The 70,808-nt window shown below is 43.2% G+C and overlaps 4 protein-coding genes across 8 annotated transcripts in view; 1 reads left to right on the top strand and 3 right to left on the bottom strand.

Moving 5' to 3' along the window:
• RAB27B (RAB27B, member RAS oncogene family) overlaps positions 1-15,199 on the bottom strand; it is a 118,175-nt gene extending 102,976 nt beyond the window's left edge. Inside the window, exons 1-2 of one of the 2 annotated variants that reach the window (XM_082242286.1) lie at positions 15,088-15,199; positions 8,111-8,202 (exon numbers count right to left, since the gene is read on the bottom strand). The gene's annotated coding sequence lies outside the window, so the exon portion shown is untranslated. Of the gene's footprint in view, positions 1-8,110; positions 8,203-8,350; positions 8,499-15,087 lie in introns of those variants that run through there. The other variant, XM_082242287.1, reaches the window with a different exon arrangement.
• An 11,400-nt stretch (positions 15,200-26,599) lies between these two features.
• On the bottom strand, positions 26,600-39,215 carry DYNAP (dynactin associated protein). Of its 2 annotated transcripts, none has more exons than XM_082191723.1 (8): positions 38,993-39,215; positions 33,612-33,818; positions 31,732-31,965; positions 30,258-30,411; positions 29,222-29,331; positions 28,733-28,846; positions 27,558-27,707; positions 26,600-26,862 (listed from the first exon to the last, which is right to left on the bottom strand). In XM_082191723.1, the coding sequence occupies exons 1-8, from the start codon at positions 39,074-39,076 to the stop codon at positions 26,728-26,730; spliced, it is 1,188 nt and encodes a 395-aa protein (XP_082047849.1). In that variant the 5' UTR covers positions 39,077-39,215; the 3' UTR covers positions 26,600-26,727. The 2 variants fall into 2 exon arrangements, with proteins under 2 accessions (XP_082047849.1, XP_082047848.1); XM_082191722.1 differs by lacking the exon at positions 38,993-39,215 and adding an exon at positions 34,922-35,226.
• Positions 39,216-41,654: 2,439 nt separating this feature from the next.
• Positions 41,655-60,469, bottom strand: LOC309542944 (lung adenoma susceptibility protein 2). 3 transcript variants are annotated; one of them, XM_082242043.1, is made up of 8 exons: positions 60,318-60,455; positions 56,993-57,323; positions 54,513-55,271; positions 52,478-52,628; positions 49,201-49,306; positions 48,766-48,903; positions 46,374-46,444; positions 41,655-43,228 (listed from the first exon to the last, which is right to left on the bottom strand). In XM_082242043.1, the coding sequence occupies exons 2-8, from the start codon at positions 57,276-57,278 to the stop codon at positions 43,168-43,170; spliced, it is 1,572 nt and encodes a 523-aa protein (XP_082098169.1). In that variant the 5' UTR covers positions 57,279-57,323; positions 60,318-60,455; the 3' UTR covers positions 41,655-43,167. The 3 variants fall into 3 exon arrangements, with proteins under 3 accessions (XP_082098169.1, XP_082098170.1, XP_082098171.1); XM_082242044.1 differs by having other exon boundaries at positions 48,766-48,897; XM_082242045.1 differs by lacking the exon at positions 56,993-57,323 and having other exon boundaries at positions 60,318-60,469.
• Positions 60,470-60,498: 29 nt separating this feature from the next.
• Positions 60,499-69,746, top strand: STARD6 (StAR related lipid transfer domain containing 6). The gene is made up of 7 exons (XM_082242289.1): positions 60,499-60,631; positions 61,584-61,677; positions 62,002-62,051; positions 63,639-63,765; positions 66,707-66,824; positions 68,250-68,343; positions 69,576-69,746. Exons 2-7 carry the CDS (start codon positions 61,588-61,590, stop codon positions 69,730-69,732), a joined length of 636 nt encoding a protein of 211 aa, XP_082098415.1. The 5' UTR covers positions 60,499-60,631; positions 61,584-61,587; the 3' UTR covers positions 69,733-69,746.
• Positions 69,747-70,808: the final 1,062 nt, after the last annotated feature.

The raw sequence follows: 70,808 nt of genomic DNA, 5'->3' as shown, positions 1-70,808 counted from the left end.
ATGGAAGATGCACAGGAAAGAGACAAAAGCTATCCAACATGGCTCCTCCAAGGGAGCTAAAAGGACCAGTAGCTAGGGATGGGTGGATCTGTCAATTTTAATTTTGCTCAGTTACTCAGTTTTCCCACCTTAAGTTCAGGACTCTTCACTCCAGCATCAGTTTGAAAATTTATTTATAGTGACAGTAGGTAGCCAATGACAGAAATTCTGCTACATTGCTAGATGTGCTTCCCAATTATTGTTGGGCTGGGAGCAACCAGCTCTCACTCCTACACTATTAAAGGACAGTGCGATGAAATAGAATTTTTTTATATTGCTGGGGGCGAAGGAGGAGAAATGATAACATAATGTCATCTACACAGTGGCATATTTGGAATATTTGATTAGAAATGACTGTAGTCAAATGCTATGCTGTTGCATAGAGACAATATTTGACCAGCTACTTGATTAGAGTGTCAGCTAGACACTCTAATTGTTATTATCTAGCTACATAGCTTCTTGGGGGGAAAGCTCACAGATTTCAATTAAAGGCATTTATTTTCCAAACTCAGGTGTCTTCTGCCATCATAAGCAGCATGCCTGCTACCCAGAGATGCTCAGGAATTCTAAGAAACTAAAATATTCAGTACAGTTTTAAGATCAGTGGTTAAAATCAGTGCAGCTTTGAAAGGTTCAGCCCGCCATCTTCATTCAAAATGATGTCCAATCGTATCTAAACATAGATGAAAGCATGCTCCCTGGTACCAGGAACCATCTTGCAAAATTTGCTTCCGATATCTCAACGGGTGTCCAAAAGTCTAGTAAAAAATTCATATATAGATATAGATACAGTGGTATCTCGGGTTACAGATGCTTCAGGTTACAGACGCTTCAGGTTACAGTCTCTGCTAACTCATAAATATTACCTCGGGTTAAGAACTTTGCTTCAGGATGAGAACATAAATCGCACAACGGCGGTGCAGCAGCAACAGCAAGAGGCCCCATTAGCTAAATGGTACCTCAGATTATGAACAGTTTCAGGTTAAGAACGGACCTCCAGAATGAATTAAGTTTTTAACCCGAGGTACCACTGTATACAGACACACACATACATATATGTATATATTCTTCGTGGCCATATCCTAATACCAAGAGGTTTAATATACTTTGGCAACTTCACACCACTTGGTCAACAGCAAACCTGGCTCAAAGGCTCTATTAATGCTGTCCAGCTGATGTTTTGCCTCCCAACCCCCATTGTGCTGCTGAACGTGGCCTGTGGCCAGTGGCGTAGCGTGGGTTGTCAGCACCCGGGGCAAGGCAAGTAATTTGTGCCCCCTAACCCATGGATTTGCGCCCCCTAACCCTAACCCCCAGATGTTGTGCCCGGTGCGGCCGGCCCCCCCTGCACCCGCACGCTACGCCACTGCCTGTGGCACACTGTTGGCCAAGTCACATTAGATTGTAGTGTATTCGGATTCAGATAAGCTCTCCTGAGCATCCTGAATTGCCAGAGCACACACAAGAAACAGAGACAGGAATGATACCCTGGCTTTTTAAATTCTCAGCAGACGGTATGCCATTTAACCGTGTCCATTTGTTTAACAGGAAACCCCTTTCTTCCCATTCGCTCATTTGGGGCCAGTTACAGCACACCAGAGGAGCCGATCTGGCGCTCCTTCTCCAACCTTGCCAATGTTCTGCCCCTCTCTCTCACCATCCCGACACATGACAGTGACACCTCTGCCAGGAGGGCCAGGTCAGCGATGCCACCGCCGCCGCCACCTTCCCCTCCACTGCCAGCCCAATACATTTTGCCACCTGTGAGACAGAGCAGGAAATGGTCCCTCAACCATCTAGCTCAAGGTCCATAGCATCCAAAGCTGGCCAAGTTATTTTGGAAATGGAGACAGGCAAACAGTGTTTTTCACCGTACTTGAACAGCAAAAATGCAACAATAATAAATAAAACAACTGACAGTTTGCTGCCCTTGCATGACACCCAAACCAGCACCCAAATCTACAGACTGGAGTAGGTTTGGTTTGTTAATGGCAGGGAACAAAAGGTGCAGGGAAAATAATATTCCCCAAGAAGTGATCTTTGAACACAGCCAACCCTAGGACACTTCAAATTTGGGTTTTTCCAGTGTCCTTGCAAGTTACTCTACCCCCTCTCAAAAGTTAAGGGGGGTTGTTTACTGAGGAAGACTGACAGGGAGACTAGCAACAGGGTTGGGGGGGAGCAAACCCTATTTTGAACTGGACCCTATTTGAATGAGGTTGGGCCTAACTGAAAAAGAGGAGGGCTTTTTTGAGTTGGGATGTCGCATTTTGAGCTCACATGACTCAACCTTCCCTTTAAATGTTGCTCTCCTCCAAAGAACGCTGTTTTGAAAGGTACTCCTTCTCTTTCTCCCATAAAAGTGAAATGTTCTCCTCCCAATCAGTCTTATGAGTAAAGCAATGGACTTAGGCACAACACCTCACTACCAAGAGCCTAACTAGATTTTATGAAGGATGTGTAGCTGGCTTCGACAGGTGTCTGCCCAGTAACACATGACACAACATCAACGTTTCTCTGGGCACGAAGTCATGATGCTTGTTACTTATACTAGCTGTTACTGTGAAGGCGCTGGGGAGCAGGGGAGATGTGGTACTTCTTCATAATGTTTACTAAGGCCCTGTAGCACCCAGCTGTCACTAGTAAGGATCCTGCAGGAGACACCATGTGTGCCTGCCTGGAAAGGACCCAGGGATTCCACGTACTCATCAATGAAAATAACAGTCATTTTGCTAGTAAGGGAGATAATTATGAAATTATTCCTTTAAAAAAAATAGTTCTCCTATGCTCCTGCGAAATATCTCTGTGAACTGGGTAATGAATTCCATTTTTGAAAGTAATTTTCCAGCCATTAATGGATGGTCTGTTTATTATTTGTTTCTTCCCCAACATTTGATTCATAGCATAAATGAGAAGAGCAGGATCTCGCCCCAAGGAGCTTGCAAGCTAAGATCTGACATGGCAAAACAATAGCAGCTACCTAAGGGTTTCTGTCAGGGAGATGAGGGCAATACTTTCTCATATCTCAGGTCAGTCTAGGCAGCAGCACCTCTAATTCTGATTGACAGGTCAGTTAATGCAACAAATCTCCATCTTCACAGAGCACCTGTGGGAGCCATGAACATCCCATTCAACTGACAGCAACCTTATTAAATTTAATAGGAAGGAATCTGCCTTGCTGAATTAGTGATTCCAAATAAACAGAGGCTGTCAGGGAGATTTCAGGTCTATTTATGTATTATACCCTCGGGGGTCCCTTCCAACTCTACAAGTCTATGATTTTATGCTACCTCTACCTAGTGTGATAGCACTTTTTTAAAATCCAAGGACTAATCAGGTTGTGTTTGTCCTTTTAGAGATATCCCAGCAGTTCAGAATCTTTCATCCATTCATCCAGGAATTTAAGGAAAGGCTATTACTGTATTCTTATTCATGGGGTGCCTTCACTGTAGCATGTAGCATGTAGCAATCTAGCATTTGTTATTAGTACTACTACTGGAAGCAAACTCTGCAGCTGCTGTTATTTTTGTGTTTACAACGTTGTCCTTTTCTTCAAAGTATTTTGTGATGAGCTGTTGTTGAGGTTAAGTAAACTAAATCAGTTTAACTGAACTGGGCATCTGCCACTGCAGGGCTCACACTTTCCTTTTTTTTAGTTTCAATCAGTTCTGCACTTCAGTTTAGCGCAATTATGTGCACAAAGATGTTACACTGGATGGAACAAACATCTGTCTGAGATTATGGCCATCAGGTGCATATCTTTTCAGCATCTGGACTCCAAACATGAGCCGCCATCCACACTTCCATTTCAGATTTCATTAAGTTAGCATGGTTAAGTGATTTCGATGGAGAAGCAGATATTTCCAGTAAGATGAAAGAGATCACTCGTCTTTCCTTACAGAGTGAGAGCCAGGGTACATGAAGCAAAACTAACAAACTTCAGAGTTCCTCTACACAAGTGTTGATTACACAAATATATAATCTCCCCCAACAAATGACCCTCTCCCCAAAATACAGTTGTATCCAGTGCTGGCCCAGCAACGGGACTTCCATTTCCTCTCTCTCCCCCACCCCCCACATCTGATCAAAAAGGCCCCCAGCATCCCAGAGCTGATTTTGAGGGTGTCTGTGTATGTGTGGAGGGGACAGGAACTCTGTCTTGCATACAGAAGTGCATTGCATCAGCAAAGCTGGATGTCGCCCATAGACATTAGAGGGAGTGCCAGTCAGTCAGTGCAGAACTATCCAAGTGAAAACAGATGGACAACCTGTGGCCCCCCCTGTCTTAATTTTGTGCCTCTCCTGGCATCTTCCTCCTCATATTTCCTGGCTTTTTAAAGAGCCTCCCTTCTGTATACTTTCAGAAGAACTGGAAGGGGCAGTGTAGGGTTTTATGTGCATGTATGTATACAGAGCACACTGAGGTCAGAAAGGAATTACTTTCAGTCGCCTACCAGAACAGTAGCTGCATTGATTTGCTGTCGGCATACGCAGAATTCCTCTGCCTATTTCCCTTAGAGTAGCCCCATTTAATCTAGCTTACTTATGAGTAGACATGCATGCGAGTTCTAACTTCAGGTAGCCATGATCAAACTGAAGCAGGGTGGTCCTTGCCATGGAATAGTTAAGCCATAGTGGCAAGAAGAAGAAGAAGAAGAAGAAGAAGAAGAAGAAGAAGAAGAAGAAGAAGAAGAAAGCTTTTCTGTTCCTGGCTCAGCCCATCATTATCTCTGGCTCTGCCTCTCACCAGCAAACACCCCTGACACCTGTTGGGTGCTGTTTGATATAAAGTTCCTATCATATCAGTACACATGCATGATGTTGCTGTTTTCCACCGAGTTTACTTGCATCCTCATTTGAATTCAGGAATACTCCATCCTACAGTTGTTTGAGGAACATTTTTTGTTTTCTGTTTTCTTCTTCTGCAATTTTAACACCATTTTCAAATAATGCATGCTGTTCTATCTGGTTTGTACAGTGTTTGGATAGGTAATTTGGATTTGAAAATTGGTCAAAGCAACAAAAAGAGATGGGTTTGACTCTGAGAAACATTTCAGCCACCTTGGACACTCCAGCACAGAGTTTTTGGGTTATTCTGCAGGAAGAGCCATTCTATGATCCTGCCAAGCCAGTAGCCACAAGGCCATGGCTACTGCCCCATTATATGGCTGCAGCTTTAGGCTCAACAAGAAAGACAGCCAACAGCACAAAAACTGCTGCAGCAAGGAAAACTTCCTTTTATGATAGGAACTTTAAATAAAACACAACCCAACATATGTTTATTTATTTCATGTTTATTAGCAATTAATGGGTTATCTTGGATGCAATATTTATCCTATTTAAATCAATGACAGTTCTCTTTGTTGGTTTTAAAAAAATGGATCAGAAAGGCACCCCTTTTCATTAACTATATTTATTTAGGAAAAATAAACAAAGAGACATAGTGCCCCGTCATAAATGGTTGACCCAAAATTTAAGCAGCTGAATTGAATACAGTATAGGCAACAGACCATTTATTTTTACTGTCAAGAGAAAATCAAGATTTTCTTTTGCTGCCCAACAACAGATGGGAAAATAGGAGTCGTCTACCTATCTATCATTATAAAATGATACGGGCACATTAAAAGATGGAGAAATATATGGGCACATTAAAGGATGGAGACATTTAAGTATATAATATACAACTTACAGCATGGGAGAAGCTATGGAACTGGGATTTGAAGTTTACAACAGGTTATACGTTGAAAGAAAACTATATGAAAATGATGTATCGTTGGTAGTTAACTCCCAGTAAACTAGCTAAAATGTACAAAGCAAGGTCAAATACATGCTGGAAATGTGAGGAAAAAGAAGGCACCTTTTATCATATGTAGTGGACATGTAAAATACTAAAAAAAATTATGTGAGATGATATATAGTGAATTTTCAAAAATGTTTAAAATAACTTTTTCTTTAAAAACCCAAAACTTTTCTTTTACGAACTCTAGGTGCCAAAATTCCAATGGACCAGAAAAAACTATTTATGCGTGCAACCGCTGCTGCTCGGATGTTACTAGCTCAGAGATGGAAAGAAAATAAAGCCCCTACCAGAAAAGAATGGCAGATTAAGTTGTTGGATTATGCCAAAATGGCAAAAATGACCAGAAGAATCAGAAATCAGGAAGAGCAAAATTTTAATAAGGAGTGGGGGAAATATATAATTTAGCTTAAAAACTATTGTAAACAATTAAATTTATTAGTAGGATTGGAATAACTCTTGAAGTTTGATGTTGAACCTCCATAGTCACTTATGGACTCACTGTTAAAACCATGTTTATGGAAGACAATCTTACTCAGCTACGAGTGATCGCTGAAGAAGAAGAAGAAGAAGAAGAAGAAGAAGAAGAAGAAGAAGAAGAAGAAGAAGAAGGGAGATTTAATAGATTCGGATTAATACAAGATGAAGGAGCAAAACATTATACAAGGACCCACAAAGGGGATGAGGGAAGTCAGGGAGACTTTTCAGAATTCTCTTTTATGTTGGTTGTTTGATAACTGTTCGTAAATTTCAAAATCTGAAAAAAACTAATTTTTTAAAAAAGAGACATGTTTAAGCTTTGTCAAACTATCCCTCTGCCATCAGCTCCTGTTAAAACCCCAGTGGTACCTTCTAGTCTGGGTTGAACTAAACCAGGGTTGAGGAACTCATGGCTCTCCAAATGATGTGGAACTACAGCTCCCATCAGCTCCAGCAAGCATGACCAAGGGTCAGGGATAATGGGAGCTGGAGTCTAACAGTTTCCCCACCCCAGAATTAGACAATGGCAGCTGGTCTGGGGCTGGTAAACCACAAAATGGCTGCAAAACAGCTGGGAGGAGCTGTGATGGACAGGCCAATAGCTGGGGTGATGGGCTGGGTTCTTTTTCCACCCTTCAGTTTCCTCTACCCCACCTGCTTCCTCTCAAGCCAGGGTTCTTGCTGCATCGCAGGGGAAAGGTGGGCTGCAAGGAACAACAGTGGGGAAGCACACCTCTTTCCTCTTGCCACTTCTCTGCTGAAAATGACAACATACCCCAATAGTTCAGATCCACTGATCTAACTCTGCTGCCACACATGCAGCTTGACTCCCTTTCTTGCAGAGAAAGCCACTTGTAACTGAACCACGCCTGATGCACAGAACCAAAAAGGAGCAAACTTAAGCATGTGAATAAAGATTCGCTTCTGATTTAACATGCAAATAGTACACCTCTTGTTGCAAGAGAGTGGTATTTTGAGGGAGAGTTGGGTTCAAGCAATGTTCCTTGTCTCTCAACATGCAGGCCTGTGCATATGATTCTTTATGAGGATGTTTGTTGCTCCTGTGTTTTCATGTAAACTAGCCTGACATATGGTTTCATAGAACGGCAGAGTTGGAAAGGACCCCAAGGGTCATCTAGTCCCAGCCTTCTGCAATGCAGGATTGGACCCTTTCACCTCTACAGCACCACTGATAATCTAATTTTTTAAAGAACTGTCGTGGCATGGCACAAAATCGCCAGATGTTTTTCTTGGGGGTGAGGTTTGTCTCAAAATAATAATTGGGCCCTTTGGAATCTGGCCCACAACCCAGGTATGTCAAAGTAGTTTGAATAAAAACTATTTCATTTCACTGAGGACAATGGAACCAAACTGGAATAAATTCAAGTATTTTGGTTTCCCACGCTCACTAGCTCCTTCCTGGTTTTAACACAAGTCATTCCTCTTCCAATTGCTTTATCCCCTGCCCTCCTTTCAGTGGCCATGGAGAACACAACAGAAAAAATAATAATGATAATTGCAAACAGAAAATCATCTCTGACCATACATAAACAAGCAAAAAAAGCACATGACCCATACTGGACTTTGCAAGGACTTTTTTTAGGCATGTGTTATAACAAATATAAACATTTTATTTCATGAACTGCCCCCACAAGAAGACTGGAAGGTTTCTAGAAAAGGGGGATGTGCTTTGTTTTGGTTTGAGGCTTGGTGTGTGGTTCTTTTTGCAAAAGATGAAGGTGCAAAAGCAGTAGTGACAAGCTATGCAGGGGAGATGATATAAAAGCTACTTACACTTTTTGGTGTGAAATAATCCCTCTGGATTCTGCCAGCTGGAAAATAATTAGCCCATTTCTTAACGGCACTGTTGCTTCTGTCTGCTCTCTCTACGGACGCAAGAAAACACAGGTATGAGAGGAGGGAGGGGAAAATGCTGCCACTGATGTTCTGCCGCTGCAGCTAAACTCTGCTAGGCTCTGATAAAGCAATTGGCAGGTTAAGGATGCTGAGGACGGCAAGCTGATAAACAGGTACCTTGGCTTTCAAGAGGCAAAGGATGCTCCTGCGGCTGCTACCCTTCGTCTTGTGTAACAGCGAGAGCCGCTCAGTCTCTCTACCGCTGACATGCTACCAGCCAGCATTTCAGAAAAGGCGTCTGGGAGGTCCTAGTGCCAGGGTCTGCAATGTCGCCTTGTTGCAACCCGACTCCTGGCATGTTTTCAGACAGTTCCAAGTGGCCACGGAGGGCAGAGAAAAAGGGATCAAGGGCTTAAGTCGGAAGAAGGCTGACAATTCAAAACCAGCCTTGCAACTCTACAATCCTATGGTTCTACGAACCAAGAGAAGCACCTTTCTTTCTTTAAAAGAACAAAACTCAATGTTTGCTCTAGTGCTGAAGAAGACAAGGGCTCCCTGTCCAAAGAAAAATGGTTTTCGAGACTCACAAAAGCTGCAGCCCCTAAGTTCACCAGCTGCAGAGTACTTTTGGGTCAGCATGCAAGGATTGTGGTGCAAATTTTCTTGGAATAATGGGGTGTTGCAGTGGACAGGCACAGAATAGAGCCTCACATTGTTTTATTCCCCCTCCAAGGCACATCAGACCTAGGGAAACTCTGTCTCTCCAGATGTTGGAGTCCAACTTATTGCTGCAAGGCAGGGATGGGGCTCCTGCTGGAGACCTATGGCTCTTGTTTGTGTACAAATCCCATCAGCTCCAGCCAGCCTGGCCAGTGGTCAGGGATGATAGTAGCCATAGTACACCAATATCTGAAGGCCCATCCTTGGGCTGCGCAGAGACAATCTTTCTCTTTCTTTTTCAAGAAAATTGAGTGTTGGAGATGGGGAACACATACACACTCTGATCTAACAGAAGGAAACACATAATAATAAACAACACATGCACTATGAATTTGCTAGAGCAAAGGACCAGTCCAGGAATCAGAAATAAACTTTTCTTTTCGGGTTGAGAGAATGAGAGCAGAAGCTGGATTCAGGCCTCCCTCTTGTTAGTGGCACCTAATCGAGATGAAGTTTTGAGAAACAACAGTGTTTCGTTGTTGTTGCTGTTTGCAAAAAGACACGTTGAAATAGTTGGTCATAAGAATAAAAGAAAATTACTATAAATTAGTTTGGAGGTGGTATTTAACATCAGTCAGATTAAATAAAATAAACAAGGAATATTCGGTGTTATGTTGGAGGGGGTGCCAGGAAACTGGGAACTATGTTCACATGTGGTGGGGGTGTAAAATATATATAATTTTTTAGTAAAGGATGTTTTAGGAGATAACAGAAATCACTGGGTTAAAGCTGACAAAAGTCCAGAAGTAGCGTTATTATCAATTTACGATGGGATAGAAGGTTTGCAGGCTATGAAGGGCTTGTTCACAAATTTATTGACAGCTGCACGAGTTATTATAGCTAGGAAGTGAAAGGGGCAAGCAGAATATAAAATGGAAGGATGGTATAAAGAGATGTGGGATATAGCCATTAATGATAAATTAACATGTGTCATTAAGGTAAGACAGGGAATATGCAGGAAAAATGATTTTGGTGTTTGTAGAATTTGTACTGTTAAAATGGAAAGGGGGTCAAACCATCTTAAGAGATGTTGAAATTTTGGGAGGTTGGATAGTTACAATGGAATGGTTTCGGTGGTGGGGCGCACATTTTTATTCTTAGTTATTTATGATTATTACTTATTTTCCTAAAAAAATAAAACAATAATTATATCAATAATAAAGAAACAGTTTGTCATTGCTCTGGGGAAACAGGTAGTTTTGCCTTCACCCCTCTCTATTTTTGAAGGGCTGCATGAGCACTCGTATGGATAGGCAACATTCTTAGAAATACACAACTCTGTTAAAAACAGCTCCAAAACTGCTCAAAGACATGTGTTTATTTGCATCAATACTCTCCAACAAGCATTTCTGATTGTCACACCAAAACGTACACATGTCTACTGAAGCAGCAATCAGTTTGTTCAGCTGGCTACAAAAATTGGCTAAACCTGAGGAAGAAAAGAGTTGACCAGAAGTTTGACAACAATAATAACCACAAACGTTTCAGAGACCATCTCCAAGCCTGAAAGGCTATAATCCATACATGCCCTGGCATAATAAAAGAAGGCCTCTTCTCATTTATTAAAACCACTGTTGTTTTTTTAAATCAAAAAATTGCAGCCATCTTCCCTACCTCCCATTATTTTTCCAAGGTCTGCTACATATTTGTTGTTTCTCTGTGGTGTATCAGTCCCTTAAGGCTGATGTTTTGGAATAATTTCTCTTTATTGCTGCAGGCAGACAAGACCCACCCCTGCCACACACAATATTTCTACTGACTAGACTTAATGCATCCTGGCTTTTCTACGTGCTTTTAGAACTGACAGCTTGCATGATTAGTTTTACTCTTTTATTAGTGTTCAACTATTTTAAAACGAGCCTGTTGTTAATGTGGTGTTTATGAAAGTTTGTGTCAATTAACATCTATTCACACATTTTTAATAAGTAGCCTACTTCTTTTTGATACAATGGCACTTACTCCCCCTTCTTTCTTCACTTATTTATATTATTTACAAAAACAGATGTCTTTCCAATCCTGTTTCTGAATCTTATACTCTTAACATGCAGCAAAAACTGCTCCATCTTTCAGCAAATGCAACATTCTGTGATATCCTAAGTATAGGTGGGTTCCCACAAGGCAAGACACAGCGATAACAGCAAGAACCTTTATTCAACTACATCTGGGAAACAGAGACAAGGAACTGCTTATATACATTCCTGAAAGCCTGTGCCACTCCCACTCCCAACGTGATTGGCTGTCTAAACTTCCAAGCTGCGAATCACGACTCAGAGTTCAAGGGCCAATGGCAGAGGTCCAAATCCAAAAATGTTCTGTGATTGGACATCATGTATCGAATCAGAACACAGGAGCTCAGAAGCCTTAGTCCTGACTCAATCTCAGGCAAACACAAACCACTAAATACGTAACAACCTCCCTTCTCTCTTTTGAACTAGTTCAGTTAATTTACCCATATCGGCCAAATCCATACAATTTATTAACTGCTCCCACTCTCTTGGAGCTTGTTGACACTTCCATTTTCTAGCTCACCAGCTTAGCAGCTACCAACAGCAAATATCCTAATGGCTTCAGATTCTTAACCAATTCATTCTCAATGACATTAAACAGAATCAACACTGGGGTAAGTCTCAGAGTAGCCCTTATTAGATCAGAGACAGCCTGTACTATTTGCCTGCAATAATTAGTTACGATTGGACATTTCCACCATATATGGAGCAAATGTGCATTTCCTGCTGAGCATTTCCAGCATGTAAAATCTGTTCTCTTCAGAACTGCAGGCTTTAAGTGCTGCCTCAACATTCATTATATCACGCTCCCCTAATTGACAAACTTAGCAACTCAGCCAGACTTCACATCTTTTTCTATCAGTCCATCTCAGATAACATTTAGTTTTGATTTATCTTTGCTGTCCAAATTCCAGACCCTGAAAGGGGTATCACAGTTGCATGCAAGAAGCACAGGATTGTGCGTAAGCTGCACACTTCCTAACAGTTGTTTCCTGCAGCCTCACTGTTGACTCTTTATTTGGATATACGGAAGCGCCTGCAGGAACTACTGAACTCTGGGAGTTGTAGTTTTTAGAATGAAACATCACATAGAACATATGCCTCCATTTCTCTCCCAAATCATGTTGTAAGGCTGTCTTGCTCTCTCTCTCTCTCTCTCTCTCTCTCTCTCTCTCTCTCTCTCTCGCTCTCTCTCTCTCTCTGTGTGTGTGTGTGTGTGTGTTTTCTAGATTACAGAAGGGCCTGAACTTATTAAAACTGCCCAACTTCTGGGCAACTTAATTTAGAAAGTGCATTTTATTCTTGTGCTTGCATGCAGCTTCCTGCATTCAATGGATTTAGCTGGAGGGGGTCTGTGAGGACAGCTGAACTAAAATGACCACTGCTGCAACTTGGGCTTAGCACGAACTTTCCCCCCTCCGCATACACTCCCCCTATCTTCTTGGAAATTCAAGCTAGCAAGTAGCTGACAGAAAATGACTAGCTGTGGAATGGGTTGTAATAACTTCCACTGCAGTGTTTTAAAGCACTTTTTAATAGACCCGAGGCTCAAATTACACATAGATGTGTTTTTGCTTTTTCTTTAGGGGAATGCAGTCACAGGGAGTGAAGGAGTTGATTAAGGCAGTGGCATTAGGGGAGCAGGCGCTTAGCAATTTCCTCCTCCCCAATCATTCCTCAAAATTGCCATTGGGGGTCAATTTGACTATGAAAAATCACAGGTACAAACTGATTTCTCAGTAATGGGGAGTGAGGGAGGCGACAGGGATTGCAAAATGACTCTCAAGGTTAATCGTCCCCCTCCATTAACATTATTGCTAAAATCAAAGTCGCACAATCCTCTTTTTTTCTTTTTTAAGGAAAATTAGATATGAATATTTAGTTATGCTGCATTAGTCTTAAGCTAACGTCTCCCCCACCCTGCATCCCCACCCCAAAATATGAGTATTATATACAAATTGCTGCTGTAGACCATTCTTTTTCTCAGTCACACAGGCAAACACAACTCTCTCTAATCCAGCAATCAGAATAATATCCACTATTTGACTATTGATTCAAAACCCTAAAATGTATTTTATACAATTAACTTTTTATTTCTATTCTTTATATATCATATTGTTGTTTTATTGCTCTGGCCGATGGCTGACACAAATAAAGATTCATTCCTTCATTCATTCATTCATTCTCTAATATGGTGTAATAATGATAGATGTATTTTCATTTACACCGGCAGAGCTTTTTTTTTTTTTTAAAAAAAGGATAACACATTTTTCAAAGAAAACAAAGACTGTTTCATACTAATTTGTATAGAGATATTACTTTTCTCTAGATTATGGCTAAATGGCAATGTTAACAATATTGATTTGTCTTAATATTTAAACGAACATGCTCCCTCGCCTTTTAAATGTATTTTTGCATATTTATTATATGTTTTTGTAGCTATATATTAACAACGGGACCATGATTTTTACGATGGTGAAGACGACAGTGAGAATGATTTCGTTATTTCATTTCTGAGTCACTTCCCATGAGACAGTTTAAAGCAACAGAACATACATAAAATCAATTAAATCCAGCATAATTGGATTTGTCTTCACCCAGGCCTTTGGTTGAGTAGATGCCTTCCCTCCTCCTACACTACAGCAATGAAAATTACTTCTGAGTAGGCATGCATAGGATTGCACTGCCATGCTAATATTAATGGCTTTGCTACTAACTTTACTAATAACATTGTTCTGTCACTCGTCAAAAATAACAATAACAACAACCACACTTTCCACAGCAAATAAAAAACAAACCAATGCAAAAATCCAGGATTTTTAAAGAAATCCAGAAATAAAAAGACCTGTGTTAGAAAGAACGTGAATTCCTGCCACTGTTTGTGCCTTGTGTTTGGGCAGTAAGTGAAACACTCACACTGGTACCCAAACACAGCTACCTTAAAATCATGAATTTTTGCACTGTTTTCCTGTCAAAAGATTGGAATCAAAATAAGTCTCATCTCCAGATTCTGGATAATATTCAACTATGTTTTTATTCATAATAGTAGACCCACTGAAATGAGTGAATGTGACTAAGATAGGCCCGTTAATTTAAATGGGTCTTCTCTGACTAAAACAGCTGAAAACCACCTTCTGTCTTAACTTTTTAAGTTAACCAGCAAAGCCGCCTTTTCCTACAGCAGCACATTGGCTGCTGCAAGTCCACTCAAAAGCAGTAAAGTGAAAGCACTGCACTTGTGCTGAGGTCAGGGGAGTAAAACCAAAACCATTTGCCTTTTACATAGGTCAGAGCTTTCTAGACTTTTCATGTCGGTGGCACACTTTTTAGACATTCATCATTTCATGACACACTGATTCAGTTTTGCATCATTTCGCCATGCAGTAATTCAGTCTTGCTAGCAAGCTGGAGGTTAAACTAACCCCTTTGGGGAGCTTTCGTGCGACACACCTACACACTGCAGCCAACACACTAATGTGTTGTGACACACAGTTTGGAAAGCTCTGATGTAGGTGGATCATCATAGTAAAAAAGGTAAAAAGGACCCCTGGATGGTTAAGTCCAGTCAAAGGTGACTATGGGGTTGCGGTGCTCATCTCGCTTTCAGGCCAAGGGAGCCGGCGTTTCTCCACAGACAACTTTCTGAGTCATGTGGCGAGCATGACTGAACCGCTTCTGGCACAACAGGACACCCTGATGGAAACCAGAGCACAAGGAAACACCATTAATTCCCACTGCAGTGGTACCTATTTATCTACTTGCGCTGGCATGCTTTCGAACTGCTAGGCTGGCAGGAGCTGGGACAGAGTAATGAGAGCTCATCCCATCGTGGGGATTCAAACCGGCAACCTTCTGATCGGCGAGCCCAAGAGGCTCAGTGGTTTAGACCACAGTGCCACCCACATGCCTTAGTAGCACAGGAATGAGGAACTTGTCACCCTCCAACTGCCATTGAACCACAACTCCCACCATCCCTGACCATCATCCATGCTGGCTGGTGCTGAGGGAAGCTGTAGTTCACCCATGTCTGTTGCGCCACAGATTCCCCATCCCTGTGTGAGAGCATTTCATTCATGGAAAACTGAGCGAACTCAATCCCGAAAACTAGCCTGAAGTAAATAAAACCCAATAAGCAGCAACACAAAGCAAGCGGTCTTCATCAAACCCCATCCATCACAGAAGGATCACCTCAGAATGGACATCTCCTTCTCAGCGTATGCAGCCAGGTCTCTAGGCAAATCATAGGCTGCTCAACGGCCATCATGTGCGTCCAAAGTGGTTCAAAAAGCCAACTGCCCTAACCTTCTTGGAATGGAATTTATTCAAATGAGCCTGGCAGGGACTGTGCTGGCATTTATCCTTCTATCTATTGAAGTGCAGAAGGAAACATCGTGTTCCGCAAAGCACCCAACCCTCCCCTCATTGCCCTGGGTTTATAGACAAGGGTCATGATCTTAACATGTCAACTCAACCTGCTGAAAAATGCCTCCACATTAGCGAAACATTACAGTGATGTGCAGCATTTAAATCACTAAAGGTATTTTCCCGGTAAACACAAAGAAATTGACACAACATGCCTAATTCCAGGTTGTGCCTGTCCAAATTCTGGCAACTGTTTTCTGCACTGGTTGAAGCTCATTCCCAATATTGGGAAATGATCTATAATGAAATGAAGAAGATGTTTAAAATAACCTTTGTTTAAAAAACCAGAAGCTTTCCTACTAGGTATTACAGGAGTGGACTTACCAAAATCACAAAAGGACTTATTTATGTAGGCAATTTATGTACAGCATTGGAAAGAAGAAGCTGTCCCATCTAAAGAAGATTGGCATGTTAAATTAATGGAATATGCTGAAATGGCAAAATGACAATGAAACTAAGAGGAAGAGACGACAATGAGTTTAAGGAAGAATTGAAGATGTTTCTTGCATATACAGTGGTGCCCCGCAAGACGAATGCCTTGCAAGACGGAAAACTCGCTAGACGAAAGGGTTTTCCGTTTTGTAGGTGCTTCGCAAAACGAATCTCCTATGGGCTTGCTTCGCAAGATGGAAATGTCTTGCGAGTTCCTGTGGGGGTTTTTCCTCCCCCCCTTTTTCTAAGCCGCTAAGCCGCTTATCAGCTGATCCAATAAGCTGATAAGCCGCTAAAAGCCGCTAAAAGCCGCTAATCCGTCAGTGGGCTTGCTTCGCAAGACGAAAAAACCGCTAGACGAAGAGAATCACAGAACGGATTCTTTTCGTCTTGCGAGGCACCACTGTATACAGAAGCATTGTACACAGGTTAATACATCAGCAGGGTTTTGAAACCACTTGTAATTTGTTATGAATAGATAACAAGTAATTTCAATGGTTTTCAAATTTAACAATGGACATACGGTATCTTGATAAATAATAGAACCAAGGAAGGGACTAGAGCAGGCCTCCCTAAACTTGGCCCTCCAGATGTTTTCGGACTACAGTTCCCATCATGCCTGACCACTGGTCCTGTTAGCTTAGGTATCATGGGAGTTGTAGGCCAAAAACATCTGGAGGGCCGAGTTTGGAGATGCCTGGACTAGAGGGAAGTCAATTTGTTTTGTTTTTGTATTGTTATTTTTGGAAAATTAATAAAATATTATATATAAAAAAGATGCTCATACCCTCCAACATTTATGCGATGAAAATAGGGACTTTTATTATTATTATTATTATTATTATTATTATTATTATTATTATTATTATACCTGCTGAGAGCCTGAGGGCCCTGCCACTGCCTCTCTCCACCTGGCCCAGGGTGGGACCCGAAAAGCTTATAAGGACTGCTGCTGCCCATCAGAGAGCACTGCTTCCTCTTTTAAATTCTTATTAAATTGTTTAGTGTTTTAACTCTTTTTAGCTGGGTTGATTGACAACCTATGCCCTTAAAAAAATGTGTTGGGGGGTTATTGGGTAGTGGTTGTTGTTTTGATTATGTCTTTTGTGGTTTTTTATTCTGATTTTATCCTGTGAACTGCCCTGGGATCTCCAGGTATAGGACAGCATATTATTATTAGTAGTAGTAGTACAGTGCCAACCTAGCAGTTCGAAAGCACGTCAAAGTGCAAGTAGATAAATAGGTACTGCTCCGGTGGGAAGGTAAACGGCGTTTCCGTGCGCTGCTCTGGTTTGACAGAAGCGGCTTAGTCATGCTGGCCACATGACCCGGAAGCTGTCTGCGGACAAACGCCAGCTCCTCCGGCCCATAGAGCGAGATGAGCGCCGCAACCCCAGAGTTGGTCACGACTGGACCTAATGGTCAGGGGTATCTTTTACCTTTAGTACAGTGGTACCTCGGGTTAAGTACTTAATTTGTTCCGGAGGTCCGTTCTTAACTTGAAACTGTTCTTAACCTGAGGTACCACTTTAGCTAATGGGGCCTCCCGCTGCCGCAGCACGATTTCTGTTCTCATCCTGAAGCAAAGTTCTTAACCCAAGGCACTATTTCTGGGTTAGCGGAGTCTGTAATCTGAAGCGTATGTAACCCAAGGTACCACTGTATTAGTATTATTAGTATTAGTATTATTTCCTATTTATATCCCACCCATCTGACTGGGTTGTCCCAGTCACTCTGGGCAGTTTCCAAATATATAGAAACATAACAATACATTAAACATTTCCTATTCCGATGGCTTGGTGGTTGGATAGCTCCATACCCCTCCAACATTTCTCAGATGAAAATAGTGATGTCCTAAGGAAGGGGGGGGGCATTCCAGGATCAAACCAGAAACCAGGATGGTTTATGTAAATCCGGTACTGTCCCTGGAAAATAGGGACACCTGGAGGGTCTGGAAGCTTCTGAGTCATCTGCCAGAACAACTTTGTATATAGCGCATTGCAGTAATGCAAACAGGATGTTTCTGGAGTATGGATCATCTGCATGCTTTGAATGCAGAAGGTCCTAAGTTCAATCCCTGCCATCTCCAGGTAGGGCTGAAACCCCTGTCTGAAACTCTGGAGAGCCACTGAAAGTCAGTGTAGACAGTGCTGAGCTAGGGGAACCTATGGCTCTGACCTGGTGTACTTTATTTAATCCACCATATGCTTGTTATACTTTGATCTATACTGCCCAGGGACTTCAATTATTAAGAGATTTGGTAGTAATATGCTTGTTTGCATATTTATTATTTCATTGATATCCTGCCTGCCCTCCAAGGAGACCAAGACATAGCTGTCAACTTTCCCCTTTTCTTGCGAGGAATCCTATTTGGAACAAGGGAATTTCCCTTAAAAAAAGGGAAATGTTGACAGCTGTGGACCAAGATAGTATAAATAGTTCACCCCTCCCCTCCCCATCTTAATTGGTATGTTTTAATTGATTCAACTCACCCTGGGACCTTAGGGCAAAGAGCAAGTAATAAAATGAATAATAATTTTAACCACCCTGTGTAGTAGGTTAGGCTGAATAGCCCAAGGTCACCCAGTGAGTTTCGTGGCTGAGTGGGGATTTGAACCCTGGTCTCTCAGGTCGGAGTACAACACTCTAACCACAACACCACACATGATACAAGGCAGCACGCTCTGTGGTTCCCAAGCTTCCACCGCTGAAATTATTGTGGTGTGAGGAAATTTTTCATTGTTAGGCAAGGCAGTGGCGTAGCGTGGGTTGTCAGCACCCGGGGCAAGGCAAGTAATTTGCGCCCCCTAACCTGTGGATTTGCGCACCCTAACCCTAACCCCCAGATGTTGCGCCCGGTGCGGCCGGCCCCCCTGCACCCCCATGCTACGCCACTGAGGCAAGGAGGGTTATCCAATGAAGTAGTCTTCCTCTAAAGTTGACCTGCTTCACAGTTAGATCACAGTATGATCGAGTTGAGATTCCTGAATTTTAGGGGGTTGGGCTAGATGACTAGATGAGTTGGGTGCCTTCCAACTCGACAATTCTATGATTCCTCCTTTCAAGCGTGGCCTCGTGGTCCATGCCCGTCTGCAGCTTACTGTAAAGGTAAAGGGACCCCTGACTGTTAAGTCCAGTCTCTGGGGTTGCAGCGCTCATCTCGCTTTACTGGCCAAGGGAGCTGGCGTACAGCTTCCAAGTCATGAGGCCAGCATGACTAAGCCACTTCTGGCAAAACCAGAGCAGCACATGCAAACACCGTTTACCTTCCTGTCGGAGCAGTACCTATTTATCTACTTGCACTTTGACGTGCTTTTGAACTGCTAGGTCGGCAGGAGCTGGGACTGAGCAACAGGAGCTCACTCCGTTGTGGGGATTCGAACCACCAACCTTCTGATCGGCAAGCCCAGGCTCTGTGGTTTAGACCACATCGCCACCCACATCCCGCAGCTTACTGTACCATCTCACAATACAGAAAGAAGATGACTTGCATCACCACTTTGAAATCTCCCTACACATAGAAAGCCAGGCCAGATGTAAGGGAGAAGTCTAAGCCCAGGCCGTGGAAGGACTATACCACGTGTTCCTACAAACATTTAAGCTGCCTCTCAGTTACCACTACACCAGTTGCTTCTCTTTGTCGTCATGGCAATTTTCCACCCCTCTGTTGCCATGCAACCATTTCTGAGCAACACTGGTATGTACATTTGATCTGTCTGGCTTAATTTTATTTCACCCCCACCCCAGTGCATTTATTGGCTTATATGTCACAAGTGGGTCCTTTCTACAGCTCAGCTTCAAAACCGGGAGACCTTATTTTCTTGTCGAAACACTTAATTGGGAGATTTCTGTTGTTGTTATTATTATTTTAAAAACATCTCAGTTTTCTTCCATTTAATGTTACCTTCCCGTTAATGTTTTTGCACTATATTGACTTCATGGTCACAGCACTCCATCAACCAACCTGAATGGGCTCTTCTTCTTGGAAGAGCAAAGCCACTTTTGTTTATCGTGAGAAAGGGGAACCTGCGTCAAAGGTAGCTTATCAGATCGGGACGGAGGCAATGGCCTTTCATCACTTCCTGTATGTTCCATAAAACCAATTATCAGGGAGGCCACCTTCTCCACACAAGAGTGCAGCCTGATCACAAACTGGTAAGACCCAGTTAAAGGGGAAGCTAACGCTCCATGTTAGAGTGGAAAACAGCTTTGTTCAAGGAGGGTTTTGGTGGGTTGAGCAATTTGCATTTCAAGGACCATGGTAAGATGAAGAGATTGTGAAGCAATGAGGTGGCAGAAGCTAGCTGGCCAGAGAAGAAACAGCTAGATGACATGTATTTTTGTCCTAATTGAAGGTTCCTGCAGACTCTCTGAACTCTGTCCTGCAAAGTGTTACTGAATAACATCTGACTGATTGGGAATTTGGTGTGAGACGCCATACTTGAACCCCTAAAGGAAACTTCTATAGTAGCCTGGGAACATCTTAACTTCTAAACTTATTGGGGGGGTTTAAAGAGAAGAATGTCACAGCCTGGCCGTGGCATAGCATGGTAGGGGGAGGCACAGGGGCTGTTGTAGAGAACAGAGAACAGCAAGCCAAATGATTTTTGTGTGTGTGTGGAACCCAAACTGCAGCAGAATGGAAACATCACTGCATTGGGCGGATACAAGGCCTTTATACACCTGTAGCTGCTACACAGTTTTCCCCTCAGGCAGAGGACTTTTAGGCTGGCCATCTCTAAGAAAGAATTTGAGGTTTATATTCCACGTCCTCTAGCCTTTGAGTGAATAAAATATGGAATAGTTGTTTCATGTTAGATGATCACAGGTTGTGATGTCAAGAAAACAACAACTATAAAATGATATCCAACTATAGAATGAGTTCCTATCATTGGTTTTTGGGTGGAGAAGTACACTGATATTAAGGTATTCACCTGTGTTTCAGTATTAAATATTTGTTTCCTATTTTTGTCTAAAAATAAAGTACCTTTGTGCTTTAAAAAAGAAGATACAATTGCCAATGCCATTGAATACATTAAACTTTAACAATGCATGAACTCATACAATGAACATCAGCTTAAACTGGTGGTAAATCAGCTAACTAGCCAAACACCGAGCTATTTCTAGGCTGCATCAACAGAACCTGTAACCTGATCAGGGGAAGTAATATTCCTGCTTTATTCTGCCTTGCTCAGACCACATGTGGAACTACTATGTCCAGTTCTGGGTGCCACCATTTAAGAAGGATATTGACAAGCTGGAAAGTGCAGGGGAGGGCAACCGAGATGATCAAGGGTCTGGAAACTAAGCCTTATGAGGAACGGTTAGAATCATAGAATCATAGAGTTGGAAGAGACCACAAGGGCCATCGAGTCCAACCCCCTGCCAAGCAGGAAACACCATCAGAGCACTCCTGACATATGGTTGTCAAGCCTCTGCTTAAAGACCTCCAAAGTAGGAGACTCCACCACACTCCTTGGCAGCAAATTCCACTGTCGAACAGCTCTTACTGTCAGGAAGTTCTTCCTAATGTTTAGGTGGAATCTTCTTTCTTGTAGTTTGGATCCATTGCTCCGTGTCCGCTCTGAAGCAGTCTGGTGTGTTTAGCCTGGAAAAGAGGAAACTGAGAGGAGTTATAATAGTCAGTTTCAAATATCTGAAGGGCAGTCACGTGAAAATGGCACAAGCTTGTTTTCTCCTGCTCTGGAGCCTAGAAACCAAACCAATGGCTTCTAGTTACAAGAAAGGAGATGCAGACTCAACATGAGAAAGTATTTTGTGACAGCAGGAGCTGTTTGACAGTGGAACAGACTCCCTCAGGCAGTGGTGGACTCCCCTTCACTGGAGGTTTTTGAGCCATCTGCCCTGTATGTTGGCATTCCTGCATTGCAAGAGATTGGACTTGATGCCCTGTCAAATAATTTCATAAAAATTAAGTGCTGCTTAAATAGCCACAAGCTCTCCTTCAGGCGCCACAAAAATCACAGTTTGATGACTGCAGGGTGCAAAAAAATACAAATAACAATGAGTTTCATCGCAAGTATAAACAGTGCCTTCATGGTCATCTCCTGACTTTTCAAAGTGTTGGCTGCTCTGACCAACTTGGGCACAGTGCAGAAGATTTCCTCCTTGTCCCCAGCCACCGCGCAGTGTACTCTGGATACGCATTATATGCTGTTCTGTGAGGGCAATGCACTTTAACTCAAGATCTGGACAAGGATTTCCTCTGGAAAAATTATAGTTTTGCAAGGTTACTCTTAACCAGTCATAAAAATAAGCTCAAGAGAGACACCTGCTGGAAAGAACTGCTCTGAGCAATGGCACAGAAGACATCATTCTAATTGACAGGGGTTTGATTATGAGCCCAGGAAAGTGGAACTTGGGGAGAGGGGAGTTATCCTGCCACCTCATAAGGAGAGCCCTGCTAGATCAGGCAAAAGGTCTAGCCCAACCCTCTTGTTTTCACAGTGGCCACATAGATACCTTTGAGAAGCCCACACGCAGGACTTGAGTGCAACAACCGCTTCTTACTTATAATTCAGACCCTCTTCCTCAGCTACGGATATAAAACAGCATCGTTTTCTATGTCACCCAGTATACACTGCATGCAAGCAGAGCTTCCGTTTTATATTTATTTCAAACTGCCTCACCAACCCTGATAGATGGAAAGGTGCCGTACAGTGGTACATCTGGTTACGAACTTAATTCGTTCCAGAGGTCCATTCATAATCTGAAACTATTCTTAACCTGAGGCACTACTTTAGCCAATGGGGCCTCCCTCTGCTGCCGCAGTGCCAGCGCATGATTTCTGTTCTCATCCTGAGGTAAATTGTTAACCCGCGGTACTACTTCCGGGTTAGCGGCGTCTGTAACCCGAAGTGTTTGTAACCCAAGGTGTTTGTAACCCGAGATACCACTGTATATATATTTTAAATAAGTATATCCTGGTCTCACTGCACTGGCTACCAATTAGTTTCCGGGCCCAATTCAAAGTGCTGGTTTTGACCTATAAAGCCTTAAATGGCTCAAGACTGCAATACCTCATGGACCACATCCCTCCATATGAACCTACCCTAGGGGTTGCCACATTTCAAAAAGTAAAAACCAGGGCACCCCAAAAGTTGTTGAGCTTTTTTAAGGAAAACCCCACATTTGTTCATTGACTTGCCTAAGAACCAAGACAAAGCACCACATTTTGGAATCCCACCCCAACATCAATTCCACCTTTGAAATCCCAGTAATGTCCAGCCCTAACCTACCCAGACCTTGAGATCATCTTCTGAGGCCCTTCTTCATGTGTCTCCTCCGCAAGAGGTCCTGAGGGTGACAACATGAGAACAGGTCTGTTCCATCCTGAGATTTTTCTCATTATGATTAGTATCAACAAAACTCCACAAAGCTCTCAAACATGTATTCTGTTGAAACTCACAAGGCACAAATAGAGGTATTTACTCACATTCCAGTAGCCTGTTCTTTTGGCTCTGAATGAATGTGGTTAGGAAGTTCTTTATGAAGTAGGAATGAGGGAGTCTACTCCTCTTCCAGGGCTTGCAAGAACTAAACAGAACTAGGTTGCAAAGGAGAGACAGAGGTTTTCCCTGCTATGGGAGTAGCCAATAGAAACTGGTATATTACTATGCCCTCCTTTCCCAGCCTGTTTTGAGATTTGGAAAGGGGAAAGGCACTACCTTTTCTTAAAGTTGCAGCATTATTATTCCTGCTACCTAATACTAATACACAGATTTGCTATCACTAAATAATTGAACCCTGTGGGGCAGAACAGGGTCTTTTCTGCAGTGGCTCCCTGTTTGTGGAATGCTCTCCCAGGGAGGTTTGCCTGGCACCTTCGTTATGCTTCTTTAGATGCCAGGCAATAATGTTGCTCTTCAAGCAGGCCTTTGGCTGACTATCATCCAATACCCTTTTAAGTGTTTATTAAGTTGTCTTTGTTTTATTACGTATTTTTTAATATTGCGATTTTACGTTGTGAACCACCCTGAGATCTACAAGTATAGGGCGGTATACAAATTTAAGAAATAATAACAATAGCAATAATACACTGAAGTAACAGTAGCTTCGTCCACCGGTTCTTCACTTCCACACTACCCAGAATGCCAACTCACTCCTCTGTCAGTTTCAAAATGGCAGCTGTAAAAAGGGACCTATTTCCACGGCTTCATTTGATGCCTTGCACTCAGTTAAATAAATACAGAAGTGAAGAAATGTACTCTTAAACTATTGCTGCTTGAGGGCATGGATTGCAACACACCTTGGTATAAACCGTAACTTGGTTTCTTGGGGAATAGCTTTCAGGCAGAAGCTATTTCTGAGCCCTGGAAAGTGTTGTGTCCATTTCATGATGCCATTGTGAGGAAAAGTGTATCTAAGGTCTCCTTGCCTTTTCTGCAGCCTCAATATTTCTTCCAGGACTTTTATGCCTTAAATCTTCAACAGAGTTGTGGCATGCATTGAGGCTATTCAACTTCCCACAGCTTACATTTTAACCATAGCTATCCTGGGCTTGCCATGTTTCCTTTGCCTACTTAGACAAATTATTCCATTAAATAGTTTACAGATACAGATCTTTACTGATGTACGATGCCACCTGCTGGCTAAACCCCTATAAAATTACCCTGAATTATGGGGATTTGCTGCCTTCTAAGAAACTTGGGCTAATAACTCTTGCCTGTTAAGTGAAACCCTTGAATTGCATTGTTCTTGGGAACAGCTGGCATCTGCAAACACTTAAAAACAATATTCTGCGCATATTATATAAAGTGAAAGAGTTTACTTTGAAGGTCTTAGCCTTCAATATGTTTGATGCTTTTGAATTATGGTGCTGGAGGAGACTCTTGAGAGTCCCATGGACTGCAAGAAGATCAAACCTATCCATTCTGAAGGAAATCAGCCCTGAGTGCTCACTGGAAGGACAGGTCCTGAAGCTGAGGCTCCAATACTTTGGCCACCTCATGAGAAAGAAGACTCCCTGGAAAAGACCCTGATGTTGGGAAAGATGGAGGGCACAAGGAGAAGGGGACGACAGAGGACGAGATGGTTGGACAGTGTTCTCGAAGATACTAACATGAGTTTGACCAAACTGCGAGAGGCAGTGGAAGACAGGAGTGCCTGGCGTGCTCTGGTCCATGGGGTCACAAAGAGTCGGAAATGACTAAACAACAAAAATTAGTGGTGAAAATTCTTTTGCTCCCATAAGTCATAGAGGCTTATTCCCAAGTAAGGGTGAATTGGGCTGCAGGCTTACAGCCAATTTTTGTCGTGTCATGCCCCCAGGGCATGAGGAAAAACCCGAATGAGTGACTGCTATGTGATCACATCCCACAAATACATTTCGCCATCTGTTAATTCCACATCCCTAAATGAAAACTAATCACCACCTAATTGCAATGTAGTAGAAAGCTAGTGTGTTGTTCAAATTACAATAATTGCAGCGCTGTTTCCAAAGTTTGCTTACAGCATTCGCTTGAGGATCTGAAAGTGGGGAAAGGAATGTATATATTTGAGGGGAAATTATCGCCTCAGCGCAGGAATGAGCAAATATATGTCAGTTTCGATTTGTCTCAGTTCTCCTTTTTTCCAATCATCAGTTCAGCTTACCACATTTCCACACCAGTTCAGTTCATGTATTTTGGGAGGGAAGGGTGCGGATGAGGTAAATTCTCCATTAAATGCAAACAGTTGGATTTCTCCCCCATTCCAACCCCATTATTGAGGAACTTCAGTAGAGAATGATGAAAAAATACGCTGGCTTAGATGCAGAGTTTCTAAGATTGGGACTTAACTCATGGAAGGCTCCCGAGGACAGAAGGGGTTGGGGCTGAGGCAGATTCTTAAAATTATCCCTACTTGCTCCTATAGTTCCCTGAAAATTTGCTCTGGAGGATAGAGAAGTCCCTCCAGGACAGTGTGGAAGGGGGCCCAGCAGAAAAAAAGTAAAAATTCTTGTTCCTCTTCTTTCTACTGTCAGGAGTCTCTGCTGGGCCGCAGTCCTTTCTGCAGACGAAATAAGCCCTTTCATGAAAGGAAGGACAATGTAGGACCCAACTTGCTCTCCCACCGCAAAAACTTCTCATTTTGTTTTATTTATGTGACTATTACATTGCATTTGGAATGGATCGTAAGTCAAAACACTTCCATTTAGTGCTCTCATTCATGCTCGCTAAGTTCTAGAAATGTGGTTTTCCTTCACATCTGGCTGAATACACTATAATCCTGGTAATGCCAAGACAGTGCCAATGGGTACAACTGCCCTGGTGATGCCTCCCCACAAGGTTTGGGAGCTTCCTCCACACTTCTGCCTCAAGATGTGGCCCATGAATCAAAAATTTTTGGCAACCCTTGTGTATGAGATAGGGTCAAGCTAACCACGACAACAGGGTAACGTGTGCACATCTTTGCCTTATATTGTAGCCCGTCATGTAAAGAATAAGCTGGCATTATGAAGGAGTGCCTCCACCCCCATCGTTCAGCCCAGACACTGAGGTCCAGCTCTGAGGGCCTTCTGGTGGTTCCCTCATTGCGAGAAGTGAGGTTACAGGGAACCAGACAGAGGGCCTTCTTGGTGGTGGCGCCTGCCCTGTGGAACGCCCTCCCATCAGATGTCAAAGAAATAAACAACCATCTGATGTTTAGAAGACATCTGAAGGCAGCCCTGTTTAGGGAAGTTTTTAATGACTGATGTTTTAATGTATTTTTAATCTTTTGTTGGAAAGCCGCCCAGAGTGGCTGGGGAAACCCAGCCAGATGGGCAGGGTATAAATAAATAATTATTATTATTATTATCATCATCATCATCATCATCATCATCATCATTATTAAGAAAACGCAATGCAAGCCCTGACTCCGTTTACTTTATAAAGAAGTAGTTAACAACTCGAAAAACTCTTCCAAGGCAGCATTAACATTATTAATAACAAGTGGTTTCATGCGGACTTCTTCGTTGCTGTAGTGAAGCTGCTATGGTAGATTAATTGCCTGATCCTCGTTAAAATGTGGAATCTTCTTAAATTCATCCTGCTTTTTGAAGAAAAGCTGGGCTAGTATATGGTCTGGCGTGCGGTGGAAATAGTCATCCATATCAAGGGTCTGCAGCTACAAAAAAAACAACCACAACAGTATTTGAATTGGGAAAGGGAAGTTTACGCTCGTTTCACAGTAACGCACACACATTTTTCATGGCAAACTTTTTAAATTATTATCTTATGTAATATGTACAATCATGTATAATACGGATGGGCAAATTTCAATTGGTTTCTCTCCATTTCTAATTTTTCCAGTCTTACATTCAGTTCTCTACATTTCCACATTGGTTTGCAAATAAATAAATAAATTGTTAGTTCTTGTGAAAATTCATCAGTATTTTTGTGAGAATTTCACCGAATAGTCACATCTTTGTAAGCACCTTAACTATGCGCTTTTGCAAAGCAGTGCACCTAATATAATGCACTTTCCCATGTTATTTATTACTAATATGCATTTTTACACCTACTTTAGTATATGCACGTTACTTGGCTGGAGAACTGCATTTCAAAATTCAGAAAAAATCAAATTTTGAAGGATGGATGTTTGGGTTTTTGGTGTATTGCTTCAGAAAGCACAAATTAGGGAGATGTGCCTTTAAATGAGAACTGAGTTAATATATGGTTGTTGTTGTTTTTTCTCCCCAATCCTGCAAAACCTTTATAACCTTGAGTGTGGTTCACAATAACTCACCACACTAACTTAACTGTGGCTTAACTGTATCTAGCCCGGCAGTTTACCTAGGAAGTCAAGCACAGATTTCCTACCTGGTTCGCAGTGCTGAATGCCAAAATGAAAAGCAACTCTTCGTCGCATGTGCTCTTGATGTAGTGTTGGGTTCCAACGGGGAAAAAGACGACATCTCCAACGCCAATGGTGAAGTCAGTGGTGAGCGATGGTGAAACGATAATGCCCACCTGGAGAGAGAATGCACCAACAAGGAAATACACCCCAACATCCATCCAACTGAATCTGTAGTTCTCAATCGACTTCATGAAAAATGTCAGAAATCCAGGCGTCTGTAATGTCTCCCAGAGCCAAAGGTTCAGAAAAGGGAAAAACAGAATGATCCAGAAGATAGAGCAATTTCCCTATGAAGAAATGCGACCACATCTGGAGCTTTCTCCCTCATATACTGTTATAAAGCTGTGTAAGGGGACAGGAGGAACCAGGAGGAGCAGCACAATGGATACAGGAGAGTGACCTCCCTTGTGGAACAGGACTTGTAGACAACATGACGTGCAAGGCTGTGGAGCTCCAAGATTTCTTTCCCAACTCTGCCTTGCAGAAAACTGGAAGGAAGCAGAGCTAGGAACAGTTTGATTCTCCTAGCCCAGCAACAATCACTGGGTGCCTACCAGATATTGGATTACAACTCCCATCATCCTAGTCATGTTTTCTTCTTTGAAAATATTCATAACCTTTTTCTTTTATAGAAAAGCTTATAAACTGCTTAAGCAGAAAAAATCGTAATTGACGTACATAATAACATCACCAATAAAACATGATTAAATCAGCAAAACTTAAAAAAGCAAATATACATAAAATAATCACTGATAAAACTCAGATAAAAAGCAGCAAAACTGGGGGGGGGGATGCATAACTAAACTGTATGCCTGGGTAGGATTGCTGAAATAAAAATAACTATGGTATAAGAGATAGAAGACAAGGTGCAGCAAAGAGGGAGAAATAAAAAAACACAGTGGAAATGGGATGGAAGGCTGACAAAAACAAAAGAAAAATTGATTATGTATTGGAGTGTAACTGTGAAACTTGTAAAAATTTAATAAAATATAACCGGGAGGGTGAAATAAAAGTCTTCAGCAGGAGTCAAAACAATATTGTGAGAGTTTCTGCTTCCTGCCAATAGCTAAGCACCTATTCCTTACCCAAGGAAAACTCAGAACGGTTTACATCACAGTGGTTTAAGTTAAATAGCTACCTGTCCACACCCACTGATGACATATCCCATCTCGTTGGCATTGAAATGAAAGTGGGGCTGCCGTAGACCATTGCTATAGATCCTGAGTGTCCCCAAAGTAAGAGCATCTTCCTTCTGAGAGCAAGGAGAGCAAACAAAAGCACGTGAGCATGTGAGGTTGTGCAAAATAACAACAGGGTGTCTCAAAGAATTAAAACAGGGGTTGGGAACCGGAGGCCCTGCAGATTTGTTGGACTCCAACTCCCATCATCCCTGACCACTGGCCATGTTGGCTGGGGCTGATGGGAGTTGGAGTCCAACAACGTTAGAGATCTCAGGTGGCTCCATGGGTCAGTACAACTGGCTGTTAACCAGAAGGTTGGAGGTTTGAGCCCATGCAGAGATGGCTATGGGCAGGGTTTCTGTATTGCTCCCCAAACGGAACATTTGACTCAGATCTCCAGGATCTCATCCACTATAACAGGCAGCGCTTTTTATCTCAATACTTACTGAATGGAGAAACTCGCTGTAAATTCTTTCATTCGTACTCAAGCCTTTTCCATCTTTCACATACCGAGCAAACTGGATTATTCCCCCGGGGAAACGGAACTCAGTTGACCCTGAATGGAGGACAAACGCAGCATCCTCAACAATCAAACAAGCCTGGGAGACCTAGTTCATGATCATCACAGAATATTTATTAGCTTACATTGCTCACTAAGCCAACCTTGCTGTTCTGAGACATTTGCCATCACTTAGCAGCAGACCACGTGTTCTGGATATAGAAGTGCCAGACATACTTCTGTGAGGCCAAAACTCCAAAGCTTAGGAAGAAAGAGAATAGACTTTCCCAGCCTTCCTCCACCCCGTCCCAAGTTCCAAGGGTGGTGGAACTACTAAGAGAGTCCTGAGTTAGGGTTGCCATTTTTCAAAAAGTGAAAACCTGGACACATAAAAATTGACATTTTGAGCTATTTTTAAGGAAAGTCAGCAAAAACAACACTGGGTTACCATACGTCCAGATTTTCCTGGACCTTTTGCCAATTTCCACCCAGACACTGCTTCCGACTGCAATATTCAGGGTTTGTTCGGATGTACAGTATGATAACCCTACCTGAGTGCCAATCTTACCACCCAAGAGGGTTTCTTTAAAAACCCAAGGCTTTAAAAAGAGAATATTTGATTCCTCCATGGGCATTTAATTAGGAATAAGCTCAGCTGCTTGGTTTCGCAGACAGCAGAGTTTCTGTATCCAGCTTTGCCCATGCTCTGGAACGAACTGTGGAACCAGAAATAGATTCCGCCACTGATTTTGGGCAATCCTTCCCTGGCTGGGTCTCTGAGATTGTCTGGAAATATCTTGGGTAGCAAGTGGATGCCACCAGCTCCTTCCTGCATCAGAAGCCCAGGAGAACGTTCCTAAGGTGGTGGTGGGGCTGGTCCTCTATTGCCTCTGCTCCCTTTGCTGAAGCGACCCCGACCCACATTGCTAACTGTCTGGAAACAAAGGTCCCTGTTAATGCCATCTCAGCTTTCTCTGAAGTACCTTTGAGGTCAAAGAAGTACCTCCACACAAGCGGGTCTTCGGACTGCTGGTAGTTGGGATTCTGAACGAGCTCTGCTAGATTTGGAGGAAGGTTGACGGCTTGGTCTTCTGCTTGCTTCTGGAAAGACCTGATGAAGGCCACTCCACCTTGAGGCTAGAAAACATGCAGCAAACGTTGGATTTAGCTTCTCAGCAGCAGTGACTTAAAGGAGCTCCAGCTAGAGGAGTTTGTTTTTGTCACTGAAATTCTACTCAATATTGATCCAGAGCAGATTCCAATGTGTAGTTAGCAGAGTAACAACTTAAACACGCTGCAGGATTCCCAAAAACTAGATCAGAGGCAATTAATATTTCATCCAGCAGAGCTTTTCTGCCACTGAAGGCAAATGAGTATAATGGTCACAAATCCAATACATTCAGGATTGGCACTGTCTATAAAAAATCCAGTTGCAGCAGACTTAGCTTAAACTTACAATAACTTATACTAAGCATACAAAACACCATACCAGAAAGAAAGAAAGAAAGGAAGGAAGGAAGGAAGGAAGGAAGGAAGGAAGGAAGGAAGGAAGGAAGGAAGGATGAGACCCAGGCTCCTTCTGGCCTCACAGTCAGCATGACCTTAACAGAAAGAGATAACAGATCCAGTTTAAACCAGCTGTACTCAGCTTCTTTGAAGGAATAACCCAAACATCAGGAACCTTCTGCTTGTTTGCTTGTTTCTTTCACACAAAGAAGCTTACAGAAGCTTCTTGAATTAAGTAGAATAGGAAAGATCTCTACAAATCAGATCAGTATTTTGTGCACTAAGACATGCAAACTGACAGTTTAAGCCCTAAAAGAGATGGGAAAGGGGGGAAGGAACCAAATTTTCAAGAACAAATGAAATGCTTTAAAGGCTTCTTAAAAAAATAAAAAATAAAACATCCTGTGCATTAGTGGTGGGCATATTCTGCTTTATTGGTTGTTCTGAGAAGCTTCCCCAATGATGCCACATAACTGCTTTCTAGAGGGGCTGAAGCACAACAAAAAGGGGACCAAAAAAGAACACCCACACCACAGAACAATTTGTGGTAAGAAAAGTTGCAGAATTTCAGTAGGAAATGGACTTTGCTGCTTGGAAATGAAGCGGGGAGGGGGGCTGCCCCAAAACCTCTGCAGATGCAATTTGTATGGAAAATGGAATCCTGTGTGACAACCCCAACAGCATCATAAATGCATGATTAAAAGGCTATCTGGAGGGGCCCATACCTCATGTCATAGCCCCAATTGGCTCTTAAAGCAGCTTACAAAGATTTTCACAATACAGCTGCATTCAAGTGTAGCATCAGGAACAGAAACATCTCAGGGCTTATCCACACATTTGGTTGCCTGACCTCTTTCCCCTGGGAAAACCTGTAGCTTAGTGCTGAGTAGGAATGAACAGCAATCAGCCCCCCCCCACAGACTAGCACTAAGGAGTTTATGTTGTACAGACCTTTAGTGACCTTGCTGCTATGTCTTCAGGTGTTAAGAAAAACGTATCATCCAGATCCAGAGTTTGAAGCTCTTCATGGGTTGTAAAGAACAGCAAGAACAGACAGTCTTCTGTACCGACGTTCTTGAGCCAATGCACCGTGTTTCGAGGGAAGAAAATGACCTGGCCCGCTGTGACGTTGTACGTGGTTACGGTATTTCCACCAGCATCGACAACCCCAATCCATGCAGTGCCCTGAAAAACACAGGTGGAGAGAGGACTAGTCTTTGCAAATCAAGTTAAGAAGGCAGAAATCCAATGCCATCACTACAACACTGCCATGGGCCATCACAGCAGTGCAAAGAGTGAAGCCCCGATGTTTTATTGTGTTTTATGAGTGTTGGAAGCCGACCAGAATGGCTGGGGCAGCTATAGACTATTAAAATGTATCGATCAGTCATCTGCATCAGAATTCTTGATCCAGGGCACTGACGATCTATTCGCCACCCTGGAATCCTCCTCCTGTCTTCTTCCCAAAGCCGAGTTAGTGCTTTCCCCAGACTTGGGAAGGATGTGGGAAGGCTCTGGGACTTTGCCAGAGCCCTCATGCCTCCTTCACCAAATAGGTGTCTCCATACCCTGTCACTGCTGTTGACTGCATTTTATTCAGCTACGCACACCCCAGTCCCTGACTAGTGAGAGATTGCAGGGTTGCCGACACATAATAACAACAATTTTATTATTTCTATGCCACACCCATCTGATTGGATTGCCCCAGCCATACCTCAGGTTTGGTTTCCTTCAAATGAAGGTCACCGGAGATGGCAATGTCTTTGTGATGTGTGATTTTATTTACATGCCTGTACATTACCGTGTGCTGTGCTGGCTCGCCAGATGCAGCTTTGTCACGCTGGCAACGTGACCCGGAAGTGTCTCTGGACAGCGCTGGCCCCCGGCATCTTGAGTGAGATGGGCGCACAAACCCCAGAGTCTGTCAAGACTGGCCCGTTCGGGCAGGGGTACCTTTACCTTTACCTTTACATTACAAGCTCAAGGGACGCGGGTGGCGCTGTGGGTAAAACCTCAGCGCCTAGGACTTGCCGATCGTATGGTTGGCGATTCGAATCCCCGCGGCGGGATGAGCTCCCGTCGTTCGGTCCCAGCTCCTGCCCACCTAGCAGTTCGAAAGCACCCTTAAGTGCAAGTAGATAAATAGGTACTGCTTTATAGCGGGAAGGTAAACGGCGTTTCCGTGTGCTGCACTGGTGCTGGCTCGCCAGAGCAGCTTCGTCACGCTGGCCACGTGACCCGGAAGTGTCTCCAGACAGCGCTGGCTCCCGGCCTCTTAAGCGAGATGGGCGCGCAACCCCAGAGTCGGTCACAACTAGCCCGTACGGGCAGGGGTACCTTTACCTTTACATTACAAGCTTACAGCACTGACAAACCAAATGATTTTGCTTTTCCCATTAGTTTTCTTGTGGGTTTCCCAAAGCCATAGCTCTGGATTCAGCACACAGAGAGCAAGTTAAGCCTGTGTGTTTACTCCACATATGACTCACCCTGGTCTATTCTCTCTTAAACCCACCAATGACATAACCTCCAACCAGAGGAAGGAGGAAGGCCTGTCCCGCTTCTGGAAACATCCAGTAACTTCCATGGCAACTAGTATCCTTTACTGCTTAATTATGCAAAGAGATACTTAACAGACATGGCTTGGGCCTTTAACTTAGCAAAAAGACTCCTCTGCAGAATGCAATTTTAGAGATATAAAACCATAAATTTGGAGGGCACCCAAAGATGACATAAAAACGAAACCACCATCCTAATCCTATAGCTATGTAAGGGTTCTTTCCACTAGAAAGGTGGGGTAAAAACGATTTTAAGATAACCCCAAAAAGTACCTTTAAGAGGTAGCCGTGCTCATTGGCATTGAAATGCCAGTGTGGCGCACGCAGTCCTTTGCTCTTAATCCTCAAAGTTCCAAACGTCATCTTGGAGCGCTGAGCATTGATGCTTCTTCCAAACTCCATCTCTTCCTTGTTCTGGTACTCATTGGCGTTTTTCCGGAATCTCGACCACTGAATGGTACCGCCCGGGAACTCGTGCTTCTGGAAAGGGTAATACTTGGGACATCAAGCACTGCATAAAAAGTCTAATATCCAGTGACGTTATTTGCGGCCCATCGTGCCTCTAGCTATCTACAAGAATTTGCGTGAAAGAGTGTACACTTGTTACAGGCTCAGGTACTTATGCTACGTCCCTCCACAGTCCAGTAACACATAATGTGGCTCCTTCTTTCCTTATACAGTAAAATAATAATAATAATAATAATAATAATAATAATAATAATAATAATAATAATAATTTATTTCTATGCTGCCCATATGGCTGGGTTTCCCCAGTCACTCTGGGCAGCTCCCAACAGAATATTAAAAACACGATAAGACATCAAACACTAAAAACTTCTCTAAACAAGGCTGCCTTCAGATGTCTTCTAAAAGTCAGATAGTTGTTTATTTCCTTGACATCTGGTGGGAGGGTGTTCCTCAGGGTGGGTGCCACTACTGAGAAGGCCCTCTGCCTGGTTCCCTGTGACCTCACTTCTCGCAGTGAGGGAACCGCCAGAAGGCCCTCGGCGCTGGACCTCAGTAGAGCAACACTAGCCAACTTTGTGTCTTCCAGCTGCTGCTGAACTTCAAGACCCCAAAGCCTCAGCCTGCATGGACATTGGTGAGGGATGATGGGAACTGGAGGCCACTACTTCTTGGCAACCCCATGGACAAAATAATCATTAAGGTCCTTATTCATAGAATCACAGAGTTGGAAGGGACCCCCAAGAGTCATGCAGGAATCTCAACTAAAGCATCCATGGCAGATGACCATCCAACCTCTCCAATGAAGGAGAGTCCACAGCCTCTTATGTGAAATATATACCAGCTGGGCTTTTAGTGTTGCGGGCCCAAGCCTGTGGAGCACACACCGAATTGAGATCATAACAGCACCCTCCTGGCTGAACGTCAGGCACATGACAAAAAAGACTTTCCCACTCCAGCAGTTATTTGAAGGCAGTTCAAGTTTTGCACAGCTGTTTCATTTTTTGTTCTCTGTGTGGTGCCTGGTTCCTTGTACGCCGCTTAGAAATACTAATGATTAAGCAGTGTATAAACGCCTTAAACAAATAAAAATAAAACAGGATATGGTCAAATTATACCTTGGCTTTAGCAAGCTGGTGGAGAAACTGGAACTTGGGGTCCACCTGGGCAGATGTTACTCTTGAAGTTCCCGGGGAAGCAGCTCTACGCTTTTCTGCGCTGGCGTCGTATTTTGGTTTGAAGCTGGTGTTGGCGGTATAGACCAGAGACAAAACCAGCACCCCTAAGACAGTGGTGATGGCGCAGGCCAAGAGGCAGACCAGAAAGATGTTGAGCAGGGACCAGCGGCTCTTTTTCTCCCCCGATAAACAAAGAAACAAAGAGGAATAATTAGTAGCCATTTTTATAGAACTGGCAAAACAAAACATTGCCTCTCCAGGCCTGTGTAAGCTGATAAAACACTGTAACTTCACAATGCAGAAAGTCTGTAGCTCAATAGTAGAGCAACTGGCTTGCATGCAGAAGACCCCAGATTCAATCCCTAGCTTCTCCAGGTAGGGCCGAAATTGGATCATGAAGGTGGCATGTAGGCTTCTCCAGGGCAGCAAAAATGTTGACTATCAATTCTGAAAATTCTCAGTGTTGGGGACATAGATGACCTCCTTGGTCATTTAGTTTTGAGATGAGGCCATTCAGTGAAGCTCTAAAGACGTGACTCGCATCTTGGAGTTGTCAGAAACAATCACTTTGGCTATGAACTATTAGCTGTTACTGGTCGCTTCATAAGGTTCTCAACACATCGCGTGCCTGGCTGCTACGTATCTTGTAACTCTTGGAGCTATTTCCCACGCGGTTCAGCACAATCTGAGGTTTCCCACTGAGTGTACGTACAAACAGCAGGGACTTGCCTCCAATCCTGTTTTTCTGGTGGCTGTCAGTGGGGAAGGGGTGGGGGAGTATGTTTGTGTATATGTGTAAAGAGTAGGGATTATATGTGTGTGCATGAAGGGATTATCTGTCTAGTGCAATACACAGAACATCCAACTCCCCGTCAGTTCTAAAAGCAACTAATACAGAGACTATGTATGTCGTGGTCTCTAAAGGCCCTCCTCCTCCATTTTTTTAAAAAGTAATTTCCGTGCGCTCCTCTGGTTCGCCAGAAGTGGCTTAGTCATGCTGGCCACATGACCCAGAAGCCGAATGCCAGCTCCCTCGGCCAATAAAGCGAGATGAGCGCCGCAACCCCAGAGTCAGCCACAACTGGACCTAATGATCAGGGGTCCCTTTACCTTTACCTAATCCTGGGAAATGGTAGGGTTTGTGCTATGACAAAGAGTAAGGGAGCTCCTGAGCTGGGGGGGGGGACGTCCCATTATACCCCATCATTTGCCATTTTCATCCGAGCTTAGTATCTTATCACATACATATACGATCAGTTTATACCTATCTTACAACAGGTTGCACTAGGGTTGCCACCTTTTTTGTAGCTAGAAACCTGTACCGTTACTAGCTACCTGACTGGTAGAAATTCAGCTTTCCTCTCTCACTGCATTTCCATGCAAGTAAAAGCCTCATCAGTTGAACTTTAGGTTGTTATTTCAGCTCCGGCTATTTTCAAAGCAGAATAGCTCCAACTAGGAGAAAAAGCAATTGATAACTTCAGAAGTGACCCAGCTTGTTAATATTGTCATTGTAGCAACTGGCAGTTTTTTTGCCTTTGATTACTGCAATGCTGAAAGGTTCTGGGTTTTTTTAGAAGTTTGTGGAGAATAATTTGCTGGTTTTGATCTGCTCAGCCAGGAAAACTTCCTCTTACAACTCTTCTTCCCTTACTTCTGCTTACAAAAAATTGTCCTAACCAAAGTTGCTTAAGCTATCCAGGAGAATGCCTGAGGAAGTTAACAAATCAATATTAGTTAATTCAGAATTGTGCAGTAGTTTTGCACAGAGCACCCTGGTTACCTTGGGAAAGTCACTATTATTCAGCAGAACATAACGCAGACACAATTATCACTGCCATATCTAAAAACCAAGTTCAGAAGTGCTTGTCCTTTTTGTCACATTCCAGCATGAGAAAGACAGATTCAAGGATGGGGCTATGCAGAAACAGATGAGCTCAGTTCTTGATGCCTCTCTGGGGCAAAGCAAATGTAATGCGGCCCATCCTGGCCCCACACACAGACCTACAGTAGCTAGAGGCATGGCAAATATGGATCCTAACAATCTCCTTAACAGAGCCTGGAAAGTTATCTCTTTCAAAAAAAAGTTCTAGTTTTTAAGGTGTTCTTGTTGTTTTATCACTTGTTGTTTTCTGCCCAAGGCTCCTTTGGGAGGAGAGTTGAGATACAAATTAATAAATAAGTGGTTCAAGTCTGTCAGGGGAAAAGAGGGATATAAATATGGAATAATAATCAGTTAATGGTGAATTGCTTAATTATTTTTTTCCAACAATCATGATATTTAAGCTTAAAGATCTGAAGACTCTAGGGCAGAGGTTTTCAACCTTTTTGAGTCCACAGCTCCCTTAACTAATTACAATATTTCTGTGGCACCTCTGTGGGCCTGTTTTGTCACCCCTTGCCTGTAGAGCTAGCAGCCTCTCACCCTTTTTGAAACACCCTCCCTTGTGGAGTGTTCCTTCTTTCCTCTCCTCTCCTCTCCCCTTTTCCTTGGGAGTCCCCCAGGCAGCTGCTGCTGCTGCCATCCCTGGTCTGAGCTGCCGCCCTCCTCACCCCAAACTGAGGTGCCTCCCAGGGACACCATTCAACTGTGGAGCTCATAGCCAGGGCTACTACAATAAACGGATACGCAAGCTTTTGGGAGGCAGCGACGTGAGAGGGCATCAGAGGAGGGAAGGAAGGAAAGAGGGACAGAGGACAGTGTTGCCTGCTGCACCCCTGAGCATCATTCAAGGCACCCCAGGGTGCCACAGCACACTGGCTGAAAACCACTACTCTAAGGGTTAAAAAATGTAAGAGAATGAACTTGAATAACTTGAAATAATTCAAAGTTCTACCCTAAAACAAACTTCTCATTCCATTCACCCAACAATTATGGGAACTACTTGCAGGTGTAGTTCAGAGATTTTTGAACTAATTCAGTGAAGGTTGTTAAACCAAACTAGTTCATTCCGAGCATTGGTCTTTAATTTCTATCCTTTCCCCACTTTGAAATAACTAGCAGCCATTTACAAAATGGGCATGTCACTTCTTGTGGACAGATAAGACAACTGTACACAGTGTACACTGAAGAGAGCTATAAATCTCCTTGCAATTCTTTATTTATCCTGAATGATCAGTAGTGGAGAAAGAGATTACTTAAAGGATAAAAACACTACTTATTTTGCTCTCAGCAGTCGACCTGACATATCCCCCCAACATTCCTCCTTCTGCATGTACCAAATTTGTACCAGGTCATATGACCAGGCTTTTCTTGTTTCTGCAGCCAAAGATAGCAACCCTCCACAATGGTCTGACTTGGGATAAGACTGCTTCCTTTCTTCATATAAGATTGTCCATTCTGACAATGCTGAAAAGGCAGAGAGACAACATGGATTCTGTTTCTTCTGCCTGCCTCAGAGGCTACAACACAGTGAGAACCCCAAACCATCTAGAAGTTGTTGGGCGCCAACTACCAGCCCGAAACAAAGAACAAGATGGCACTCCCCCATTCCATGAACAGAAGCCAGCTGGATTTGCACATCAGCCCCAGACAGCATGGTCAAAAACCAGAGATGATGAGTTTGCATCCAGTATTATCCTGTGGGCCACAGGTTCTCCACCCATGGCTGCCAACATCAACCTTTTGGTGGGTGGTACAAACTTCCAAGTGCTGCCTACAGATTAGACTGCACATAGAAAAAATTCTACCATTGGATTACTCTTGCTGGGCCTGATGAGCTCATTTTAAAAAACAAAAATCTCCTACACTGTGTTTTTTTAACTCAGATGTTGCTGGTTTTTTTTAAAAAAAAAAGCAAACATTTTTTATTAGCAGATTTTTTAAAAACGCAGTTCAAGTCCTAGGCAACCTGCAAATACTTACTTGTTTATAGCTAGAGGTGCTGGATGAAGTATGGAAGCACATACTCAAGATTTTCTATACATTTTCTATACGTTTTGTAACAAGTTTCCAGATCTGAGCATATAGCTTCAGATCAGCTCTCTCATTATTTCACAACAGCAACTTACTGGGTGTTCTTGTTTTTGCCTCTCCATTTTGACTGAGGGACGTGGAGGTGTTTCTTCATGCAGTTCAAATCCTGAGTTATCCATTTCAAGTGAGCGAAGTAGAATTTTGCATGCACCAAAAGTGAAATCCGAAGTTACCTTGGATTTGTGGCCTGAACTTCAGTAGCAGAAGAAAGCATCTGTTTTCCTTAGGATATACACACCGTAATGGACAACTTGAGGAACAGGTTGCAATTCAGGATATCCCCTTTCTTAAACCAAACTTTCTTTACCAGGAAGGCTGTCACCATGACTAATGTACTTCTTATTTCGGTCATAACACTATTCAGTTTCTCAGCATCATATGAACCAAGCAATGTAATATGCCAGTGAGAAAGTCTATGGTCCTGATAAATCAAGAGCCTAATTTGTGCTGTCAACTAAACAGTGTGTGTGTGTGTGTGTGTGTGTACACACACACACACACACACATATACAAGAGTGGAGAGCGAGCCTGATTAATTTGTGTGATTTCAGGTACTATTTTATTTATTCATCTAATAAAATATATACCTCAGGTTACAGACGCTTCAGGTTACAGACTCAGGATGAGAACAGAAATCGTGTGGCAGCAGCAGAGGTCCCATTAGCTAAAGTGGTACCTCAGGTTAAGAACAGCTTCAGGTTAAGAACGGACATCCAGAATGAATTACGCTCTCTTAACCCGAGGTACCATCGTAAACTCAAAGCGGTTTACAAAAAGATGAGAACAAGGAAATATTGGGAGGAGAAAATAGGATACTTTAAAATTTAAGATACTAAAGCAGATTAAAATTCACATCACCATTTCTAAGCTTCTGGCTTATTTAATTTGAACGTGTGTGTCTATATAACAAATAAAAACATGTCCAAAATTAGGAACTGGTTTGTTTCAGTTACACAGTTTCAAATCCATTTCTTCCTTCTGGTTTACATTGTAGTTAATGCAACTTAACTAACGCTCATGAATCCTCATTTTATGTTAATGGGGCAAAGGGTGTTTCCCACGATTACCACAGGAGGGGGTCCATGCTACTGGTCTGGTCCGTTTTGGTCACATTGAAGGAAACACCCCTGGGGATGTCCACACATTGATGTTGAAACCTACACTAACAAAACCAGCATGTGACCAGCTGCAGCAATGTGGGCTGAGCACAAGATCCTGATTCCTGAGCACATGGGCATGCTTGCTGAAATCAAGCTTATCTTGATTCTGGCGTCAGCCTAACTGGACGTGTAGCTTTTGTGAAATTGTATGCTCTATCAAACCAATGAAGATTTGGTAATATGCTAACCAAACTGAACTGAGTAACCATCTTTTAGCCAAGCAATCAACTGAAAATTATTTCACTTGATTGACAGCCCTAATTTAAAGTGAGATGGGTGGGAAAGTACATGTACAGGATGGGGGAAACCCTGCAGAAAAATGTCCTGAGACACTAAAAAATGTAAAGGTAAAAGACCCCTGGCAGTTAAGGCCAGTCGCAGACGACTCTGGGGTTGCGGCGCTCATCTTGCTTTACAGGCCGAGGGAGCCAGCGTTTGTCTGCAGACAGTTTTTCCAGATCATGCGGCCAGCGTGACTAAGCAGCTTCTGGTGCAAAGGAACACTGAAACCAGAGCAGCGCATGGAAACACTGTTTACCTTCCCGCCGGAGTGGTACCTATTTATCTACTTGCACTTTTTGGCATGCTTTCAAACTGCTAGGTTGGCAGGAGCTGGGACTGAGCAACAGGAGCTCACCCTGTCACAGGGATTTGAACCACCGGATGGGGGGAACCCTGCAGAAAAAAGTCCCTAGACACTAATGGCCTTTAAATGCAGTAGGGAATGATGCGGACAGGAACCCAGACAGAAGATTTCTGTTGTCACATGGAAACCTCACACTATGCTGTGGACTGGATCACTGCTTTATGAATTACCAGTAGTTTGGTTAATTTGGCACAAATATTGTTTCCACAAATAAAACAACGATGTCTGCTGCCGTGAATTCCTAATGATTCAGAATTTGAATAGCACTAACAATATTTCTGCTTAGACACAGCCTCCATTCTTAATTCATTGCAGAGGGGGAGGTGAAGCAGGGGCACTCCATTGACTATCCTGAGAAACTAGCTCCAGCTGGGTCCCGGCTCCCTCTGCTGCCAACAGCCATTCCATCAGGCTGCTGAAGAGGGAGAGATAGGAAGTGAAGCCCACACTATCAGTTCTGCTGAGAGGCCAACTCCATTCAGCTACTCCTCACCTTGAACAGTTTCCATTCCCGTTAGTCACTGTAAGAACTTTTAAATAATTTTAAGAACTAGTGCCAGTTTTTCTCTGCCCTCCTCATCTCGTTTTCCTTTCGTATCATGGATTTTAGATAGTAAACCTGGAGGCAGAAACTGTCTGGGTTTTGCTGAATTTATGTAAATCACTATATGAACCTTTCTGGCTGAAGGCCGAGGTAAAAATACTTTGGATATATAAATTATATAATCAATATGCTGGCTATGGAAATTAAGACAAAAGGAACTTGCTGCATGTAATTATATTCCCTGCAGATTTTGTGGGAAAACCTTCTCCCCTTGCCTAGTGCTCTATTGGATCAGAGAAAGGATCCATTAATGCAACATACCAGGAAGGCTTCTAAACCAAGCCTGGTGGTAGATAAGCAAAACTTTTATTTAGCATGTTGAACATCTTATTGATGTGTCCTGTCTTCTCAAAGCCCGCCCACCCCAGATTTGAAAAAGCACACAAAATATTGTTCAGCTGATGCTCAGGTGTCTGATCCAACTTAAGGACAATTCATATACTCCTTCAGAATATAAAAGAGCAGGGGTTTTTTTGTTTTGCTTTATAAACAGGCAACTCAAACTGGTTTCCAAAAACAGCACACACGTTTTTTGTTTGGGAAGCACCTCTTGGCTGCAGCCCCAAACACAACCTGGAACCCACAGTATCCATCACCCAAGTATCTCAAAAGTTAGATGAAGAATGTCCTTCATTCATGAGAGCAAGAGCTAGAAATTTGGGCATCAAAATTCCATCACAGGCTAAACTCCACAAGCCCAACAGACCAAGTTCATTATGGTAGACAGCAGAATAGGCATGCTTAGGGTTGCACTGAAAGAGAGGCATTTTTTATTCAAGACTAAGGATTAGGGATGGTAACATTAGCTGAAAATATAGCCAAGTGTCTGGCACCAGCTGCATCAATCTTTATATATTTTAAAAAAAACATTCCAACAGTCTTGGAGCAACAAATGATATTCCAACCTATGTGGCAAAAGGCACTTTTAAAGGTGTTTGAGCCGCTTCATATGGGTATACTCTGTGAGAACTTACATTTTTAACTGCCCTCATTCTCAAAAACAAGAGCTGTAATACACATTTCTATGAAAACTCCTGGATTTCATCATAGTTCCCCAAGCCTATAGCATAGCACTTCCAGGCAGAAAGCGGGAGACATCACAGCTTGACTATTATGGTTTCCCAGAATGTGCCATCCTAGAAACCTCCAGTATGTTTTTTACTATGCTGAAATTTAATCCTATGATGCCAAGCATGATTAGAAGTGAAAGGAAAGCAGCTTGTATTCTGAAGATCACCCTCCCACCTGTGTAAACACAGTGAATCGACAAACAAAAAGCAATTTCTGCAATAAGGCTGTTGCGACGTTCTCGTTTGATGATCTTGATTTCCTGCGTTCCCAAGGTTAGCTTTGATAGCCTGTGGGTGACACTTAATCCTTTGGTCCTTGTCTCTGTTGTGCTAGAGAACAGTGAAACCTGAGAATTCAAGCAAGGTTTTAGAGCTGGCTTTCCCCAAGCAACTCATGCTGCACGGAACGCAGGGGGCTTGCAAAGGCTTCTTATGGCATACAGCATGGATGAAGCCAGTCGCCTGTGGGAGTGAAGAAGAAGAGGGGAGCCCCAAATTCCACTCAGTGCCCATTCAATGAACTTGTGCAAGTTTTTGAAAAGTCAAAAAAATTTCAATAGAGAACATCCATCAAAACACAGTTGAGCTGAAGTGGTAGGCATACGCTCTAGTTTGAGAAGTATTTATCCCATGAATGTCCAGGTCTTGATTAAGAGACTGCCCTAGGAATTTCCCCCAGTTCACAGATTTATGACAATGTATGCTTCGTGTCTTGATAACTGTTTTTTGGTTATTCTCCGCCACTTGGATCATCAACCAGACCTTTAAGTCGAGATAAATGATGTAAAGCCCTATAAACAAAGCAAAACAGATGTATGAGCATCAATCTCTGTGCATAATAGTGTTTAATAATAATAATAATAATAATAATAATAATAATAATAATAATTTATTATTTATAACCCCGCCCATCTGGCTGAGTTTCCCCAGCCACTCTCGGCGGCTCCCAATCGAGTGTTAAAACAATACAGCATTAAATATTAAAACTTCCCTAAACAGGGCTTCCTTCAGATGTCTTTTAAAGATAAGATAGCTGCTTATTTCCTTCACATCTGAAGGGAGGGCGTTCCACAGGGTGGGCACCACTACTGAGAAGGCCCTCTGTCTGGTTCCCTGTAACCTCACTTCTCGCAATGAGGGAACCACCAGAAGGCCCTCGGAGCTAGATCTCAGTGTCCAGGCTGAACGATGGGGGTGGAGACGCTCCTTCAGATATACAGGACCGAGGCTGTTCTTCCTTCGGTTTCTCAGAGCACATCAGATCAGCCCATTAACGATGTGTTGAACCAAGGCTTTAGTGATCTGCTGGCTCTCTTTTAATGCATAGGATCCCTGTTATATCAGCCCAAAAGATCCGTCTACCCCAGCATCCTGCTTTTGGCGGTGGCCAGATGCCTCCAGAAAACCTATAAGCAGGCCGTGATAGACCTAAGCTGAGGCCCCCAAACTTCAATGTGTTTCTTTTACTCCGCAATGGAGTAAGTTAAGGCTATATGAGTGGGCTACACTTTCAGATAAGCTTGCTTTCAACCTGTTACGTTATACCATACCCAGCCCAGATTTAACAGTATTGCTCAGAAATAAATAATTAGTGCACAGCACGATTCAGAAAATAAGAAAGCCGATGATGGATGGATGGAAAGGAAGTCCCAGCTCACAACTTTATAATTCTCTAAGAAGGCAGCCCTGTTGCAGCTTGTAAAAGCTGTGACAAAGGCTCAAGCTTGAAGAAGCCCAGTTTTCCTTTATGTTCCTTCCTCATGAATAGGGTGCAGGTGGGGAAGAGAAAACCATTCAAACCAGGCTTCCAGTTCCTGTCCCGCCCCATGGCGATGGCTCTCTCAACATCGGAGAGAGGCACAGGCTGAAAAAAGGGGATGGAAGGGTTAAACAATCCCCTATAAGCTTCTCGGGGTACAGGAGGTATTGGCAACCAGTCATCACCTCAATTGCGTGGGGACAGGTGGAGGAGATGGGTACTATGCACTTACAGCCTGATGCGAACCCCCACCCCCAAATCACCACTGGATGCAGAGGTTCTCCTTATAACTGGGTTTTAATTGGCATTAAGGATAGGTGAGCATCGGAAGAAATGGGCATTATAACTACGAACAATCAGCTGCATGGAACTGAGGTTTGAAATTGGGAGAAGATTCTATCTTATGCTGGAGGTGGATGGAGGAGAGTGGGGCTCTCTGCTATATTTTATGGAAGTTTTTACACATGATTCGGCAACCCTCTCCTAATATTGAATTTTACATGTGAGGATGGTTTGATGTACGATGTCACACTGAAATTTAGAATCATAGAATCATAGAGTTGGAAGAGACCACAAGGGCCATCGAGTCCAACCCCCTGCCAAGCAGGAAACACCATCAGAGCACTCCTGACATATGGTTGTCAAGCCTCTGCTTAAAGACCTCCAAAGTAGGAGACTCCACCACACTCCTTGGCAGCAAATTCCACTGTCGAACAGATCTTACTGTCAGGAAGTTCTTCCTAATGTTTAGGTGGAATCTTCTTTCTTGTAGTTTGGATCCATTGCTCCGTGTCCGCTTCTCTGGAGCAGCAGAAAACAACCTTTCTCCCTCCTCTATGTGACATCCTTTTATATATTTGAACATGGCTATCATATCACCCCTTAACCTCCTCTTCTCCAGGCTAAACATGCCCAGCTCCCTTAGCCGTTCCTCATAAGGCATCGTTTCTAGGCCTTTGACCATTTTGGTTGCCCTCCTCTGGACACGTTCCAGTTTGTCAGTCTCCTTCTTGAACTGTGGTGCCCAGAACTAGACACAGTACTCCAGGTGAGGTCTGACCAGAGCAGAATACAGTGGCACTATTACTTCCCTTGATCTAGATGCTATACTCCTATTGATGCAGCCCAGAATTGCATTGGCTTTTTTAGCTGCCGTGTCACACTGTTGGCTCATGTCAAGTTTGTGGTCAACCAAGACTCCTAGATCCTTTTCACATGTACTGCTCTCAAGCCAGGTGTCACCCATCTTGTATTTGTGCCTCTCATTTTTTTTGCCCAAGTGCAATACTTTACATTTCTCCCTGTTAAAATTCATCTTGTTTGTTTTGGCCCAGTTCTCTAGTCTGAGAAAAAGAAGATGTAAAGCTGAGTGCGGCTTGAAAGGAGTAAAGGGGGAGGGGAGCCTGGTTGCTTTGTTTGGAAGGGTGCTGCTGGGAGTTAGAGCCTACACCCCCGCCAAAAAAAGACTGAAAGAAATCATAGAGATGTTGAGATATAACCTTTTTTAAAATAAGAAAAATGGTATAGTAGCAGTGAAAGGAAAGCAGCGTGAGGGCTTTTGGGATGTTGGAAGAGGAATGGCACCCCCTTTCCCCTCCCTTCCCAGCAGGAGGAAGAAATGGGGAATGTCTAGAACTTGTTAATTTGCTGCCAGTGGAAGGGAGGAATCTGCTGTGGTCGATTTGGAACTGCTTGAGTATTATAGGAAGGAGCTGAGCCAGAGAAAGAAGAGGGTTTAACCTTGAAGTTGCAGCTCCGCCCCAACTAGGTTGGAATACAACAGCAGTGGGAGTAAGGAGATAGCCCCAAATGCCACAGGAAAATGGAAAACATCAAAGAGGCATATAAGGCCAAGAGACTAACAACTGACTTTTGAATGTGGCACATACAGGATGAAAAGGAAAAAGCTATGGTTCCTCACTTGAAGCTCTTTTTTTGGAAGTTGAATAATAAAGTAACACGAATAGAAATCATTAAGCTGTTAATTATGTGATAATTTTGAAAAATGGAACGTAATAGAAATAAATAAGAATATGACATGCAGTAATATTAGATCATAAGGATTCATCAAGAATGGTGCAAGGGAGCCCTCTTAACAAAATTGTATTAATTTGGAACTAATTTGTGTAATTGGGTTTGGGGCCAAGACTTAGATCTGGGGATCTCAGCCTGCTTACCTCTGAAGTGATTTTACAGGGATGATATCATGATCATTCAGTTTAAATTCCACATCTTCATCTAAAAAAGTCTGAAAAAGAAGCAAGGTTTGCTTAGCAGCATCGCTCAAGGACACATTTCTGTCTGAACATTCTTTCTTTCTCTCTTGGAAGGTACAGAGAAAAATTTCCTATGAATAAGCAAATAAGCATAACTGTTTTATCAGAATATAAGCAGAATCCCAAGCAATATACTGAACACAGGTCCCTCTATTGGAATGCTTGTTATCCAAATGCAAATAATTATACCCAAATGTTGCTACACAAATGGCTGATTCAGATAACTGCAAACAGCCAGAGTTTGTCCACTTCCTTTCTTGTGTTTTGCTGGTCGGTGGCAGCCATTTTAGGCAGAAACCATGGACGGAGGAAGAGAAATCAGACAAATCAGGGAACAGGTGAGATAAGACATATCGCTTTTCTCTTTGTTTGGCTTTTGCTGATTGGCTGCAGAAGTTTTAGGCAGAAATCAGGGAGGGAGGCAAATTAGAGACACCACGGATTAGAAATGCTCCCATAGGAATTAATGGAAAGCATGAGCTTGTTATGCAAACACTTGCCTAGCGAACTATTTTCTGAGAATGTATTCAGAAAGTGGGGCTCACAAGTATATACTATCACTGGTACAGCACAGAAAAAATAGGTATAAGTTTTAAAAGAAAAATACAGTATCAGCCTTGCTGTTGTTGTTTTGGGCTTCCCAAAGGCTTCTGGTTGGCCACTGTAAGACCAGGTTGTCAAACTGGATAGACCACGGGCCTGATCCAACAGGGCTTTTCGTATCTTTTTACTTAAAACCTGCTGCAGTGTTGGTGAAATGTAGTTGCTAACACTGTGAGCCATGAAGTCCCTGGCTCAAATCACACCTGGTCAGCGGCAGCACAAACAATGTTTGCAGAAGGGAGGGGAACAGCTTTAAGCTGGTTACATGTACTTGGGCTTATGTATTCATTCAAGGTTCTTTAATCCTGCCTTTCCTACAATTTGTGGCTCGAGGCGGCAAACAACCTGTATATAAGCCATTGTGCAAAATAGCACATCATTTTTAACTGTAAATTCAGCAGCAAATATTAACAGTTACAGAAGGAATGGGAGTTGTGCCCAAAGCTGGATTTTGATTTTGGCCATGAACTCACTTGGTGCCTTAGTGCCCACCCATAACAACAAACCACCTCTCTTACTTCAAATCTCTCATTAAATCCAAACTTTTCTGCTTTTACACAATCTCTGTGCTCCATAAAGAATACGCAACTGAAACAACATGGTTTTTTGTCCCATTTTATCCCTGCTACACTTTCCGCACCGTTCTCTGAATCAGATTTTAGACTGTATACGTGTAGTGGTTGGGAGTTACTCGTGCGTAATCCTGCCCCGTTTGAGCATTAGATTGCCTGGTTAAACCCTCCGGACTGCACAGCCCATCTCAGCGTGGCTGCCCTTAGTCACTCGTAGAATCTGTCTGTGGGCGTTTCTTAAAGCGTTGCCAACATAAGAGTTGTTTGACGCCCAATCGTCTCCGCCTCTCACTGCGCGGGAGTCTCCTGCGCAGGGTGGGCATGGGCAGCGGGGTGCTTGGGCTCTCCTCACTAACTTCCAACGAAGAGTCCTGGAGCCCCTGCACCTCCCTGTCCCGTTGCTCTCCTGGATCCCTGGTGTTACACTCATTCTCTTCCCCTTCTTCCCAGCTGAGTCTCCCCCTAGCGCTGGGACCTTCTCCTGCAGAATCAGAGACCCTCTCCTTCTCCCGTGCCTCTGATGTCAGTTCCCTGACAATACGCTTAGGGCAGATACTTGGATTCTTATTTTTCGTAAAGTGCCACTGAAGATAATGATAATACTGGCCTACTTAAACAGTTGTTGCCAAGAATAAATGAAATAGTGTATGTGAAGGATGATGAGCACTTATACACATACTTATAGTAATATATTTCTATTATCTAACTGCTTGGCTCAGGCAAGTAGCATCAAGGGCCACTGTTTAAATTCCCCAGGTTCATGTTTACAGGCGCAGTGGTAGGTTTTTGTGTATGCTTTTTAAATAAAATAAAATAAAGCTCACATGCAATGGCATTGTATATAGCAATTTTAGCATGGCAAGTTCTTTACAATCCTTCTCAGTCATTTACCAGATCAAGTTTTGCCCTACAGTTCTCCATCTCCATCAAAACAGAATCACCAGTCGTCTAAGAGGCTTTGTACGCTAAACATTTCTGCATGTGGTTTTATTTCCAGGTCATTTTGAATTTAGATAGTTATGCCTCAATTTTTCAGTCAGTCTTTTCAAGAGAGGGGGTAAAAATATAGAAAATAATTAAACAGCAAGGGGAGTCTCATTCAAAACGGAAGAACTTACTTTCTTCAATTCCTCTTTTTGTCCAGCAGTTTTGTTCTGGTTAAAGCTGTGCTGAACTGCTTGAAGATTAAACAGCATTAGCTTCAAAGCTTCCACAGGGCCATGATGATTCCCTCCAGAGAATGTGTCCTCCTGGAACTAAAGAAATATATTGTAATCAAAGGACATTGAACTCAATACAGCAGCTGAAAAAGTTATCCTCCCCTGTGAAGTTCAGGATTGTGATTTAAGTAGCAATTTTCCACCTTAGCTCCAGATCTATATTAAAAGGATTTCATAAGTTTCTTTAGGAATGTGCTCGGGAGGGCTGTTTTTCCATTTTAGTACTATATGTTATAGGTTAAAGATAAAGAACCCCTGGATGGCACACTCCATTGTCTCTCGAGACAGATGGATGCCAACAATGATCTTCACTCAAGCTTCACTTTAACATACCTGCCCAACGTTCTTTAAGCAATCTTCCAAAAATTCATTAACAATGCCTGCTTTGGGGTTTTGCGGAAAGGTCTCCTCCTCACAACACACAGGTACTGGAGTTTTCCTGTAGACAGATATCTGGAGTTTAATGTCTTGTCTGAAATAGTTTTTTATTCTCAAAAATATTTTAGCATAGCTGTATACAAACCAGTGGGAGACTTTTTCAGTCAAAAACAGTCCTGAAAGTCAGATAGTATAACAACATTGGTATCAATGAGCATTAATATTCTGTGGGTGTTATAATTTAGTGATGTTTCTGTTTCTGTAAGCAGAGTTAAATGGCTGATTTTTTTTAAAATACACTTAACAAAACAGCTTTTCCATAGCATAGAATGTTGTTTATTGATTATAGCTCAGCTTTTAATAACATCCTCCCAGACATTTTTATTAAAAAGCTGAGGGATCTGGACCTTTCTTCTACCATCTGTGACTGGATTAAAGACTTTTTGAGGGATCGGACACAAACAGTGAGGATTGGGACTGTTACATCTACCTCCCTGAAGCTTAGCACTGACACCCACCAGGGATGTGTGCTAAGTCCCTACCTGTACTCATTGTACACATATGACTGCATATCATCTGCTCCATCCACAGTAATTATTAAGCTTGCAGATACTACCATAATGGGCCTAATTGCAGGCGGAGATGAAACAGCGTACGGGGGGAGGTTCAATAAGTATCAACATGATGCTTAGAGAATAACTTACACCTAACTATGAGTAAGACAAAGGAGATGATGATGGACTTCCAGAGGGAGAGGGGAACCTGCCCCGTTGTCTATCTTGGGGGGCTGTATGGAGAGAGTCTCCTCATTTAAATTCCTGGGAGTTTACCTTAGTGAGGACCTCACTTGGAAAATCAACATAACTTCGGTTCTCAGAAAGGCCCAACAAAAACTCCATTTCCTCATGGTCTTGCGAAAGAATAATGTTAAACAACAACTGATGAACTCCTTTTATCAGTCCACAATAGAAAGTGTCCTTTCATATTGTATCACAGTGTGGTATGCTGCCTCGACAGCCACAGACAGAAAGTCTCTACAGCGGGTGGTGAATAAAGCACATGATATCATGGGCTGTCCCTTGAGTCCGCTAGATGATATCGCAAGGGATCGTTGCCTTAGGTGAGCGAGAAAAATTCTCAGGGATGACTCACACCCCGGCCACCACCTCTTTAATGTTCTACCCTCAGGCAGGAGATATAGAAGTATAATCAGCTGTACCAACAGGCTAAAAATAGCTTCTATCCGTGGGCTGTTAGGCTGTTGAATGAAAAATAACACAGCAAAATTGACTTGCAAGGTGGTGTGTTGTTCGATAAGCAATTGAGTGTTTGGGGGTGGGTGAGGTTCGTTTAATTTCATTGTACACAGGTTGACAATAAAGGTATTATTATTATTATTATTCCTTTATAAGCAGCTCTCTGGAAATTCTCAAGCATACTGCAAATGCAACTTCCCTTTTCTTCATTTATTTCAAACCAATCCTTGAGCATCCTGACCACAGTTCCCTCTCAAGAGGCATAAGCCAGAAACATGGCTGGTGTCCTTCTAACACTTTCAAAAGTGTGGCTAAGAGTAATTGAAAATATAGACCATGCCAACTAGAATCCTAACCCATCAGAACCAGATCATGGGCATCATGCCAGCTGGCAGAAAGGAAAGCAGTGCCACTTGCAGTTAGCCGGGTTCCCATAGCAATAACTCAGCAGCCCTCTTTAGTACAGCCGTACCTTGGTACGTTTCGGCTCCCAAATGATCAAAACCAGGAAGTGAGTGTTCCGGTTTTCAAACTTTTTTTGGGAAGCCGAACATCTGACGGGGCTTCTGAGGCTTCCGATTGGCTGCAGGAGCTTCCTGCAGCCAATCAGAAGCTGTGGTTTGATTTCCGAATGTTTTGGAAGTCGAATGGACTTCCGGAACGGATTCCGTTCGACTTCCAAAGTACAACTGTACTAGAATCCAGGGTCATATGAGAAAACTGAATGATGGGAGACTGCAGAAAAGGCACCTAGACATTCCATTGTGGCTACCATAACCCAGGTTTAAGGTTCCATTTGGCGATCAGCTTAGATATCTGAGTTTCTAACACTGGTCTGAATATGGGCTTCCTGTAGGACGAACAAAAGGAAGCATTACTTCTTCACACATTGCATCATTAATTTATGGAATTTGCTGCCACAAGGATATCAAGATTGCCACTAACCCCAACGGCAACAGACAAATTCATGAAGGTTATGTCTACCAATGGCAACTAGTCATGACACCTTTTTACTATCTCCAATGTCTGAGGCAGTTAAGTGTCTGAATCAGTGTTAGAAATCCCCCAGGCTCCAGGCACATTTTGCGACTAGCGTGGGTCCAATTGCGACCACATGGAAGTCTCTGGATGCCAGGGTGCCAATCTCCATTTGGCTAGCCCTTCAGCTTGCTTAAGCAGGTAAGAAGAGCTATTTATTGCATTTATATCCCACCTTTTCCTCCAAAGAGTACATGGTTCACCTCCCTTCTCAGTTAGTCCCTACAACGACTCTGTGAGGTAGGTTCAGAGACTGGCTCACGGTCATCCAGTGAGCTTCATGACTGAGTGAGGATTTGAACTCTGCTCTCCCAGGTCCTAGGGTAACACTCTAACCACCGGCTTCCTAGAATACTTCTGCTATGGGGCAGCTCTATAAATTAAATAGGTAAATAAATATGAGGAAAGCAAAATGTTACTTAGAGAAGGATCTGGAATATTTTCCTTGAAGCTTGAGTTTATTTTATTCTGGATTGTTTTATGTTTTAATGTGTTGTAAGCAGCTTTGAGATTTTTTTCCCCTTTAAAATATAAAGTGGTTTAGAAATGAAATTAATAATACTTTAAAAAAAAAATCACAGCAGAAAAGGCACCTAGACATTCCATTGTGGCTACCATAACCCAGGTTTAAGGTTCCATTTGGCGATCAGCTTTTAACACTGGTCTGAATATGGGCTTTCTGTAGGCATTTAGTCACTGTGGGAAACTGGATGTCAGGTTAGATGGGTCACTAGCCTGATCCAGCACTTATTAATTTCTCTGAAAAAATACCAGGAGTTCATTGCAGAAGACTGTTCCTATGTACTGCTCATGCTCAGGCCGGTTGGAAGTCTGCTGTACAAACTAAGATGGTGCAGTAACCATAGTCTTGAATGTTAAACTGATATATCCCTGCTATGCTTTCATAACAAAGCTATGTGTATGTCTTGTTTACTCACAAACCAATAGGAACATTATCCCATGATCTTTCAGCTTCTAACATATCCACTGTACAAGGGCTGCCATCATTTTTCAGCGCATTGGTTAATTCGTCAGCAGAAGTCTCCTGAGTCCCTCTTGTCTTCTTAAGTATTAGATTAGTACCCTCATCTGAAATCATTTATTGAAAATAACAATTAAACGCAAGTCACCTTGAATTCACATCTTGTGTATACAGTTGTACCTTGGTTGACGAACGCCTTGCAAGTCGAACGTTTTGGCTCCCAAACGCCGCAAACCAAGAAGTGAGTGTTCCGGTTTGTGAGCTTTCTTTGGAACCCGAATATCCATTTCGGCTGTTGGCATTGTTTCTGGGGCCAATCAGCCAATCGGAAGCTGCACCTTGGTTTGTGAACGTTTTGGAAGTTGAACGGACTTCCAGAACAGATTCTGTTCGTCAACCAAGGTATGACTGTACTGCATGTTAATCAAAAGAAACACGCGTATCTAAAGTTATAACAGTTTTGTGTTGAGAAGATCTGCTACAATAAAAAGAAGTATACTGCGTTAAAGTAAGGGCACAGTCCATTCATAACTATGTCTCTTCAGGAGTAAGTCATATTGATTTAAATGGGGCTTACAAGGAAGCAGGGTTAGGCGTGTGTGAAATGTTATCCTTATTTGGCAGACAGAGACAAACACTGGGTAAGAGAGAGAAAATGTAAACAGCAGGACCAAAGGCCATGAAATAAGTGGAATCCAGTAGGCCTTTGACAGTTATGCAAAGGACAAATGTATACAAGATGAAGACCGTGTCCATTCATAACATCAGTAATTAGTGAGACTGCTGTTATGAATGGTCACTGTTCTTATATTAGGTCAAATGTATAGAAGATAAGAACAGTGATCACTGGCAACAGCAGCCATACTAATTACTGCTGTCATGAATGGCTGCTGTTCTTGTATGCATTTGACAGTGGCACAAAAATGTCACAGACCTCAAGACCCGGAATGGTGTTATGAATATACTTAAGAGGCCTTTTTCAATTAGACTGACCCATCTAATTGACAAAGTAAGTGAGTCTAGCCATAGCCAATTAGAAAATACTGGCTGCTCCTCCAATTTCAGAATGGCATGTCAGAATTTGCAACGTTTCTCTTGCTGACTTACACTGTATCATGCTTTCTGTGATAAAAATCAAACTCTGGGCAGCTTACAGATAAAACTTATAGATCAAATAAGATTAAAAGTACTCCCAACAAGAAAACAGTCAACAGTAGAAACTCATTCATAAAAAGCATTGCTATTCCATTAAAATGGATTTATTACAGAATACTTCATTATGAAAAACAAGCTAAAACCATGCAGTTTGCCCAAGTTTTTAAATGCTTAGCTTTTATTAGTTTCTATCATAATCTCTGCTGCTGTTTTAAGTTCTGATTATTTCTAAACCACCATTTAGAGATCCACTTAAAATCATAGTTTTAAACTGTGGTTTGGTGCTAACTATGGTTAATGAAAACACAGGCTACACCATATGCTAACTGTGGTTAATTCAGGTATTATAATGGAAGTCAGGAGGAGTATGTGAGCTTACACTACTGACACCCAACCACGGCTAGGAATTGGGAAGTACAGTGGGACCTCAGGTTAAGTACTTAATTCGTTCCGGAGGTCCGTTCTTAACCTGAAACTGTTCTTAACCTGAAGCACCACTTTAGCTAGTGGGGCCTCCTGCTGCTGCTGCGCCGCCAGAGCACGATTTCTGTTCTCATCCTGAAGCAAAGTTCTTAACCCAAGGTACCAAGCAAAGTTCTTAACCCAAGGTGCCAAGGGTTCTGGGTTAGCGGAGTCTTTAACCTGAAGCGTATGTGACCTGAAGTGAATGTAACCCGAGGTACCACTGTATTGTTTCTGCATCAGGCCAATGGGTATAAGGGTAGCAGAAAGTTGTTTTACTCTCTACGAAAACATGTAAGAAACAGTCTGGATTCATGATCACCACATGCTTCAAAAACTTGTTGACGACCAAATGAAGTGCACCTGTGAGTTACCTGCAAATGAATGCCTATGTTTTAAACTCTGAGGTGTGAAATAGGCACTTGGAACATCATAGTGGCAGTTTCTCTGAACTTCATGCTCATGTTGTTGGTCCAACAAATCATTATGTCCAGAACGTCCAGGATGGTTTGACCTTTCCACATCATTTTGACTCCTCATCAGTGTCTTGCTATTTTCCAAAAATGTGGTACCGTCCTCTCCACCTGGTGCCCAGGTAGAACTTTCATTGCTTGACTCCGGCAAGAGATTATGACTCTTCAGCCAGACTGGATACTTGAAACTGGGAATGCTGCTTATCCCTGAAACACTTAGGTCAGATTTCTGGCTTGTAAGCCACCTTGGATAGTTCTTATGAAATACAGACTCTGAGTTGTCTTCTTCCATGAGGTTGTCCTTCACAGAATGCCCAGAGTCATATCTGTGAAATCTGTGTTGTGCGTTCACATTTCTGCTAGAGTGCTGATATGAAGGGGAACCTGGATTTTCAGGAAAATTCGATACTTTTTCATTGCCAAAGGATGAAGCCTGATGAGCACAGGAAGCAGATGCTGTTAACGACTTCCTGTTCTGGTTGATACTTTGAGGCACAGGTCTTAAGGCAGCAGCATGGATAAAAGGTAAGGAACCATCTGCAGGGAATGCTAGAAGATCATCAGTAGTGAGACTAAGCATATCTGTATCATAGACATTTTTTCTCCTCAGATGGGGTACAACTGACCCTAATATGGCTTGCTGCTCAAATTTCTCCAAAGCTGAAAAACAAGAAATTAGAGAGAGAGATGTCACATTAAAAAACTGTAAAAAACAAAACAAAACCAGCAACATTTAAAAGATGTTAGGTAAAGTAAAGGGACCCCTGACCATTAGGTCCAGTTGTGGCCAACTCTAGGGTTGCGGCGCTCATCTCGCTTTATTGGCCGAGGGAGCCGGCGTAAGGCTTCCGGGTCATGTGGCCAGCATGACTAAGCCGCTTCTGGCGAACCAGAGCAGCGCACGGAAATGGCGTTTACCTTCCTGCCAGAGTGGTACCCATTTATCTACTTGCACTTCGATGTGCTTTCGAACTGCTAGGTTGGCAGGAGCAGGGACCGAGCAACGGGAGCTCAACCCATCGCAGGGATTCGAACCGCCGACCTTCTGATCGGCAAGTCCTAGGCTCTGTGGTTTAACCCACAGCACCATCCACATCCCTGCTAAAAAGATGTTAGAAAGGTGCAGTTTTACTAGAAATATATTAAGGTTGCTCAATGAACTCTATGGGAAATGGTTATGAGAAGACATGTACTGTACAGGATAGTGCTAATAACTGAACACAAGAGTGATCTAATTGAAAGAGTAACATAATGTCCATTAAAATTCTCACGGAAGTTGGAACGGCTGCTTCTTTGAGGGGTGCATGCAGGAAATGCAGCTATCTTTGCTCATAGAAACAGCCACTTCCTATGAAAATGCTTAATCAGACATATCACTCATGTGCAACAAAACTGTTCACAGTTTGTATGATCAGTTCTTCACTAACATTAACTAAAAGCCACATACATGAAACTTTCTGGCTACAATTCTAAGTTCTGTGTTGTCACTTCCCCCTCTCCCACCTGAAAGATCATACAAATCCAGCTGGGACTGGGACTGTAGAGCAGAAGGGAAGAAAACACTGGCTTCTGCCTCCAGCAATGTGGCTGAGGAGCACTGGGAGGCTGCCTCCCCGGTATAGTATCAAGGCAAGCGAGAGACCAATCTGGTCCCATCCATCACCACAGAAGGAGCAGCTGCAAAGAGCTTGCTTCCTTCTCCTTGTCTGAAAGCATGTTGCTCTTGAATTGCAGAAACAAGGGGAAAGTACAATCTGACCAACAAGTAATTGCTATTCAAGCAAGAGCACCAGCAAGGGAAAATCAACCTGTCCTGGATATAAATGCCCACTTTGTTCTACCCTTGAAGAACTGAGCACCCTCTTCTACCTTTTCCATCCACTCTCTCTTTTTAGCTTGTAAGTCTAATGATGACAGCCCCTCTCTTTTATTACTGATGACAGCCACTTTAAAAGGCAATAATTGTATGAAAAGCAGTATAAAAATACATCCATTGCTTAAACCAAAAAACTTAAAGTTAGTCTTAACTAGTTATATCATCTGCTACATTATTCATATCATCTAACATGAACGTACAAAAGAAATGACTAGTAGCTGCTGTAACAGAAATATGACCCCTTTCTTAAGCAATGTTATAAAGTTATTAATGTTATTACAATGTTTCTCATTTGTGGAGTGTTATATTTCACTTTAATCCTATATACAAACTTGCCACTTATCTCTCACTGGAAGCCGCCTAAGCATCACTATGATAGGAAATGCAAATAAGATCAAAATTAGGTAAGCTAAGCAATAAAAAATGTGCATCATCTGCCACTCTCCAGCGACCCTTAACAGAGGCCAAGGTTTTGCCTGTCACAAATGGAATAACACTCACATACCATATTTGAGCTTGAAACTGTCCTCTGAGGACCTTAGGTCTTTACGAGTACTCTGTGTAATGCAGATTTTTCCAGGTCTTACTTCTGGCGACGCAAGGCTGAGATCGAAATCTTCAATATAGGCCTCCAATGCTTGAGATGCAGACCTATAGAGCCTGTCCTTGTACTGAATTGAACTGTGGGATTTCAAGGAGCAACTACTATTGTGAAGGCTACAATCTGCCAGAAGACAAGAAACAGTTGATTCCGGAGAGTAGACGCTGCCTTTTTTAATCAAGCAAGCCATTACACATTTCACCAAATTGGATTCCTGGAACCGCTAGACATGTTTCTGAAAAATGACAGCAAGTGAGAAAACCAGTGAGTCAGCCACGCTGAGCATTAATAAATGTCATGGATTCAGAAGCCAGGCCTGTTGGCGGACTGACTCTATGTTACAAAGTGTGTCTGCAAGCGTGACATGAAGGCTGGCAACATTAACCCCGCCATGTGGGAATCCCTTGCAGGATCGTAGTGCCTGGAGACAGACAGCCAAGTTGTGTATCCACAGCAGTGACCAGAGGACCGACGAGTGCAGAGAGAAGAAAACCATGGTGCATCTGCAGCAGCAGAACAGGATACTTTCATCTGCTCCAGCTGCAGCAAATCATGACTTTCCTGTGATACGGAAGGGGGGGGGCATGTCTTCTTCACCTCCTTCTTCGCTACAATATATCCATTTATTTCCAATTGTCAATGTCAAAAGGGACTAAAATCTATAAAATTCATAGAAAATCAACGTGCCAATTTGCTCAATTTCTCTAGGACCCCATGACACCTCCCCTGTCCTCCATAATCCCTCAAGCAAGGTGTCAAGACCCTAATCCGGTCAAATCGCTCTGCCAAGCCCTTCCTCCTGGCGATGCCAGGTGACACTATGCATACATGGACCATTGTCTTCTCAGGATGTGCTTATCTGCGCATATCTCCAGCTCTGCATATTCCCCCCTCCCTCCTCCATATGTTAATCCGGTATAACCCAACCTCTTCCTAATGTATTCGTGATGTAATCTGTGTAACCCAACCTCTTCTTAATGTATTCATGATGTAACTGGGATGTATTTTGCACTGTATTCTGGGACATGGAGGGAAATTTCAAAAGTTCATGTCACCCCTTTCTCGCTGTTCAATCTTGCCTTGAACCTGTTGCGCAATAAACCTGGATCTTCTGCAGTTTGCTCCTGTCCGGCTGAGCTCATTTTCTTCCGCAGGGACCCGCGGACCTAGTCCGACGAGCTGGGTGGCAGAGTAACCCCGCACCCAGATTTTTCCGTAACACCTGTATCGGTCGTTACAGACACAGCACATGCTGCAAGCTTGACCTCACCTGCAAAGGCACACTTCTCTATTGTCTCCCGAGACAAACAGACGCTGAAAACATGTTTGGATTCTTATGAGACGGGCACTCTGAATTCAATGTTTGTTGTTGGAGAAGCAGCACACAAATATCAAATCAGGGACGCGGACTTATAAAAAATATTGGGGGGGCCCCGGGAATGCTCATGAATAATAAATAAGGTCATGAATATGCAAATAAAGTGGCGGCGCCTCCTCATGAGCGAATAGGGGAGAGCGTGCTGCGCCTATTAATCAGCTCTGAAGGAAATTGGGTGGAGATTTTGCTCGGGAGGGAGGGCAGGAGGCATGCAGCCCGACCCTGTGCATTTTGGGCTGGGGGAGCGGCGGCGATGGCGCTCTGCTGGAGGGGCGCCGGAGATTATTGGGGGGGCAGAGCCCCCCCAAACGATTTTTTGAGGGGGCCCGGGCCCCCTCAAGCCCCATGGAGTCGGCGCCTATGTATCAAATCCAATCTAATCCTCCCAGGTGAGTGACATGCTATTCAAGCAGGTCCTCCTGCTAAGGCAGCACCAGCAAAACCCCAGGCACACCTATGCTGAAGTTTTACTTGCTCCTAGGTAAGTACAAGCAGCCGGAATCCAACCAAAGTTCACCACTTTATGGCTGCGGTCCTATCCATCCTCCCACCTGGAAGCAACTCGGAATATAGTGGTACCTTGATTTAAGAACAACTTAGTTTATGAACAACTTGGATTGGGCAAACCCAGAAGTAGGTGTTTTGGTTTGTGAACTTTGCTTTGGAAGCGGAACATGTTCTGCTTCCTGTTGAGTGTGTTCCATTTGTAAATTGAGTCCCCCGCTGCTATGGGAAAGCACGCCTTGGTTTAAGAACGCTTTGGTTTAAGAACAGACTTCGGGAACAAAATAAGTTCGTAAACCGAGGTACCACTGTATGCAGAAGGGAGGGAAAAGAGAAGACGCCAGAGAAGGAGAGGAAGGGAAGCCCTTAGACGCTTTCTGTTGTGTCCCCTTGGTTTACCGTGGTTTAAATTTTTCTCCTTTTATTCTTATTCTTTTTGAACTGTATGTAAAAACACAAATAAAAGCAGGCATGGGCTGGACTGAATCAGGTCTTCCTTAATGCGTCACAAGAAGCTTGACTGCTTCTTATAAGAATTTCGCAATAACTATTTATTTTATCTATCATATAATTCCAATAACTATTTTATTTATTACATTTTTTCTTTTCCCCCAATAACTGTTTATTTTACTTATTTTCATTATACACCTTTAGGCGCCTGGCGAAAACGTTCCCTTTTAACCAGGCCTTTGGCTGATCTGATTTACATCCCTATGCCCTTTTAAAATGTGTTTGTGTGTGTGTGTGTGTGTGTGTGGAAGGGGGGGCTATTGGGTTGTTTTTATTTTTATTATGTATTTTGTGGTTTTATATCAATTTTACTCTGTGAACCACCCTGAGACCCCCAGGTATAGGGTGGTATATAAATTCAATAAATAATAATAATAATAATTTATTTTGCTTATTGCATGCAACTATTTTATTTGTTACATTTTTACTTTTTCCCAATAACTGCTTATTTTACCTATTTTATTTCATTTATATACGTGCTGCCTTTATCTCCCAAGGAGCTCGGGATGCTGCACGTGGTTCTCCACCTCCCAATGTCACCCTCACAACAGCCCTGTGATGTAGGCTAGAGGCTCAATTTTGGCCTAGCCCTAGTACGGATTCGGAACCCACATCCATCACCCCGAAATCTCCCTTAATCCTCCTCAGAGGGTCGAAAGCGGGCGCTTCTCGCGCGAGGGGCGCAAGATGCGGGCGCGCACGTCTGAACCCGCGACACGCGTGTTTCCGCGGACCGTCGCGCGTCGCCTCACCGCGTGTGAACCCGCCGCCGGGCAATAAATAACGCGTGTCTGGCCACTCCCCACCCTCTTCGCCCCGAGGGAGAGAGCCGCTTACCCGCTTCGGTCGGCGCCTCCTCCTCCCGCCCGCAAAACGTTTGAAACGGGAAAAAAAATGCCGCCTCTTCCCAAAATGGCGCCGTTAGCGCTCCACTGCGCATGCTCCATCGCTGAGGCCGGGCGCCACCGCGCATGCCAGTGAGGCTTCCCGGCGTTCGGAGAGCAAGCGCCCCTGCGAACCACAACTCCCGGCACGCCCCGCGGGCGAAGGCATCACAATTGCTGCTGAGCCACACCGCCCCCCACCGAGGAGGAACGCGAGTTGCAGCCGGGAAGGAGGAGACTGGAAGGGATGCGAGCGACAAGACCCAGGTGAGCGCTTGGTGCGGCTCTGTTGCAGCAGCATCTACACGCGCCTCCCAAGAGGCGAGCCGCCTTCTTGAAGCCGGGAAAGCGATGGGAATTAGCGTGCAGGAGGAACTTGAAGCGATTCATAGATTCAATAGAAGGGACCCTGAGAATCAATGCAGGAAAATGCAGCTGTCCCATACTGGCAGTGCTGGATTTACGTACTGTATAAAGCTAAACAAGCTATAACTTAGGGCCCCACTCTCTTGGGGCCCCCCAAAAAGATTAAAGGGGGGGAAAGCACCTGGATGTACATTTCCAAAATATAAGATAAAAAACAAATAAGATAAAACCTACATACCTATTAGGTCCATCAATTACCATATCGCATATATTCAACACACACAAAAACAGTGACAATTTGTTGTTGACAAAGGACAGCTGAACATATAAAGGGCCCCATTACCCTCAGTAGCTTAAAAGGTAAAGGGACCCCTGACCATTAGGTCCAGTCGTGGCCAACTCTGGGGTTGCGGCGCTCATCTCGCTTTATTGGCCGAGGGAGCTGGCGTACAGCTTCCGGGTCATGTGGCCAGCATGACGAAGCCGCTTCTGGGGAACCAGAGCAGCGCATGGAAACGCTGTTTACCTTCCCGCTGGAGCGGTACCTATTTATCTACTTGCACTTTGACATGCTTTCGAACTGCTAGGTGGACAGGAGCTGGGACCAAGCAATGGGAGCTCACCCTGTCACGGGGATTCAAACCGCCAACCTTCTGATCAACAAGTCCTAGGCTCTGTGGTTTAACCTACAGCACCACCCACGTCCCTTTATTTCTATATAGAACAGCCTAATGTTTCTAGTGCTGTCACACCCTACACAGTTAAGGTGCTCTGTGGAATTAACAAAACGTGCTGTATCCCCATCCCCTGTCCTTGTGACACTTACTTGTCCTTTGCTTTGCCATTTTCACAGATAGATGGACTATAAGAAACTTTCAGAGGGCCTCTCCATAAAAATTTTCTCGTACCTCCATGATCCAGTGGGATGGAAAGTGGTAAAAAGTTCAGTAAGAACAATGCAGTTCATCTCGTTTCAGCTATTTCTCTCTTGCTGTTAAGCTCCAAACTGTTATTAGCCCATGGCAGGTTTTTCTTTTTTTATCAGCCTGCTGATAAATAATTGCAACTTTAAAAAGAAGAAGGAAACTTCCCAAGATGCCTGGTCAATTTACAGACAGCTCTTATTTCTCACAGGCAACCAGAGTATTTAGAACTTGATCTAGAAGTAAAACAATAGATTTTTAAAAATTGGGTTTGTTTTTTTAAAAAGTTACAGATATTTCAGAGGTGTTTGATTATTATTTTTTCCTTTCCTTTATTGTCAACCTGAGAAACAAATGTCAGTGTCGGCAAGACCTTCAACAGATTTCCCAGGAACTCTGTAAGTAAACAGGGCTTTGGTTCCTGTGTATTTCCTTCCATGCACTCACTCTGAAAAGCAGCACCAATAGGCAAAATCACAATACAAGGGATTTCCCCATTCCCAGAACTGTTAATGATGGACATGTCCATACTGTGGACCTCAAAACTGATTCAGTAGTCACTCCCCCATCCCAGGAACTCCTGAATTTTTCATGCCAGTCAGTTGCCATGTTAAATGCCACATGGATCCCAAAATGCCATGCTGTAATGCCATGCTATAAGGTGGAAGCTTGTGGTTTTTAAAAAATGGATCCCAAAATGCCATGCTATAAGGTGGAAGCTTAGTTTTTTTTAAAAAAAAACAACAACTAATTTTGTTTCATTATTTATTTAAACATTTACAAGCCACACTTTTCATAAAAGACACAGCAAGGCAATATGCAACATGCAAGAGTATAGCAATGTTGGTAGAAGCATCAGTAGAAGCTGGTTGTTGGGGGTAGAAAAACATCACATTCCAAAGGACTGTCTGAATGACACAGTTTTCAACAGACCCTCTGAAAGTAGGCAGGAATCATTCCTGCCGAGCGTTTAGTGGCGGGGAGTTCCACAGGGCAGGACCTTGCATACTAATGGCATGGTCTCTAGTAAAGGCTGACTGGACCCTCAGGGAATCTCAGCGATCAAGATGGACCATAAGGAATCCGGAGGTCCCAAATTATTTAAGGCTTTGTGAATTTACACCCAGAGCCTTGAACCTGGAGTGGTAGCTTATTGCAACCAGTGTAGCTCTCTCAACAGAGGCGGATGGCATTGAAATACACTCAGAGTCGCAAAGTGATTTCATGCTCTTTATTCCGCTCATAGTGGTGAGGAGGAATGAATGAATGTCCCCTCATAGTATCTGCTTTATGTACATTATTTACACAATGGGCTGCACATGATTGGCTAATTCCGGAATTCTACTGTAAGCCAATCAGGTTGTGGATTCACTTCTATCTGGAGCAGGATTGGGTGGTTCCTGCCAACCAATCATACTGCTGCATTGTTCTAGGACCAATCAGACTGCTGCATTTTGGATCCTATTGTTCTAGGACCAATCAGACTGCTGCAGTTTGGATCCTATTCAACTCAGTACATAACAGGCATGTTGCCTGTAGCCTGCTGCTGTGAACATTCTGGCTGGTAGCTTCCAAATCATGTAAGATTTAGTTGACCTTCCTGCATTGCAGAGGGTTGGACTAGATGGCATTTGTGGTCACTTCCAACTCTACAGTTCTACGATTCTATGAATGAATTATCAGAAACATAGGAAGTTAACTTGTATCAAATCAGACCACAAGTCTACCTAGCCCAATATTGTCCACACTGATTGACAGCAGCTCTCCAGGGTGCCAGGTAGGAGACAAGTCCCAGCTAAGGCTGCCTTAGATGTTCTCTCTTTTCATTCATGCAACAGGGCCTTCCTTTCTTCCCCACGCATACCAGCCTAAAATTATACTGCTTTGTTCTACTGCCTCATTCTTCTGTGTGCGTAGAACTGCTCCTCAATTCCCGATACAAACCAAACACCTCTGAAATACCTCTGTTTCTGTATCTAACCTAGATATCGTGCTGAAGCCCTAGTGGAAGTACCGGCTACTAAACTCTTTCCCTTCATTTTCCGGGCTGAGTACCGCAACAAGTGGGACAGAGCAGTACAGTCGTACAAACTTGTAGATACAATTGACCAGGTGATTCCATAAGTTAATGGGGTTTTGAAGTTCTGGGGTGTGTTTGTGGTCCCCCCCCCCTTAGCCTAGGCATTACTTTGGCTTTTCTGGCAGAGCTGAAATGTGGGACAAACAGGTCTTGTGCCTTTGGGCGGCTGTATAAAACTCTGGATTTTCATAGGTGCATCTTTGTACATTATTTGGGGTTGCATCTAAAGAAGCTGTCTCCTTAGTGCAAGGACTTCTACCTGTGTGGCAAGAATTCCTCTCCCTTCCTCAATACATTCCTGGTTTCCCGCCAACCTCCTGGAGCAGATTGGCGCTGCAGCAAGGCTCCTCATGGGGTCCCTGCCATGGGAGCATATTCACCCACGGCTTTTTCAGCTGCACTGGCTCCTGGTAGAGTACAGGGTCAGATTTAAGGTGCTGGTTTTGACCTTTAAAGCTCTTCATGGCCAGGACCCTTGTACTTACGGGACCGCCTCTCCCGGTATGCCCCGCGGAGGACCTTAAGGTCCATAAATAGCAACACCCTAGAGGTCCCAGACCCTAAGGAAGTCAGATTAGCCTCAACCAGAGCCAGGGCCTTTTCAACACTGGCTCCAGCCTGGTGGAACGCTCTGTCTCATGAGGCCAGGGCCCTGCAGGATCTGATTTCTTTCCGCAGGGCCTGTAAGACAGAGTTGTTCCGCCTGGCCTTTGGCTTGGAATCAACTTGATCCCCTCCCCCCTCTTTCCTTTTTCCTTTCTCCTTCTGTGATGGTACTCCTATTTGGGGACTTCCCTGGCTTTTTACTGGCCTACGTAGGACCAGTCTGGATAGTTGGCCTTGGTGAAGATTTGACGTTTTCATCCTCAAAAAGTTTTTGATTTGAGCTTCTACTGAAATGAGGCTGCATTTTAATGTTGTACTTAATCTTGTTTTTAAGTTGTATTTTAATCAATTGTTTTTATACCTGGTGTTAGCTGCCCTGATCCTGGTCTTGGCTGGGGAGGGCGGGGTATAAATAAAATTTATTATTATTATTATTATTACACAGCGAGAGAAGAGGGAATCCCATTGCACAAGCAGAAGTTATTGCACTTACAAGATGACTTCATAGGATGCAACCCATAATGCTTAGTGGCATGTAAGGCCATACCTGCCAACTTCTTAAAGACATAGCAAATAAGCTATACACTTCAAAAATAACATACCAATATAGCTACTGTTCAGGAAAGTTAGTGAAAGCAATTCCTTTCTGACTTTAGTATGCTGCACACATGGCAATAGCCTACTACTTTGTCCTGAGACATGTGGGAAGGCGGGTACTTATTTTCCTTGGCAGAGCTTTCCTAACTATGGAAAGCCAGCATTTGTTACCTCTATTCCAGATTTCGTTAAAGAGGGATTTGGAGGAATTTGACTTGAACCATCTTTTTCTTCCTGGTTAAGTTCTGCCGGGTTGCTAGGTCATGTGACTGAGCTGAAAAGGGTTTGGAAGAGGTGTAAGTCTCTATCTGCTGTGTTCCCACACTTCCCCATAACACTCCCCTTTTTTGGGGGGGGGATTTATCCTAGTTTAGCCCTGGGTGAGAGACTTACACTGCCATATCGCCAGCTCAGCTGGGAGAACCCAAGATCTGCTGAATCCAAACTCCCTCATCCTGGTGGATCTTTGGGCTGGATTGTACTGTAAGCCATCCCACCCACACAAAATATTTTTCCCCCTTGTTTTAATCCATTTTCCTCAAATGTATTAATGTCCTTCCAATTGTTCTGAAACTACTTAGAAAGATTGGGGCAGGGGCAACACTTTTAAAAGCCAGGAAAAAATAAGGAAGAAATCAATAGGAAGGTAAGAACTCTGATCTTTGCAGAAATGGGGTGTCTTTAGGAAGTGTTGAGGACACATAGGATGAGGTTGGTTACCTGTTTTCGATCCCTATCCATTCCATACAATAATCCATTCCATACATCCCCATCCATTCCATACCTTGCTTCCCAAACTTAATCCGTTCCAAAACCAAAGCGTTCTAAAACCAAGGTGCGCTTTCCCATGGAAATTAATGCAAAATGGATTTATCCATTCCAGGCTTTTAAAAACAACCCCTAAAACAGCAATTCAACATGAATTTTACTATCTAACCAGACCGTTGATCCATAAAATGAAAACTATAAACAATGTACTGCAGTCACACAATCAATCAATCAGTAGCTGAAGTGGGTTCCACACAGTCACAAAAACAAAAGAGCCGCAAAAACAGACAGACCTCAGCATAACACTCAAATTGTCAATGTAACACTCAAAACGGAAGTGTGGTACTCAAAACGGAGTGCGTTCGGCTTCCCAAAAAAGTTTGTAAACTGGAACACTTGCTGTAGTGTTTGGGTTCCAAGTTGTTTGAGTACCAAGGCGTTTGAGAACCAAAGTACCACTATAATTTATTTAGTTGCTCAGTGTTAAGTTGTGGGTGAACATATCAGATGACACAGCGATTCTTCAAACAGCTCCTGTTTATTCACAGGCCAGGACAGAACTGAACTGAAGGGCTCAGTCAGCCTGCTTATATAGAGCTCCAGCACCACGTTACTGTAACAACTTTCTAAAACTATCCAATCACTGAACGTCACTTTTGATCCTTCATTTGCATAACTATCTACAATATCCCCCTGCTGGCCCAGGGTGAGAACTTCAGTACATAACACTCAGTCATTTTACTGAAAGGATTTCTACCCACCCTTCTGCCACATCAGCAAAAAGCAGTGTTTTTATGTTGAACTCTGAGCTGAGCATCAGCAGTGCTTGCATGCTTGAAAATGCCAGTTTTGCTTTTCGCTGGTGAAGCCTAGTATTTTGCTGACGAAGCTCAATATCAAGACTCTTCAACTTGTTTTTTCTGGTAGGCAGATTACCCTGATGGAGCCAAGGAAGTTTGGGGCCAATTCTTTAACAATTTGTTTGTTTTATATTTGCTACAGGACACTTTCGTTTACCAAAGTATTACACACAGTTACGGCTTGGGGCTGGTTACGCCAAGGGACTTTGTCTACTTGCTGCATGTTAAGGCATATGATGGAGATTTATTGACAACAAACTGTAAGTAATATTGCTTGCTGGGAAGGGGTTAAGAAATGGATTTCACACATAACCAGTTTAGAACCTGGTGATTCCCCTCAGTAGAATACACTAGTGGGCAGGGGTACCAATTTGAATAAAATATGGGGGAGGCAGGTAAACTCCACCCCACATAATCACAATTTTTTAAAAAGTTTTTTTATTCAAAATTAAAATAAGACATATTATCCAAAAACATATAATCCTTGTTTCTCCCCCCACCCTCCCACACAAAACCCCGACTTCCCTCAGTTCCAGTCTTTGGTTTCTCTGAGACTGCTGTTTTCTGCATGTTACAAAGTTGTATAGATCCTCAAACTATTTAGCTGATTATTATCAATAAAAAAGTTTGTGAATGTTTATTCAAAACCTGCCAAGGAGTCCAGTTCACTTTGTTGCATCTTCAGATACGTTGTAAAGGGTTCCCATTCATCTTTAAAGTCACAGTTATCCTTGCCCCGTAGCTTATATGTCAGTCATCACAATATTTTATTTTATTCATTTGACCAAAGAGACCTCAGTCCCTAGGAGTTGGCTCTTAAGCCAGTGGGCTAACCTCCATATGAAGTGTCTTAAGCTCTCTGGAAGAATAGAACTGTAATAAATACTAACTTAGAAAACAAATAGCTCTGTTATTTTTGCCCTTACACACTTTACATGTTATTTTCATGCAATTTAACTTCCTTCCGCAGGGCCTGTAAGACAGAGCTATTCCTCCTGGCTTTCCATTTGAATTTAGCCTGATCTTTTATTCCCCTTCCTTCCCTCTCCCTCCCCTTTTATGAAGATTACCCGCTCTGGGATCCCACAGCTAATTCTCCCCTGGTCTCCTCGCTGGCCCAAACAGGACTATTTTAGCCAGCTAGCTCTAATGTTTATTGGATGGATTTCCCCCCAAATTTATTTTTGAATTCTGAATTTATTGTTATTCACTGTATATTATGCTGCTTTTCGTTGCATCAATTAAGTGTTTTAAATTTGTTGATATCCGCCCTGAGCCCGGTTTCCTGAACCGGGAAGGGCGGGGTATACAGTGGTACCTCAGGTTACATACACTTCAGGTTACATACGCTTCAGGTTACAAACTCCGCTAACGCAAAAAATAGTGCTTCAGGTTAAGAACTTTGCTTCAGGATGAGAACAGAAATTGTGCTCTGGCAGCGTGGCCCCATTAGCTAAAGTGGAGCTGCAGGTTAAGAACAGTTTCAGGTTAAGAACGGACCTCTGGAACGAATTAAGTACTTAACCCGAGGTACCACTGTAAATAAAAAATTATTATTAATACACACACAGTATGTTGCTCTTTTCTTCTTACTGCCAATAGGTGATTTGTTGCTTGGACGTATGTTTGGGTCACCATGCTTGCTGGTGGAGCGGGTTTTAAATTCTGTTTTTTCTCCCCCATAGCTGTAAGTGTAGACCACCCAGCCTTTCCTCCAACTCCAAAGTATGTGCGTGGAACAAACTACCCTTCTGGCTATGCGTGCTGTCCCATACCAGGGTAAGTGGTCCTCACAGCCTGTTTATTTGCAGGGAAGGGTAAATCATCATGATGGCTTTCAAGCTGGGAGGCAGAAGAGCTCTTTATAACTTCATTGCGTCAGTTGTAGTTTGGTTACATGAATAGGAGCATAGGAAGATGCTCTACCAAATCATAGAAGCATAGAAGAGTTGGAAGGGACCGTGAGTTTCATCTAGGCCAACCCCCTGCATTGCAGGAATCTCAGCTAAAACATCCATGGCAGATGGCCATCCAACCTCTGCTTAAAGGAAGGAAAGTCCACAACGTCCCAAGGGAGACTGTTTCCACTGCTGAACAGCTTTTACCACCAGAAAGTTCTTCCTGATGTTCAGTTGGAATCTCCTTTCTTGTAACTTGAAGCCATTGGTTTGAGTCTTTCCCTTCCGGGCAGGAGAAAACAAGCTTGCTCCATCTTCCATGTGACAGCCCTTAAGATATTTGTAGATGGCTCTCAGATCTCCTCTCAGTCTCCTCCTTTCCAGGCTAAACATACCCAGCTCCTTCAAGCACTCCTCGTAAGGCTTAGTTTCCAGAACCTTGATCATCTTGGTTGCCCTCCTCTGCACACGTTCCAGCTTGTCAACAACCTTCTTAAATGATAGTGCCCAGGATTGGACACATAATTTCAGGTGTGGTCTGGCCAAGGCAGAATAGAGCGGTACTATTACTTCCCTTGATCTGGACACTATACTTCTGTTAATGCAGCCTAGAATAGCATTGGTCCATCCAGTTCAGTGCCATCTACACTGACTGGCAGAGGATTTCCAGAGTTCAAGGCAGAGGAAAATGATTTAAGTGTATAGCGAAGGGAAGCTTTTTCTGAATTTTCCCTCTTTGGTTCTGTTCTGTGGGTCCCATCACTTGCTGAGTTTGTACTGTTCAGTTCTCACGGTTAACAGTTTAATTTCTTTCCTCCCACCTTCTGATAATCAGAACTGTTTTGTTTTCAGAAGGGTATATTTTAATTGTTGTAACTCTCCCTGGGACCTTACGGTGCAGGGTGCATACAAAATCTAATAAAGCAATGCTTTGAGGTTATTATCTCAGAGAGAAAAACTGTCTCGTTTGCTTGGGTTAGTAGAAATAAGTGCCAAACATAAAGATGAAGTAGTAATACAGACTACTGCCAGGCTATAGTGTCATATTTGATTCCTAGAACTGTGTGTAATTTCCGATTTCTTAATGGATAAAAAACAATTCCTCTCTTTCAGCAACCCAGAGCACTCCAAGTTTGTGGCGATTGTCCAGGTGGACTTAGGAGGGAAGTTAATGCCTTCTGTCATAGATTCGGTTATGCCAATGAGCATCATGAACATGATCATGGATTTCAAAGCTGGAATTAAGTCACTGAAGGGAAACACCTTATAAAAGTCTACCAGAGAGTGGATGGAAGGTTCTTTGCAGTGCACAACTGTCACTGAAGTTTGGTTTAATGTAAAGGCTCAGAGAGAGTGCACTCGGTGGGGGTCAGTGTGGACCATTTAGAAGTTGCCATGTTGGGTCAGGCAAACATCAATCTCATTTAGAGTTGGGTCTCCAGAAGTGGGCAGACACAAGGAAGCTCACAGGTAGTATGTGATGGAAACAACCATCCTCTGCATTAAGAACTGGGAAGAAAACATATAGCTACCTTTAATCACCTTAAGTGAATCTTCATGTTATGGCAAGGGTGAGGAGCGTGAGGTCTTCCAAATGTTGTTGGACTGGTGAATGGGCTTTTGTTACCTGGCCAAGAGAGCTTTGCTGTGACTCCTTCAGAGGTCTGCTGTAACAACCTTGCAAGGCACTTTAGGGACAAAATCACTCAGATCTAGGCAGAGTAGGATGCCACAGTTGGAGCAAGTCCACACTAGAGGAATCCACTGCACCATCTTCTCCTTCTGGACCACTTTATCTTATTGTGGCCTGAGGATGAGGACAATTTTCTTGGATAAGCGCAGCTGACCACCTGCCCCCTTGACTAATGCCTACCTTGGCTTCTTATAGCTAGCTGTAGGGTGCTATCTGGGTGGGTCCAGAGAGTGGCCAAGGCTTCATTGGAGAAGGGGCAGGTACCATCTGCCTTCAAGGAGGTGGTGGTGGTGGTGCATCTCTTCCTTAGAGGACCTCTCTGGACCCAGAAGTGTTAGACAACTGTTGCCTAATGGCAAATGTCCCTTTTGGGCAATGTACTTGAGAACATGGCAGTTGTCCCGCTTCAGGCATGCTTCAAGGAGACTGGAAATGTGGATCCATTTCAGTCTGGCTTCAGGCCTGGTTGATGACATTTGTTAGGAGAGAGATGTGATGGGTGCAGTTATGCTAATTCCACTTGCGAGACTCAGCAGCCCCAGATTATATCCTGATCTCAATGCTGGGGATACACATATATACATTCACACAACATATATTGACCACAACCACTATGGGCGTAAGTTACTTGGGTCCTTATGACTGTTTGGCAT

The sequence above is a fragment of the Podarcis vaucheri genome (assembly GCF_965113315.1).
Source record: "Podarcis vaucheri genome assembly, chromosome: 11".
NCBI lineage: Eukaryota > Metazoa > Chordata > Lepidosauria > Squamata > Lacertidae > Podarcis > Podarcis vaucheri.
This window is presented reverse-complemented; position numbering and strand designations above follow the sequence as displayed.

Excerpts from the sequence above, each read along its gene's own strand:
- DYNAP (XM_082191722.1), bottom strand. The coding sequence starts at position 35,203 with ATGGCTACTAATTATTCCTCTTTGTTTCTTTGTTTATCGGGGGAGAAA. Across the intron at positions 27,708-28,732 it reads TCATCAGTGGGTGTGGACAG|GTGGGCATTATCGTTTCACC; the intron begins GTAGCTATTTAA and ends TTCTCTCTCCAG. Across the intron at positions 26,863-27,557 it reads CATTCAGCACTGCGAACCAG|CTGCAGACCCTTGATATGGA; the intron begins GTAGGAAATCTG and ends TTTTTTTTGTAG.
- LOC309542944 (XM_082242043.1), bottom strand. The coding sequence starts at position 57,278 with ATGGCTTGCTTGATTAAAAAAGGCAGCGTCTACTCTCCGGAATCAACT. Across the intron at positions 52,629-54,512 it reads ACATAGGCATTCATTTGCAG|ATGAGGGTACTAATCTAATA; the intron begins GTAACTCACAGG and ends AAATGATTTCAG. Across the intron at positions 43,229-46,373 it reads CCTGTAAAATCACTTCAGAG|GGCTTTACATCATTTATCTC; the intron begins GTAAGCAGGCTG and ends CTTTGTTTATAG.
- STARD6 (XM_082242289.1), top strand. The coding sequence starts at position 61,588 with ATGGACTATAAGAAACTTTCAGAGGGCCTCTCCATAAAAATTTTCTCG. Across the intron at positions 62,052-63,638 it reads ACAGATTTCCCAGGAACTCT|ATATCGTGCTGAAGCCCTAG; the intron begins GTAAGTAAACAG and ends TATCTAACCTAG. Across the intron at positions 63,766-66,706 it reads TTGTAGATACAATTGACCAG|GACACTTTCGTTTACCAAAG; the intron begins GTGATTCCATAA and ends TATTTGCTACAG.